General features: G+C 33.4%; 1 pseudogene; it reads right to left on the bottom strand.

The window, feature by feature from the left end:
* Positions 1–45,055: 45,055 nt before the first annotated feature.
* Positions 45,056–71,715, bottom strand: LOC149572185 (serine/threonine-protein kinase Aurora-2-like; annotated as a pseudogene).
* Between the last annotated feature and the right edge of the window lie 374 nt (positions 71,716–72,089).

Raw genomic sequence — 72,089 nt, 5'->3', positions numbered from 1 at the left:
TCAAGCCTGAGCTTACTCCTTTTAAAAGTGGTGTAACTATAACCCTATGGTCTTAGATGCCATCTTTAGGAAGGTTCACAAGATGTTGTAAGCCAAAATTATCTACCCCATACATCATTCAATGTGGATAACTAACATTTTCCCAATTCACAAAAAGAGTGGGGAGATCAGAATTTGCATGGATTTCAAGAATTTGAATCAGGCATATCTAAAGGACAACTACACCTTGCCTAATATGGATCATCTACTAAAAATAGTTTCCAACTTTAAAATAATATCCATGCTAGATGGATTCTTGCATTTCAACCAAATTGAAGTAAACCCAAAATATTAGTTCAAGATTGCATTCACCACTCCTTGGGGAACATTTGCATATAATAGAATTCCATTTGGGCTCATTAATGTTGGTGCTACCTTTCAACGGGAAATTAATTCCTTCTTCACCAATCTAAAGGATAAGATCATCATTATCTACTTGGATGGTCTGATAGTCTTCTCCAAGAAAAGAGAAAATCATCCAAGGGACTAAGAGAAAGTGTTGAAAAGATGTAGGGAAGATGGGATTTCACTTAATCCCAAGAAATCAGTCTTCTGTGTTATAGAAGGAAAACTACTGGGTCACATAGTCTCTAAGGAAGGCATCAGGATTGACCTAAAACATGCTAGAGCCATCCAACAACTAATTTTTTTGGGAATAAAAGTCAAATCATTCTTTGGATAGGTGAAATTTTTGAGATGTTTTATCCTTTTTTAAAAATGAAATCACCTAGTGCATTGTTGATATGATGAAAGGAATTCAGAGTTTCAAATGGAATGACTCTAAATGAGTGACTTTTTATCAAATTAAGGATGCCATAAACAAAGCACCGGTGCTGGTACATCCAAATTACACCACAGAGTTCATACTGTATTGCTATGCCTTAGCCCATACACTATCTACAGTACTCATGCAAGAGAACAAGCAAGGTATCCAAGAACCAATTACTTTCATGAGTTACCCCCTTAATGAGCATGAGCTAAGATATTCTCAAATGGAAAAGCATGCCTATGTAGTGGTAAGAGCTCTCAAAATTTTTAGATTCTATGTATTGCACTATCATTCTATTGTGTTTGTACCTAATTTGGCTATCAAATGTATATAGACTCAACAAGAGATAGGTTGCAACACTAGAGGTGCATGGATAGAAAAGCTTCAAGACTATGACATTGAATTGAAGCCAACCAAATTGGTGCAAGGGAATGGCTTATGTAAGATAATTGCAAAAAATCAGTGCTTGATCCAAGAAGATGAATCCTCAAGGGCACTAATAGTTAGTCTTCAGGATACCTGGTTCTCAAACATTGCCTACTTTCTAACTTATGGAGACTACGCTGATGGACTGACATACAAGCATAAACGAGACCTCAAAATCAAATCACCTAAGTATATCATATATGGAAACCAATAGTTGAAAAGAGCAATAGATACAACCTTCTTGAGATGAGTGGATAAACCTCAACAAGAGAGGTTGCTTCACAATTAGGCTTGTGGTGGTTATTTTTCATCAACAATTATAACATATAAGATTTTGAGGCAATACTATTACTGGCATGGTATGTTCAAGGATTCTTATAAGTGGGTGGCCAAGTACAACAAGTGTAGGATGTTCTCTGGCAAGCCTCAATTAACTTCTCTATCCCTAAAGCTCGTTGTGATTGAAGGCCACTTTCAACAATTGGGAATTGATTTCATTGGATCAATCAATCTGCCCTCTTCTGTTGGTCATTTGTATGTCATGACTGCTATAGATTACTTCACTAAATGGGCGGAGGCTAAGCCAACTAAGAAAACTACTTCTAAGATCATCTGTGAATTCATCAAAGAGAACATCTTGGTAAGGTTTGGAGTGCCAATGAAGCTTGTCATGGATAACACTTCTTATTTTTCTTCTATGGAAATTATAGAATTTAAATACAACAACAATATACACATAAGTCACTCATTAGATTACTTCCCTCAGGGAAATGGTCAAGTAGAATCAAGTAATAAAAACTTGATCAATATCATCAAGAAATTGTATGATGCACTCTAGGCAGACAAAGTTACACCTAAAAAGGCAATCATGACTTCCCCATTTGAGTTGGTATATAGAGTTGAAGCTAGGCTTCCTCTTTCAAATGAGCTATCCATTTATAGACTACAATAAGTAATTGAGAATCCATAATTCCAAGATGGATGGAAAAGTGCATTATGTACCTAACTAAGCTAGAAGAAGAATGTGAAAGGATGGTTGGTCATATTACAAAACATCAGAAGCACGTAAAGACATTCTTTGATAAGAAGGCTAGACCAAGGAAGTTCATGGAAGGTGACCTGATTCTATTATAGGATAGAAGGAAGGAGCCCAAAGGTATGCATCACAAGTTTGACTCCCTCTAGAAAGGCCCTTTCAAAATTATGCAAGCAAACCAGAACAATTCTTTCATTCTGGTGTATCCTTCTGGAGAGATTCTACCATTTTCCTACAATAGCTAGGATCTAAAGTTGTATCAAATTCATGATTGAAAGCAGGTAAACCCAGTAGTTAGTGTTAGTCTAAGTAGTTTTCTTTGTGTCTTGCCTTGATTTGTTTTCCTACTTTCCTAGGTAAATTTTCTCTTCTATTGCATGCTTAGTTCAATTTCCCATAGTAGTTTTCTATTCCGGCTATGCAAAACTAGAGATTCTAGGTCCCTTCTCAAACATTTTGCAATACCCAAGTCTCTAATCAGAGGGAATTATTGCCAAGTTTTAGTCTTACCCTTTAAAAGCTTGAAGTCATTGGTAGAGGTGAGTGTGTTTCAAAGAAAGATGCGTCTATTTATGTTTTAGGTCATTTACTTCTCATCTTTCCTGAAGTACTCTAATTTCTTTGTTTTTTGGGTTTCCCTTTTCATTACCTTTACCTAATATTTCTAAGTGGGTTTCCTATTTTTCTAGTGTGCATGGGGTCTAGGTGATCTAGGCATGGTTGGGGTGTGTTATGACATCCTCTCGATGAGAAGTAAGTTTTTTTGCACCTCATTATTTGTTATCTTTTCCTAACATTCCATCTCCCATGGATTTTGAGCTTTTTAGTTTTTTTCCCTTTGAAAAAACTACATCAAGTGAGAATTCAAAGGATCAAGTCGTGACAATGATTAATAGGTAGTGGACATGATTTTGCCAATACTAAAGGTCTACGAAGCTGTGGATAGAAGGCAGAGTGAGTCTCATTCAAATTTGTGGAGATAAGATCAAGTACTATGAGGGAATATGGGTCTATTATTTTTTTGTGTCATATTCATTGAAATGAAGTTGTTCAATTCTATTTCTAAAGCTATATGAACTTGAGCCAAATCTCAAGCCCCATGATCAAATAATGTGGACACAAGGTTGAAAGAACCATTTAAAGGCTCGTAACTAGTAAGGCATGCTTGAGATTTATCATCGAGGCTATCAGATGGAGGTGAAAGAATGAAGTGTTGTCATTGTGCTCCGATTCAAAAAATGTTGATGGGAAAGGAGTTTTCTCCCTTGAACCAATGAAAAGGGGTACTTCTCTGGGGGCTTTGAGAATAAAAATTCAAGTTACCCTAAAATGCGAATATCCTTCGAAGATGCTCAAAAGAGACTTCCAGAGAAGTTAGTGATGGAATGTGAGCTCGATATAAAGGAGATGCAATATTAAAAGCCTTAGGCAGAAAGAGAAAGAACATGGTGCACAAGCTAGCAAAATAATAACTCCCTATGTTGTGATTTTGGATAAAAGGAGAATGGGTTTGAAGAAAAGATAAGTGTTTCTCTCTCTCTCGCATATGTTAACATCATCAAGGATATCTACTTTTTGGATTTTGAAGCAATTTAAGACACTTCCTATAAAGCTACTTGAATTTGTTTAGTTTAGTGACTCTTAGTCATATCACTTTACTTTAAGTAAAGTAACAGAGCTTTTGAGAATTTAAGATGTTATGTGCAAAAGAATATAAAGTTTAAATAGCTATTACTCATGGAATTAAATGCAAATCCTTCTATTATAATCATTGGTTGAACTTAATTTTATTCATGTGGTGCCAACATTCTAATTCCTAAAGCTATTTCATCAGAATTGCATATAATTGGCTTCTAGTATATTTTAAATGACTATTTATTGAGAACTACATCTTGTGCAATCATAGAAAATGGCAATCTAAGCTTCTGGTTACTATAAGTTAATTGGCTTGGAGAGTGAGTTAAAAGAGCTTAAAGATACATTGTTTGAATTCTACAATTTGGTTTATCTTCATAGGAGACGTAATTCTCAACCCATTCACCCAATCACTCAAAAACTTAAAGAGAGTGTATTGGTATACGTAGTCAATTTTCCAATGATAATTCATGCACTTGAGTCAGTAAAGGAATGCATAGAGAGATACAACCCAAAGACAAAGTAGATACTGTTTCTTGTCTAGTCAATTCTCATTTCAATCAACAAGGGATTGATGTAGTCAACATTTGGCATCCTCATGAAGGAGAAATATTGTGATGTTGATTTCAGGTCTTCTATGTCCATGTTCAATGAGAAAAAGACCCTCAGATGGGAAGACATTTAGAGGACCTGGTTCCAGACTGCCTGCTCAAAGAAGAGAAAAATGCTGAAGACTTTGTTTGGCACAAATCTGAAACAAGAGATTATGGACATCTTCACACTCCTCATTATATTGAAAGGAAAAGAGGATATTTTGGAGTTCATCAAGCACCACTTCTTCCTAGTACAAGTAGTATGTGCTAAAGATATGCAGATTGTTTGGGCACAAATCATCTATGATGAGCTTGCCTCATGGTTGAATTTGGCCAGTGGATTCAAGCAATTCTACATGTCCTCTTATTTGATCTATGCTTTAGCAACACACCACTTGTGGCCTAACCTCCCTAGCATCCCAAATTATGATTAGCGCACCAATGTCTATGTATTTTACCCACATTTATAGTTACAAAGAAGCTATGAGGAGTACATACCTATCAACAATGCCTTTACAATGAGGCTATGCTAAGAATTACAAGGATGCCGTGAAAGGAGATTCTCACCAGAGATAATTTCTCCCATAAGCTAGTTCAGATGCTCATTCATCTAGTTTCCAATTTTCTCCTATTTTTGAATAGGAGATTATGATGGATTTCCTAAGAGGTTTCCCAGATATCTAGAAGATAAGGTAGTCCTAGTCGACCTATGTCAATAAATCCTAGAAGTAAACACCCTATGTTCTAATGTGAAGAAGATTTACGGGATTCCATTTCCTATAGTGGTAGGCCCATATTCATGTGCCTCTAGATTAGATGCTCATAATTTGGTGAAAAGCTTTGAGAGCAAGATTAAGTTGTTAGACTATGAGGTGCTCAGACCTCAATATGATCCAATTAACTTTGTAAGGGATCAACCAAAGTTAGGATATGCCTACACGCATGTCCTAGATTTTTAAGACTTCTGGTCCAAATGTCTCAATGAGTACCAAAATTAGGGGAGATTTTGGTCATAGCTAACCATTGATGAGATGAAATTATATAATGATTCTTGTGATGTTTCTGACCTTGTAGATGATGGAGCCTACATGCACCCCACATGTTACAAGAAGATCAAAGGCACCCTAATTATATCTACCCCACCTACAAATCTAGTGATTGAAACAATGGAGATCTGAGCATGTAGGGGATAATCAAGAGAGTAGAGAAATGGGTGGAGCGGACTTGAGCAAGAAAGAAAAGGACTAGGAGCATTGGTTCCATGGGTGGAGTATCAACTAGTGCATCCCAATCAACCACAACAAAAAACATGACGACCACTACATCAACATCTACAAGGCCATCATAATCCATTGGCCAAGGTGGAGACCAACCTTCAAAAAAATAATGTGCCACTCACCCCTATGTATGAAGTTTTCCCTCTTCTAAACATCAGGTAGGATAAGGAGAAGGAAGATGACAAAGAACAAGGGAAGGAACAAGAAAAATTAGTGGCCAACCCATCTTCCCCTATTCAAGTCATCAATTTGGATGGCGATACTAATCCCATGGATGGCTAGGAATAGGAAGCATCTTAGCAAGGGGATACTTTGGCCCTTTTGGTAACCAAAGTAGTTGCCTTCCTAGTTGCTTCCCAAAGCAAGCCAACTCCATTAATCTTGAGGAATTTTTTTGACCCCACTTTATTACCATCCACTATCAATGTGCTCTCTAGTGAGTCATGGCTCGAGGAGACCATTGATAGGAAGAAGTGGAGATATGAGGATGTAGCCCCATCAAAGGACTTGATCACGCATGTCACCTCCTCTCAACCATCCAAGAAGAAAAAGAAGAAGAAAACAATTGTTGCACTAGAAATGGATTCAACAACTAGCCATATACTAGTTGAGATTACCGAGCCATAGAAAGAAGGAAGATTTCATGAGCTCTCAAAGGATGATTTCCAAATCAAGACAATAGATCTTGGAATTCTAGTTTATGACTCCATGGTGAACATGTGGAATTCAACTAATGAGAAAATTGAGGACAAGCTGGAAGAGCTTAGAGTAGAGAAGGAGATATTGAAGGCCTCAAATAGAGAGCTAGTGGAATATATAAAATTTTCACTTGGGAGAACTTATTAAAATCAATTTGACCTAAATGTAGAGGAGAACAAGAACCTACTCCTAAAACTACAACAAGAAAGGTAATTCAGGTAGGTAGGCCAAGCATGGGTGGATCAAATGAAGGCTCAAGGTCCCCCACTGGTTGAGAATTTGGGAAGCCTAGTATGGGATGCTCACAAGATTAGGGAAGCAACCTCAAATCATCAAACGGCCATACAAAAGGCAACAAACAAGCTGACAGAGCAATTGGCCCTTCTATAAGAAGTGATAGACATGAAGACAAATATGGCCATTGCTCACGAGATTTTAAAGACTGACAAGGAGTCACTATTTCACTCGAATCAATCTTTGGAGTTTGTTATTGAAAGCTCCATGAGATATACAAAGAAGCTCAAGGATGTGCACGACTTGGCCCAAAAGGTCATTGAAAAGTTGTTTCAATATTTAAAGATCTTTCATACAGAGTCCTTTGTGTCCAATAATGGCAATCTCATGGACAATGAGAGAATGAAATCTAAGTTTTTGGCATTTGTTGATGAAGTCATTGATCCACTCAATTTCCAAGTGTTGAAGATCTAGGAACTCTTAGCATCAGATGCAACCATAAGGAGGGAGATGGAAAAATTTTAGTCAAGGGTGGCCAGAATTGATGAACTAACAAAAATGCATGACTACTGGATGGTCTGAGCTAACAATATCATTATTCCAAATGTTGAAGAGCTATACAAAGTAACTGAAGCTATGAAAGCTTACATAGAAAAATTAGTTACTTCTAAAAAGGCATGATGACTCTGATCCTCTTCTTGACATCTTCCATTCTCCTTCTTCAATCTTTTAATTTTAGTCATTCTTGGAATCTTGTCAATCTTTGTAATGAACAATGATTCAAGCTTGTCTTATTCTTAATCTTTTTGTTCAAAGATTCTTTATGAAGAAATCATCCATGTAACTGGCCTAAATGTAATCTTTGATGAAGTTAATAAGATTGACAAAATTTACTTTGGGCAAACCCTTGTAGCTGGGACTACTACATGTGATTCTAAGTTCATTTTAAGTTTTGTTGTTCATTTAGTTTAAAGTTGAGTAAATGGAATGAATGTGTTGATGTTGAAAGTTGAATAAATTTGAATGAACTTGGTTTTGTTTCCTTCATTTAATAGATTGTATATCTTACTCTCTTCAACATAAGCGTGTCTTCTATTCTCTATGTTATTTGTTGTAGTTCATGTGTTTGGAGTAGTTAGTTGCATAAGGAAGCCAAAAAATGGTGTGAGGAGTAGTTGTGATTTGAAAACTAGGATTTACAAGTTTTATAACTTAATCCAAAATAAGATTTAATCCCTGATCCAGGTAGTAATTGCATGGTATGTACTTTAAACCATTGAAATTACAAGAAAATTTATGCTTTAAACACAATTAATCAACTATGTGTTTAATAACAATAAAAACTTAAATAATTGAGAGAATATGAAAGAGAATAAAGATACACAAACAATTTGATACATAGTTCATCTAGGTAGGACTACATCTCTGGGTCTACTTCTCAATCGTGGGACCAGTCTATTGATTTTGTCAAGCAAAACACTTGGTTATAGAATTCAAGCTTTGAGCCTTCACAATCTCTTACTTTTTTTACAATTGTTGGTGTAGAATAATACCTTGTAAAAATCTTGCAAAAAAAAAAAAATCCTCCTCCAAAATTGCAATAATTCTCCCAAAAAAAATCTTCAAACTCCAAGACTATACCCTTACAAGGTCTAGTTGCTTTCTCAAGAAAACAAATCCCCTTTTATACAATTATTTTCCCATATTTGGCTTATAACCAAATAACCACCCTATTCACTAAAATAAACCCTTGCCTAATTAAAATATTAAAAATATAGCACTTAGTAATAGATTCAATCTTTAAGATAATCTATTAACATTCCTTTTACTAATTGAATGATATGTTTTCTCAAAATGAACAAGAGCTACACATAGCTAAAGTCCCTGCCTAAGGTAGGAAAGTGGGAGAAAGTGAATGTGATTTGTTGATAACTAGTTTGGTTGAACAATGCCTAATAGAGTTGTTAATCCACCTCATCACTATACTCAACTCATTTAAATTATTTCAAGCATGATATAAGAAAAGAGAAACTTAGATCCCATGCAAGCCCAATCATGCACATATTGCATAAAATAGAACACTGTATCATTTTTGACAGTATTGTGACAAGTATTCATAAATCAAATATAATGATATTAATAGCATATAAACAAATACAAAACTAGCCACACTCCATACACAATACAACTCCATAGTCTTATTAGGGTATTTCTTAATGGGACAATACAACTTGCTAGTTTCATCCTCCTTGAAAATTTGTCAAAATAGCTAGAAAGTAATGAAAAACAATTTTGAAATGCAAGGCTTGAAGCTACTTGGATTATGTTCCTCAACAATCATAAATGAGTACACACATCATTAAAGTTTTAGTATAAGTAAGCACCACTCCATATCGTTTGTTATCAAGGTTTTACCATAGCCATATCTATGTTAGCTAGCTTAAAAAATGGAGCATTATTCACAGCATCACCTATTATTACAAAGCTGGACCATCATTTACACCACCACTTGTCATTACAAGTACTTTTCCAGTATCCCTTAACATACACACTACATCCTTCTTATGTCTGGGCTCATCTATGGAGAAAAACAACCTCCATGTCCTCTTAAAACTTCCCTCCTCAAATATTATATCAAAATTGGAATATTTTCCAACCTTGATTATCTATATATTTTTCTAAAGATAACAAACTCATCGCAACACTAAATTTCAATAATTGTTCCACTATTAATTACATTAATTTAATTCCATCTACAATTACATTATATACTCAACAATCCAATTTTATCACCCTAAAATAAAATAATTTACAATATAACCAAATTTTTGATAGAAAATATCATTTTTCTTTTTCAATTTATATTATGAATTTAAACCCTCATGTCATCTATTTAGGCTACCTATTTAGGTTAACTAATTTTTTTTTTACATAAGGTACCTATAATTTCCTTTCAATTTAGTTAGCATTTTACATAGTTTCTTCCAATCAAATGTAAACAAACAAGACAATTAAAATACATTTCCTCTTCCTTACTCTCACTTATCATGATTTAATAGTTGGTATAAATACTAAAGATTTTTCAATATCTATAAATACATCCCATATAAATTTTATTTACAAAATATAGATATACTAATTATTATTTCTATTTTTAGAGTAGAACATTGTCCATATTTTGTTCTTATAAATTTTATTGATTATACAAATAAGAGTGTATGAATAGAAAATAATGATAAAAAAAGGTGGAACATTAAATAGGTTTCATATTGAAAAAAACAATTTTATCCTCTTTGGAAGACTAGTCTATTTAATTATTAAAGGATTGAAAACTATAGTATATTGAAAGGATAAAAAAGGATCAATGAGACGACATTGTGAAGGAGAACATATACAGGGGGATGAGTAAATAGAGTGCTCTCCAACACTTTTGTTAGAAGAATTAGACCAAATTTGAATTTCAGGGAAGGAAGAGATGAGGGAGCGAGAGGGTTGTGAATCGGGGCCAGTGAGAGAGGAGAAAATAGTGCCAAACACAGTGTATAAGTATTCATGTTGAATAGTTACAGTGAACACAGTGAATGAATCCAAACTTGGGAGGGGCAAAGAAATGAGTTAGATTCATTAGAAAATTGCATCTGTATGTGCCCATGTTTCATGAATGTCTTGTTTCATGTATGAACTAACAACTTTATATCAGAGTTGTGGTTTTGTGTAATGTTCGTATGCACAATAAAAGAACTTAATGATGAAACCATAGAATGGGACTACACATATGTTCATCACTCTCCCATTAGATTGAAACAAATGATCTCAGGAAAAATGCCATCCCAGAGTGGAGATTATAACATCTAATCAAGGCCAAATTTTTTTTTTAAAAGAGATTGTGAAGCAATAGCATTTAGAAATAATGTTGAATTTCTCTTATTGTCATTCTTTTCTTAGAGAACCTACTTAGGGTTCCACCCTATACAATATGACCACAGACAGTTTTTCCAATGTCTTGGCTTATGGAGTTGGAATGCTATTTGCGTCGTTTCTTAAATTTTCAAAAAGCTTAAATATTGAAACATGAAAGGTTGTTTTATCAAAGTAAACTGGGGACTATAAATAAGCCAAGGCTATATTTGTTTAAATATTTTTACTTCTACTTCACAACTCTATGATTCTTCTTCTCTTTGACGTTACAAAATTAAATGTGATAGTTCAATCTTTATTATTTATTAACAAATATAGCACAATATTTAAATTTGGGGAGCATATTAAATCTTTAATCAATTGTGTAGTGGCATACACCATGCCAAGTTGAAAAGGAGATCACGATCATTCATCATCATCCAATGTCGCCATCAAAATAGACTTAAAAAATAAGGAGATCGACACATTACTTTGGCCTCACAAAAGTTATTTTTTGGTTTTTAAAGACACATTTTAAAATCGAAAAAAGTCATATTTAATGGTGAAGAGCCAATAGAGAAAACATTTGAAGATTTTATTTCTTTACAATATTGGAGAACATTTACAACTTAATAATAAATTCAATGAAAGAGTCTCAATTCTACAGAGGCACCAAAAAATGTGCATATGATAAGAAACTTTTAACATATGATCTACATGGCACATATAAGGATCAAATGAGCCAAACAAATAAAAATACAAGTATCTTATAAACAAATTTCAACCTGACTAAATTCTCAAGCCAAAAAAACCATGTCATATTTGGAAGCAAATTTTTTTTTCAAATAATGGAATTTCCCAAATCACTTTGCAACTTACACAAATTTGACAATTGACTACGAACAAAATTGCGTTAGGAAAAACTAGTGAAAGATAGATTATATGAGTACATATATCTTTGAATTAAAAGTGTGTCATGAAGGTACATATCAGGAACTTCAAAGTTATAGAACATACCTCTTATATGTATGTATATATTCAATGCATATACCACCACTTTGACAAACCCTTCAAATTTTCCTACATGCATAAGGTCCTATGATTGAGGTAGTTTATGAGATATTTAGATGAATTTTTTTTTCTCTGCATATTGCTCTTGCTCAAATTTTAGAACCAAAATTTTACCCTCAACTGTAAATGATATGTCAATGTTCAGATTTATCCCTTCTTCTTTAATAATTTATTCCCGATCTTAGAGAACCTACATTTATGAAGGAATTTTATACTATTTATCAGTCAATTCAAATTTTAAAGATAATTGCTTTTTTCAGACTCTTTGTCATTTTTTTGTGGATATTCTATATAAAAAGATCTTGGAAAATGTATAAACAAAACAACGAAGTGTAAGATATTAGAAATGAAACATAATTTTGACTGAAGCAGGGTCTTGTGTTTTTTGGGTGTAGTTGCCACAATGGATCCACAATGTGATCTTCAAATAACCAATTGGTACATTGGTGGACTTGACTTAAATGACAACCATTAAATCTTCCTTCAAATTAATAGTTACCTCTCTAATAGTTAAGATTTTATTTAAATTGTACAATCTTTAGAAATATTAGTTGATGATTAGGAATAGTCAAGTGTTGTTCTCTCTTACAATAACCTAAAATGAACGTTTTGCATATTTTTTCGAAAGAATTTTTTTTTCATTCTATCTTGTATATAAGATAAATATTAAAGCTAACTAATGCATTGATTATAATTATGATTCAACCACATTAAAAATTCTAGCATTATGTTTTCTTGAAATTACTTACAAATTAGTGCAAATTGTGCTATAAGGTTTGGCTTGCGAATGAATTGCCATGGTTTAATAGCTCTAGCCACCATTTTTCCAATGTGTCACCATTTTTGCTTTGCAGGATTCTTGAGTTCAACCCTCAAAGGTTTTCAATGCCATGGAAGCCCTCATTAGTCTGTACACCTCAACCTACCATCACACAATTCTAGCCTTCTCTGATGAGACTTCAAAATAATCTAAAAGAAAAATAGATTTTGTTATAATAAAATGTTGATTGGTAGAAAACCTGAGGCAACTCCTTCTTTCTATGTACGATTCTAAAATCAAGACGAATTTTACTATAGTAACATTCAGATTGAGAGACACTTGAGGTGGATCCTTCTTTCTTCCTACAGTTCTACATTCTTAAGGGGATACAAAAAGAATAACCAAGACAATATGATAAAAAATAGTTCAAACGTATCCCAAAAAAGCAACATGAAAATAAATATAGCATGTTTGCAGAGTGTGAGAAGGAAAATAGGCCACCAAAGTTGCCTCCAAACAGGCACATGCAAGCTATAAAAGATTAATATAAAATTTGGAAGGATAGTAAAGTCACCTAAACTGTGCAATAATTATGATTTTATGCAGTGGAATGTTTATAGAATGCCAATTGTTAGATCTTTCAAAAATCATGATTTTTCCTTTTTTTTTCATCTAAAAAGAAAAAAGACCACCAGGAAAAAAGCCTCTAGCAAATGAGAAAAAAGAAACAAAAAGAAAGGATTGTAATTTAATAGGAAATTTAGCCTAAACCATAGGATAAATAGTTGGTTTTGTAATTCCCAAGAATTTGATCAATATGAAGAAGCAGTTGAAAACTTTAATCTCTTGCCTAACGACAGGGACTAATAACCACACACTCATATCCCGAAGTTTGAGGGTGCCAAAGTAGTTGACCATACCATTTGTAATTGGAAGTTTAGGTGTTTAAATTACTCGTCCCCACTTTATAGGGGTTTTCCATGTGATTTACTAAATATATTAAATGTAACCGAAATCAAAATCCAGGGTTTGCAAATGGTTCAATGGCAATGAGGGAAAATAGGGTTCATGAGGTTAAGAGTTCAAATTCCATAACCAAATTTTGTTAGGAGCAAACTATTCAATCTAGACTTCTGTGACACTTTTATACTTGTTCATATTCTAGCATGTGTCAACTTGATATCGGTCTATTGCATCCAACAACTGATTGTACCTACTGATGTCATGTTGATGTCATCATGTGGCTCAATTTCCTTACTATCTTCAAATGAGCATATCTTCCACATGCGAACTCTGTTTTAAATGAAACAAATGTTGTTGGAAAGCTCTCAACAAGCTCTTTAATTGAAAACCCATTGTTGACCACTTTGGAGATGGTCAAATTTCACCTTTTTTTATCAAGTCAACCTCTAGTTTGCCAGTTTGACCTGAACTTTTACCAAGCATAACTTTTCACCATGATCTCCTTTTGATGTGATTCAAATTGCGTCGGGATCATATTGACCAGCTCTAGTCACTAATGTTGATTCTATTTGATTCTAAGACTATAAATTTTTTGAGTTCTTTAAATCCACCTGGATCAAGCTAAGAGATAGACAATCCCAAAATTGTCAAAACATTAGCTTATTGTGTAATCTGAGAATTAATTATTTCACCTTCTCTTCCTTTCTTCCTATTTTCATAGCTAGTTATACATATTTCCATTTCTTGCATCTAGGTTGTAATAGATTGCATGTTGTGAGTTAGTCCCCCTTTCACTTGTCTACGTTGTTTAAAGTGTTGTACAAATTGTTTTTTGCCTCTTCTACTCTCTTGTTAAGAGCATACCCCCAAAACCTAAAAGACAAAATTCATTATATATCTTGCATTCATAAGGGAGTTGTACCTTTCAATTAAAGGGTCTTTCATAGATTACTACACTAACCCATTCTATTCTTAACTTCTTTGTTTTCCATAAGCCATTAGGAAGTCAAAGAGTCGAGGTATAAACCAAAGTATCAAGGAAGACAAACTATTAACCAACATATAAGACCAAGCAAAAACATGCCTATACTTTCTGAGAAAATCAATTAAAGATCTTCTTATCTTAAGGGACAATTTCTTACCAATATATACCTTCTTAGGTGCATCCACAATCCCAAGAGTTATCTCTTCCAAATATTTTGCATCTTGATCCTTAGTGTTCAGTCTGGATCTATCCTAGTTTCAAAAATAGTTACCAATACAACCAACTCCTTTGGGATTTTGTGTTTTTTGAGCTGAACAACTTCCTTGCCAAAGATGGTATCCTTATCTTCCATTGTCTCAACCAATGCTACACAATCAATCACTTGACCAAATAATTTATCTTCACAATTTAGGAATCTTATAATATCACTATCATTTTCAAAAATTTGCCAACTCTAGATATTATCAGGTACTGATGGCTTGATCTATACTTCTACCTTTGTTATGCCAGAAAATGTGATTTCATCAAGTTTTATAGCAATATTTTCTAATAGATCAGCCATCTTGTTATTACTTCTTTCCATCCAAGCTATACCAATTGTATCAAAACCCTCTAGCATATCCCATACAACATTCTTATACTACTTCAACCTTTTATTTTTAGAGATATACATTGATTTCATTTAGGAAACTACCAACTTAGAATTGTCAATCACATATAAACACTTAATTCCGTGCTTATAAGCTAATCTCAAACCTAGCAATAATGCCTCATATTCTGCAATGTTATTGGTACATGGAAAACTTAGGGTAAAAGAAAACTTATGAGTATTTCCTTAAGAAGATATTAGGAGAATACCTGCACTAGACTCATCCTTTCAACATGCTCCATCGAAGTACATAGTCCATAAATCTCCCTTTTTTCATTTTGAATCAGCTTCTACTACAATAGATGGTTTGATATATTGTTTATCTAAAACCAAAAATTCTACCCTAAAAGCATTGATATTAGTATCCACAAAGTGTATCATATCATCATCAACCATTTGTTCAATCATGTATACACTTTTTGGTTATCTATTTATCTTAACCAATTTTTCATCAATGTGAAAATTTGCATGGGATGAATCACATTGTAGGCTTCCACCTATAGTTGCACTCCATTTCCTAGACAACAACATGTTGTATTGTGATGGAATATCAACCACTAAGACACTCATTGTGAGCTCTTTATTGGGGTAAGTAGATAATCTATAAGGTAATGCACTTATTTTCCCTATAATGGTAACTTCCCTTTGATCCATTGCACAACCTTGTGTGGTATCTACTTTTAGCCTCAATCCCTTCATAACTTCAAAAGACATTATTGTATTAGATGCACCTGAATCTATCATATAATTTTTTAAGGTTTTCCTATTTACTACAATGCTTAAAAATAATGGGTCAATATTTCCTAAACATTTATTCACTAAATCATCCAAATACATGAGTGGAACTTGAGACACCACTCCTTTCATTCCTACAGACTCTTTCTTTTCCTTAGATGACTCACTTGTATTACAATTTAGGTCAACATTCCCAACCCATGCCATAGCTTTATCCTTATGTTCACTGTGATTTATGATAATATAGATAACATATCAACATGAGGGGTTAGGAAGAGTATCTATTTGCATACCTTTTGTCTCTTTATGTTCATTAGAGATAATAGCAACACCATGAGTTTTTTGCTCTTTATTTTCAATAGCATCAGATGACTTTTCTCTCTCCATTTTTCCTTATTTTGAGCCTTGGGGAATATTTGAAGCATTTTCTTTCTTGGGTTCCCATTTTTTGCTCACATTCTTGATCTTAATATCATATCCATCCTTAAGTTTATTTTTTTTAGGTTCCTTAGGATGTATTTTTTTGACAAAGATACTGGTTGCTTTACCCCCTTCACTCCTAGCTATCATACCTTTAGTTTGTGTTAGGATTTAACCACAACTAGAAATAACCATTACATGCAAATATAAATAATACTAGAAAATAATGGATCACATAGAAGAGAACGCAAGACACCAAGATTTAACGTGGTTTGCCCAATCCCTGGGCTATGTCCACCAAACAACAAGTCCAATATTATTACGATCCAATGATTACAACTTGATTACAATCTATAATCCCTTATAGTTCAATACTGTCACAAGAAGCAATTTTTGCATCACATCTTATCAAGAAATCCCTAACCATAAGCCCTTTTATACAAGCATTTTTGCCACTTTAGGGTTAAAATTAGTTACAACATGTTGGCCATAAATTGGGGAATATAAATAATAGCCAATTGGTGAATATTAGCCATTGGCGAATAGTAGCCCAATTTTTTTTTTAAGGGTGATGCCCTAAACCCCAAAGAATTTATAAATTATATTACTTCCCTAATTAGTCAAAAAAAACTAACAATCTCCCACTTGGGGATTGATCAAACTCCACACTAGACAACAATCTCCCACTTGGAGACTGATCCTGTAGCAATACCACTACCACATGGGGATCCCATCAAACCATTCTGGACATTGTTGTTCTTTTATTCCTATTTAGTCTAGAAGACCAATCAAAGCTGAAGAGGAATTCAACTTCTCCCTTGTCACTACCTTTGTAAACATATTTGCTGGATTGTCATTTGTATGTATCTTGTCCAGCTTTAGCTATCCATCATCCAAAACTGACCAAATGAAATGCTACCATAACTGTATATGTTTTGTCTTTGAATGCAAAGCTGAATTCTTTACAAGATAAGTGACACTCTGGCTATCTATAAAAAAATAGAAGAACTAAAGCCATATCATCTCCTTGGCTACCTCTGTAGTGGATAAAGCATTAAACTTCTGTAACCTAGAAACCTAGCTCATAGCTACCTCACCAACAATAAATACATAACCTATAGTACTCCACCTAGTATCAATATCCCTTACCAAATCTAAATCAACATAGCCCTATAAATCAATTGTAGAGACCCCAAAGTGTAAACACTTACTGGATGTACCTCTCAAATATCTAAGAATCCATTTAACTACATTCCAATGCTTAATTCCTGGATGACTCATATACCTGCTAACGACTCCCACTACATGTGAAATATCTAGCCTTGTAGATACCATAACATACATCAACCTTCCTACACCTGAAGCATAGGGTACCTTGGAAATCCTATCCTCCTCTTCTTGTATCTTTGGACTAATCTCCTTAGTCAACTTCAAATGACTAGGTAAAGGTGTGCTGATAGATTTAGCATTCTTCATAGAGAAATGTTGCAACACCTTCTCAACATAATTAGCCTGAGATAGCATCAATTTCCTATTCTTTCTATCTCTATAAACCTTCACACCAAGGATTTTTTTTTCTGCCCCCAAATCCTTTATAGAAAATGCATGTGCTAACTAGCGTTTCAACCCCTTTTTCAACCCCTTAATGTGATCCATATTAGACCCAGCTACAAGCATATGATCAACATATAAACATAAAATAATGTAGTTATCATCATCCAACCTATTAAAATAAACAAAATGATTTGAATGACACCTACTATATCCATGCTCATGCATAAAACTATCAAATTTTTGATACCATTGCCGAGGTGCTTGCTTCAAGCCATATAAAAATTTCTTCAATCTGCACACTAAGTTCTCCTTACCTTTGACCTCAAATCCCTGTGGCTATGCCATATAGATCTCTTCATCCAAATCACCATGAAGAAAGGTTGTTTTAACATCAAGTTGCTCCAAATGCAAATCTTCAGAAGCCACAATACTTAAAACAATGCGAATCGAAGTCATTTTAACAACAAGAGAAAATATCTCATCAAAATCAATGCCCTTTTTCTGTGAAAATCCTTTGAAAACTAACTTGGCTTTAAATCTTTTCATACCTCCATCCTCTTCTTTCAACCTATAAATGCACTTACTATGTAAAGCCCTTTTACCTGTAGGAAACTTGCATAAATCCCATGTCTTATCTTCCAACGAAGAGTCCATGTCATCTTTCATTGCAGACCCTCACTGAATCTTAGTATCCACCTACACAACTTCATCATAATATTCAAGTTTACCAACATTGGTTAGTAAAATAGAGTACAAAGAAGGAGAAAATATTTTTGGAGGTCTACTTAGCCTTGTTGACCATCTAACATTCACTGGTGTGGGTGGTATCTATTGTTGCACATCATGATAAATTGCTAGAACATCATCTTTTGGAGTACCATCTAGTATGACATAATCATCTTCTTTCTTCTCATGTTTCTACAACAGATCTTTGTAGAATAATTTCTCATTGAATATGACATTCCCGCTTCTTACAATTTTAAAATTTTCAAAATCCCAAAGCCTATAACCAAATTCATTAATGCCATATCCAAAAAATACACATTTCTTTGACTTAGCTTCCAGCTTCATTCTATTTTCAGAATCTATATGAGAAAATGCTTCACAACCAAAGGTTTTGAGAAAAGAATAACTCACCTTCTTACCAGTCCATGCTTCCTCTAGAGCACCACGACCTTAAGGATTAGAGGGATCTCTATAAATCAAATATAGAATAGTATTAATAGCTTTCACCCACATGTGTAAGGGCAACCCTACATGCAACCTCATGCTTCTTGCATGCCTCAATATAGTCCTATTCATGCATTCAGCCACTCCATTTTCATGTGGAGTCCTTGGAATAGTTTTCTATTTGAATACCATTAGTGGACCAATAATCTTCAAATTCAAGACTACAATACTCACCACCATTATCAGATCTGAGACATTTGAATTTCTTACCAATCTCATTTTCAATTGAGCATTTCCATTTCTTAAAATTTTGAAATACATCAAATTTATGTCTAAGGAAATAAACCCATACTTTTCTAGTTGCATCATCAATAAATGTAACATAATAATGAGAGCCACCAAGGGAAGATACCTGAGCTGGTCCCCATACATATGTATGCACAAGCTCTAATTTCTCCCTTTTATTTTCCTTCTTAGTCTTCACAAAACTCACTCTTTTTTTTTTTCCATAGACAACTTTCACAGAAATCCATATTAACACATTTTAGACCTAGTAAAAATTTCTTTGAATGAAGTACTTTCATACCTTTCTCACTCATGTGCCCAAGTCTATTGTGCCATAGTGTTGTATTAGAATCTACATCGTCAGTTATTTGTTCTCCTTGCTCAACTGCAACAACTGTTCTTGAACATTCATTTTTCTCTAAAACAATCGAAGTAGAAGGAACAATATGACCTGTACAAAGATATAAGGTGCCTACTTTGACACCTTTTTCTACTACAAGGGAACCTTTTGGAATCTTCCAATTTTTATCATTAAAAGTAATTACATAGCCCTCATCACCGAGTTGTCCAAATAAAATAAAATTCTTACTCAGCCTTGGAACATGTCTTACCTCATGTAGTAGCCAATAATTCCCATTCTACAACTTCAACTTAACTTTTTCCTTTCCAACAATCTGACAAGGTTCATTATCCCCCAAATAAACAAGCCCAAAATCCCCTTGGACATAATCAATGAAATAACCTCTATGAGGTGTAGCATGAAATGAAGCACCAAAATCTAAAACCCATGAATCATCAAAAATTTCTAAAGACATAAGCAAAGCATCCTCTTTGGATTTGTTACTTACCACATTTGCCTCCTTGTTCCCTCCTAGATTATCTCCTTCATTGTTCTTTTGAGTCCAACAATCTTTCTTCTAATGCCTTGTTTTACCATAGTACCAACAATCTCTCAATCCTCTAGATTGAGACCTCTTCCCCTTTGACTTTCCTCTTGATTTCCCATAATTTTTGGATTTACTTCCTCTTTTAGTTGTTTTGCCTCTACTTTGTGTGTTCAAAGAACTTTTTGATATAGATCCACTTAAGGATTTCCTATAAGTTTCCTCACTCAAAATAACATTGATCACATCATCATATTTTAGGGTATTAGATTTAGAAACATAATTACTCATAGCCATTACGAAGCCATTCTAGCTTTTAGGCAAAAAATACAAAATCAAGACAACCCTAATTTCTTCATCAAAATTAAAACTCATAGAAGATAATTGACTAGTAACAACATTAAACTCATTTAAATGATCTGTAATAGATCCACCTTTTATCATATTCATATTGAATGAATGCTTCATGAGAAATACCTTATTTGAAGCAGAGGGATTTTCATACAATTTCACTAGGTCTTTCATAATTGAATGCTTCCAAGTGTCTTTCTATCTAAAAGATCCTAGTCGTCATCTATAATAGGTCCTTGATTCTTGGTTTTTCCTACCAACGACTTTCATAAATCCTTCTGATAGAGCTAGTCATCCATTTGCATCTTCCATAATTGAAAGTTCTTCCCATTAAAATTTTCAATCCTCAACTTACCCTCGTCTACCATCGCTCCCACTCAATCGTGAGACTCCCACTCAACCATGAGACTTTCCTGCAGAGGATAACTGAAAAACAACCTCACTCTGATACCACTTGTTAAGATTTAACCACAGACAAAAATAACCATTACATGTAAATATAAACAATATAAGAAAATAATGGATCACATAGAAGAGAACACAAGACACTAAGATTTAACATGGTTCACCCAATCCCTAGGCTACATCCACCAAACAAAAAGTCCAATAATATTACGATCTAGTGATTACAACCTAAAATCCCTTACAACTCAATACCACTGCAAGAAGCAATTTTCACATCACACCTTATTAAGAAATCCCTAATCCTAAGCCCTTTTAAACAAGCATTTTTGTCACTTTAGGGTTAAAATTAGTTACAACATGTCTACCATAAATTGGCGAATATAAATAATAGCCAATTGGAAAATATTAGCCATTGGCAAGTAGTAGCCCAATTTTTTTTTTTTTGGGGTGATGCCCCAAACCCTAAAGAATTTATGAAGTATGTATAGTACTTCCATAATTAGTCACCACAAACTAACAATCTCCCACTTGGGGACTCATCAGACTCCACATTAGACAAAAATCTCCCACTTGGAGACTAATCTTGTAGCAATACCACTACCACATGGGGATCCTATTGGATAAACCACCTCTAACGCTATTGTTCTTTTATTCATGTTTAGTCTAGAAGACCAATTGAAGTTGAAGAGGAATTCAACTTCTCCCTTGTCACTACCTTTTTAAACATATATGCTAGATTGTCATCTGTATATATCTTGTCTAGCTTTAACCATCCATCATCCAAAACTAATTGAATGAAATGGTACCACAATTGTATGTGTTTTGTCTTTGAATGCAAAGCTGGATTTTTTGCAAGATGAATGACACTCTGGCTATCTATAAACAAATAATTATCCCTTTAAGGGTGTTCCAATTCTTCCAAGAAGAACTAAAGCCATATCATCTCCTTGGCTACTTCTGTAGCAGCAACATACTCTACCTCTGTAGTGGATAAAGCATTAACCTTCTGTAACCTAGAAACCTCAAACCCTAAAGAATTTATGAAGTATGTACAATACTTCCCTGACCCATCACCACAAACTAACAATCTCTCACTTGGGGACTGATTAGACTCCACACTAAACAATAGTTTGCACTTGTGCAACCATGTTAACAATAATCTTGTAAATTTCTTTTTTAGTATGTTTCCTCAAAATTACCTCATTCACTGATGACATCATATTGTAGGTTATATCACTAGCTTCCTCTTCATCTGAAAATATCTATTGATGTGTTACATCATGAATATGCCTCTTCTCATATACGTCACTGTCAACACCCTCACAATCAAATACATCATCATAATAATATTCAACCATATAACATCCTATATCATTAGTATCTTCTTCATGATCACACTTCTCTTCATTTTCACTTGGACATGTGGAAAAGAACATTGCAAAAACACAATGTTGTGATGAATGGGGTAACTAACATACCATACACCATTGAGAGTCATTTTTTAGGTTGACAAAGACCTTTTACAAAGGATCAGGGGTAGTCTTCTCATTTACATTTTTGGAAGGAGGGACAACAGGTTTTCCATCTTTCAATTGGGTGTTATAAGGATGATTTTGCAACCTATTATGTCTGTTGAAATTATCTTGGAATTGAGGCCTATATATAGTTTGACTCTTATCATTTCTAGTCATGGGAATCTTAAGGTCTTTGACAGCACTAAGGATCTAATCTATCTTTTCAACTTACTGCTTCTTGTTTCTTAGAGGCTTATGATCATTCTTCTTATTATTTCTTCCCCTAAACAACCTAGGGTCATCTATTTTACCCCCCAACTTACCAGAGATCCTCATATGATTTTCAATATTTACTGCAATTCTAAAAGCATCTCTAAGAGTTCTTGGTTCTTTATCTCTTAACCAATATCCCATCTTCCCCTCAAAAGCATTGAAATAAGTAGTAAGAAAAATATTATCATCAAGTCTCATAACCTGAAACAATTTATACATACCTTTATGAAATGTAGCATTAAACTCCAAGATAGATTCATTTTGGAGCTTCTTAATATTGTTGGACTCATTTAGTATATAGCTAACATTTGGTTTGTCTCCATACTGCTCCATGAAACAATGCTCCAAATCATTCCATGAAGATATAGATCCTTTAGGTAACCTCTTGAACCATTCCATGAAATCCTCAGTTAGTGATCGCACAAATTACTTCATAACCATATTCTCATGCCCAAACCTCATAGTCATTTATCAAGTTCAAGAAAGATCTTAAATGATCTTCACAAGAAATAACACTATTTCCAGAAAAAATTACCAACTTATTTTTCAATTATTGTACAATAGCATTTGGATATCCAAGGATCCAATTAAAACATAGTTGCCTATATCCTTCAAATTGGATTGGCCTCCTTTGTGATCCTACCCCGATCTAACCACTAGAGCTAGATGTGTTATTTGTACTAGTATTTGCAACCATCTTAACATTGGCTTCTATTTTTTGAGAAGATGAAGGAGGGACATTAAAATCAACAATATTATTAGTACAAGTATTTGGCATTGAGACTAAAGGCATCCCTATTTTTGGAGTAACTGGAGTTTGGGCTCTTGAAGTGCTATTGATAAAATAGATTCTCCTTTTGAACTATGCAATAGAAACTTCATTCTCCACTCTCTCTAGCTATTTTTCCAAATCTTCCACTTCATTCTCCACTCTCTCCAACTATTTTTACAAATCTTCCCTCTCCTTTCTTTTCTTTTATTTTCTAACTCTATATGCTAACATAGTAGCTTGAACTAATGTTACTCTTGCTAGTTATTTTATTGTAATACCAATCATCTTCTATTTTCCTTTATCTTTCTCAGTTACAGAGGGTTCTTTATTTTTTTCTTCATGAGGCTCAACTATTACAAGTTTATAACTTTTCACTTGTCTAAAAATAGGGCCTTCCTTTTCAAACTCTTGGCTACTCAACAAACTTTCTTGCTCCATTCTTAGGTCAGCAACATCATCTAATATTATTGACTTCCAAGGAGTAGCAACCTTTTTCATTTTTATTTGTTAGAGCAACAATACTTTTGAGTAAATCTTCTCTTTCCTCTATCGTGTTCCTTATCTCTTCTTCCCTTTCCTTCTAAAGGCATCTCCCGGTTGCCAATTTATCAGTAAATTGCATTCTCAAAATACTTAAATCATATATATTTGGTCTAATCTCCTCATAACTGGAAGTCATGTCTGTATCTATAGGTTATACATGTATTGACTCCCTATCAAAAGGATTTGGAAGGATGGGATTTTGCTGGGTATGGAAAAAATTATTGTTCTTCCTTTGTTCCACATTAATTGGATCTTGGTATATTATCTTCTCCTAAACTATGACTTATGGGGTGTTATAAAAATTTGTCATCAGAAAGCTCACTAATAGACTTAGAACTTTTGTAGGAAGACTTGTTTTCACTAACAAAATGATGAAACTATCTACTATTAGTAGCTTGTTCCTAAGGGTTTGATCCTTTTGGTAATTCACTCTTCTTTGTTGACGAACACTTTTTTCCTCTAGGAGGAAGTTCCCCTAGTAGATCTACTTTAGGATTCTTCCTAACACATGCCCGAGTATTCTTTCTTTTATCCATTTCTTCAAACTAACTTTGACACTAGTTTTGTAACCTTTGAGTTGCCACCCACTATCGATGGGAATATAATTTTGAAAGAACCAAAATCTCAAAATATTAAGTTACATATTACCTAGTGCATAAGGTTGAGTTAACAAAACAATACTAAAAAAAATACTCAAACATGTAACATTTTTGTATCACTAATAGGAAAAGGAACTAACAAACACTAAGATAAATTGAAAATTATCTAGTAATACTCCCCCTTTTTGTTGGGGTTTTGATTTAACAGTACCAAATGAAAACAAAAGGATTATACCTAGGGTTTAGCTACTTCCCATGATTGGCATATGCTATTTTGGATTTGAACCAATTAACAAGGAAAATGATGCCTTTTACACTTTAGGTTTTGCTAACCAAGGTGGGTTGACCTAGGGATTTCAATCATTTCCTAAGCATTATCACACCATACATCCCTTACAGTAGACTTGGTCTTTAAAACCTCTTGAAAACGCAAAGTGACAACAAGCTCACATTAGCTAACTAAAACTTGCTAAACTTTTGCAATAAGTGATGACCAACATTGGATTTCATTTCCACAAAAAAAAATTAATTGATTTTAATTTTTTAAAATGAATGATTTAATAAAAACTATGAATATCTTTCTTGATATTCAAAATTTTGACCTGTGCCTTAATCCATTGTTACAATAGAGTCATGTCACTGAATTCGATCTATTTAATTGTCTTGTAATTAAATATATCAACTGTTAAACCATAAATTCCATACTTATAATATCTCATCCATACACCAATAACCTTAACACTTCACAAAAGAATTTACTTAATTAATTGAATTAAAAGAAACAATGAAGTAGTATATAACTCATTGAGATTGCATTCAAATTAAACTAAACTTTGTTCACTTATTTTCAATGTCATAGACACATAAAATGGAGACACAATTTATAATGCATAGATATCTTGCAACTGCTCTTTATATTTATCTTTCTTGAGACTAATACATTTCTATGATATGAGACTATGAAATATAACCAAGAACTAAAGAACACTTTCTCATTTGATTTTTGTAACTCTAAAAATACAAGCTAGAAACATCACAAATTATACATAAAACATGGATTGACTCAAAATGATTTTCTATGAAAATTAACTAAAAATTCAGACCCTCACTCCACATCTTGGAAATCGTTTTATAGACCAAGGATTGCAACAATCTTTAGATGGGAGGACACTTGTTCAAAAGATAGATGCTACAATATTGTTCCACATCAGATGATACAATTACATAAGAGAATGTTGGAAATAACTAAAATTTAGTTGTTGTCATCTAGATGTTTAGGACCAACTTCATTGCTTAAAACAAGAGAATACCCACAAAAGATGAACCATAAAGATAAAGTATCTCATTGAGATAGTTGTCCTTCCTCTTCTTGTTATTCTAGCTTCTTCCAGCTTGCTCAGTCGCTATCTCTAGACGGTATTTCTTTAATATCAACCACAATCTCCCAAATAGTAATATTAGAGTCCTCATCTGGCCAGGAAACTTCTTTAACAACATTTAACTCATTTAAACACTTGTTCCACTTGGCATATATTATGGCTCATACCTCTTCAACTGTCTTGCTAATATATGCTTAAATTTTATACATAATATCAAAAATTGTAACAATATCAGTTTCACCATTGCTATAAGCAATGAATCTCTCATGTCTCAAGATATTATTAAAGGAGTTAGACCACTCCTACCACTCCCTTAAGTTATTATCATCATTGACAATTTTTTGAATGAAGCAAGGTGTCCCATTAGCAATGATCTTCATCTTATTACTTATCAACTACATTTCGACCAAAAAAAACCATTCAATTCTTGAATCTATTTATCATCGTCCTTGTGGAAATAATAACCTCCTTAGGCAATTCTTTCTCTTGAGTCAAAACTAGTAAAAGCCTATCAAAGAATGGAATGTATGGGACCCACTTGGTAAATAATGGAGGAAGTAAAGATAATGCTTCTAAACATTGATACTCTACTCCTTGTAAAGAAATGTAACTGTTGTGGGGATTTTGTGAAGCTTGTTTTAGGATATTTATCTTATATAACAACATGCTTTCCATTGTCCTTACTTCTATGTCTTTGTCTACTTCTAATTATTCCACATCCATTTGTTGATCCATAAAACATTTGATATATCAATGTTTGTTTAGGTCTCTTCATTTTTCACCTCAATGTTACATTCTTCAAAGCTTTAACCTCAATCTCTAGAGAAGCTAATTTTTTTTCAAGCACATATGTTTTCTTCATTTCTTCTTCATATTTCTTCCTTGTCTCAATATATATGCTATAAGTTTTAAATAGATGTTCTTCCAGCACGTCCATCTTTCTTTTCCCCATAAGTGACACTATGCTCATCATGTTGTGTATTTGGTCACTTGATATTTTAGTAACATTCCAGAATATCTTATTTCCTTAGGGGGAGTCCCCGACTCCATAAGTGTTGGCTTATCAAACTTAGGGAACAAACTCTATATTGCCATTGTCTTAGTATCAATATTAAAACAAGTCCCCTATAATTCTCTAGTGATATTCGTCTCGTCAAATGAGACATATTTAATTTGTCTTCTAATATGATCCAACATAAAAGATGAAATAATTTCCCTTCCAAAGAAGAGAAACATCCCACTTCTCTTTATTAGCTCTCTAGCTTCATCTATAATGAGGGTTTCACTATTTGGATCATATTCTTGTAATCTTTTCACTAACTCTGCAACCTTCTCCTCTGAATCTCTTGATTGCAATTGTATAGATAGTTCATTTTTCTTTATCTTGCAAAGAAAATATTTGAACTCCTCAAAACTAATGAATTCATCATCCTTCATAAACTCTTGAGCTTGTATAATTCTGTCATCTATCATTCTAGCCTCAAGCTCAAGTTTATTTGGGATTCTTTCATTTCTACTAGACTGCTTTATCAAAATATTGTGCTTGATATCATCAAAATTCTTACCCCCTCTTGGTAGAATTTAGAGGGCCTTTTTCCTTTCTTTGTCTGGTATTTCAATCAAATTCTGCCTTTTACTACCACCTTGAGCCCAAGAAGAACTTTTTGGTTGTTTCACATCTTCATTAATTTCAATCACAATATCCCGTTTGGGAGGTTCAGGCTCTATTTTGTTTCTAATTTTTGGGGACACTTGATACATTATCTCTTGATATTTCTGGATACACTTCTTAAATCTTTCTAAATATATTTCTTCATGATAGAAACCCTTGAAAGAAGGATTTGTTCTTTTCATTTCCTCTTCAATTTTCCTTATCTCTTTCCACTTCAAGGTCCTATCTCTGTATTCCTTAGTCCCCAAGTAATCTTTGATCACATCTTCTTCCTAACGTGGCTTGATAGTGGGCAAGTTAAATTTCCTCATTTGTCTAAGGGCATGTTTGACAAGATCATTAGGGTCATAGGTCTTAACAGAAGCTGAATGCAATAGAGATTCTCTCATAAATTCATCCAACTCTTATGTTGTGTCTTTTTCTACGATAAAGTCCCTAGCTCTGACATTTCTACATACGAAAGATCCATTTCTGATTGTGGGTCCCAGGTATTCTTAGTTCGTCATAATCAATTGCCAAAAGAATTCAATAATTCCTATTCTTTCTAGAATGTGTCTTGGTAAAAGATGAGGAGGCTGGGGGCATCCATAAACCCTTATGATGGAACAATTTTCAAGTAGAAAAATACTTCCCTAATCATGTCCCAAATTCCTATCATCATCATAGCATCTAGAGCACTTAACTAAAATTCTAATACCCCTAGGTGTTAATCTCAAATTGGTTTTGACAAGGTAGTGACAAAACGCTTAGTCATTATTTAGCAAAATTACAGTGCAAGCCTAGTAGTCAGAGTAAGCTGAGTAATTAGTGCAAGCCAAGTAATCAAAGCATGTCGAGCATAAGGTGCCATACAATACATGCCAAGTAATATACATAGCTAGTGTTGAGAACTAGTTGTGTCGAGCCACTCAAGAGCCACGTAAATAGAGTATGCCAAGTTATTTAGAAGATGAGTTACAACATTGAAGATATAGTGGATGCCGAGCGTAAGAGACTTCAATTGTCGAGTGAACAGTTTTGGACATAGTTGTTTGTAATGGTAGAAAATTCTATGTAAACTATTTTTGAGCTGACTAAATGATTGTTTTATGATTTGAGAAGGTGTTTACAAATGTATATTATGAATCCCTATGTAGTACATGCAACCAAAATTGAGGGATGTTCTAAGTGGAAAAATGGATCAACTACAACCATTGATTCTAACCTAACCCTAGCTATCTTGTGTTTACTTAAGGAGACATACCATAAATAGTTTGTATTATGTGAAGGAAGAGAAGGAGATGCAAGAGAGATGAATGCTAAGTGCAGAGAGCATTCATGGTGGCTATAAAGGTTGTGATAATGTTATAAATTGAAGAATCAAATAGAGCAGAAAAGAAAAAAGAGGACATAAGAGACATATGATAAAAAGGATCAAGTATACACCAGGAAATAGAAGATTTGACATCTAGCAATAGAGTGCTAACCAAATGATCATAGTGCTGAACCATTCTAATAAGCGATGCAAAGAAAATCTCCTAACAGAGTAGTCCTAACAGGCTTGTGTAAATCTCTTAATCGAGTGATTGTTTTATTGCAAGTTTAAGTCATCTGATAAGGTAGACTATTAGCAGGGTGTTTAAATCCTTTAACAAGGTGAGACTTAACAATATTTATAAGCCTTTAACAAGGCAAACTTTTCATAGGGTAGATCATAGTTTATGGTCAAAATTCTTGTAACCTTAATTGGCCACACTTTATAGTTGCAACAATAACCATAATTGGCTACACTTTATAGTTGCAATAGTAAAGATTTTTGGGTGTCATCCCCACTCCAGTTTTACCTTCTCAGTGGAGGGTTTTTGGGTAACAAACTTAGTGTTATGTGTTATTTGTTTCATGCTATGGATGAACATGTGTAGCTAGCTATTTTATTTTACATGCAAATTGTGAGATGGATATGTGGTGAATGTTTTATGGTTAAAGTTTTGAAGTCCTAATTCACCCCGCTCCCCCCTCTCAAATTTTACTTTCCCATTGTTATTTACAAAAATTGGCATTAGAGCTTTGTTCTCTGGAAAGGAAAGCTTTGCAACTTTGAGGAAAGATCTTGAAGATGGAAGTCTACAAGTTGGGAAAAACTATTGAGAACCAGAAGTTTTAAATCCAGCTTTCCCTACACCAACTCATAGAAGAAAGAGAAGAACCACAACATTTATTGAGGAGAAGGAAAGAGATTTCTATTGAGAAAAATGACACTCGTTACCAAGAGGAAGACACTATTGAATTATTTGAGAATGGAAACTTAAGTGACTTTGATGTAGTAGTTGTAGATATGATGGAAAAGAATGGTGCCCTAACTGAAGAGGTCATAAATCTTAAGATAGAACAAGAAGTCCAATCAATATTTTTATGTGAGGTGACTAAGTAGAAAAAGAAAGTTGAGGAAGAAAAAGTTATTATTCAAGATGACAAAACAACATTGACCAACAGATTGGAGGAGGAGACATCAGATGTGTAAAAGATTGCTAACATGTAATTATATATAATGAATTGAATGGAAAAGACATTGAGATCACAATGCTAAAGTTTCAGAATGAACAAATGAGGAATGAATTGAATTTTTTTTTTTTGAAAGTTTCAACAAACCTAGTGAAGCCATTAAATACTTTGAGAAATTGATGAGATCTCCTAGATCTAATAATGATATTGCTGGATTAGGATACACCAGTATTGAGGAAGGAGAATCATCTAATAGTGGTGAACAAAGAAACTACAAAGCTAAGAACTACTAACCCACCTATCATAATTGTGGAAAGTTAGGTCATAGAATAAATGTTTGCAAGAGCAACAATGCAAATCAGATTCCTAAGTAGAAATTCAAGGGTTACTATCATAAGTGCAACAAGAAAGGACATCAAGCACATGAATGTAGGACCAAGACCTTAAGCACACAAATATTTGAAGTATATTGCCACTATTTTCAGAAGTATGTACATAAAACATATGAATGCAAATCTAATGCCAAATGGACATCAAACAAGCAGACAAAGGTAAAACAAAATGAAAAATCCTATAATTGGAATTACAACACAAGGTACAATTGTCACTATTGTCAAGAGTATGGAAATGTCCCTAAGAATTGCATTAGAACACATTTCAGAGGTAACTAAAATAGATGGTTAAGTGAGACTATATGCTTTAGCTATTTGAAGACTGTTCATATCAGCAAAAAATGTCTAACTAGATCACCAACATCGAGAAATGATAACAATAAAGGCAAAGAGAAGGTCAATGGTGAAAAGGTCAAAGTGTAGATGAATAAAACATGGAAGAAGAAGGAATATTGAAACACATCAAGTTTAGATGAGGTCACTTCATCCAATGGATCAGGTGATCACATCACCTCCAACTAGGCAATCAAAAGGTATGTGTGGGACTAATATTTCAAACTTATTTCATACATCAGTTCCAATAATTTGAGATCTGAAAAGATTATATATGCATGAATTAAGATGCAATGTATTGGTTAGAACCTAGAATAAATCTATAAGTTTTGTTAGTTTTCATGTTTTTTTTTAGCATGAAAGATTTCACAATTACTATTGAGCGCGAATAGAATTTTAGTTGTTGCTGAGTAATGAAGGTATGGTAGTATTGGACGAGTTTTCTATGTGAACCAAGTGTAGTGGAAATCATGTATAAGCTAAGTGATTTGGAAACCCTATAATGATTGAGCTTACATCTATGTAAGCATTAAGCATTTATTGCATAATTTTAAGGGTTATATAGTTGTTTCTTGACTCGTTTACATTCACAAAAATCGAAGAGAGCACAAAGAGCATGAAGGTGAATTGCAATAGGAGATTATTGAATTTGTGAACCAAATTCAACTACAACTCAACATATTCATTAGATTGGAAAGATATTTTACTAGTGCAACCCCTATATAGCCCTACTATTCTATATCACCGAGTTTCATTGTCTAAATTTTCATGAACCCTAAGTATCAAATATGTAAGCTAGTTCTTTTGAAAGTGTAGGAAGGAAGGAAAGGAAGTGTTTAATGTGCAATTGATTAGTAATGAGAAATACCTTAAATTGAATATAAAGGAGACCTGTTCAGTGTGTTAACAATGATACCACTGAAAGTCTTAATGATTCAGGATGTTAAGTGTTGCTATACATGCAAAATTGGAAGTATAAGAAACATGGAGATAAGGGAGTTGTATAGTCAACTTTTTGATGATGGAGTCTTAAGGAAAGCAAATAAAATTGAAGAGAGGAAAAGGTAAACTCATACCCTATATTTCCCTAATGTATTCAAAGATTGAATGGATACAAATTGTGATCAGTAGAATACATGATGACTTCATGTGGTTGGAAAATGGACCAATTAAGATCACTAAAAGGATCATCAATCTAGTGATAGGGTATCCTACCCTAGACAAACCTAAGAGCATGCAAAGTGATTAAAAAGAGATAACTAAGAAGAACATAGGTGCAGTATAGAACAAGAGGGGAATGTCTATAGATTTTATGTCAAACCCCCTAATTTCTTTTGTTGTGAGAGTGATAGCTCACAAGTTCTTTCAATTGAGTAGATTGAATAGTGTGTCTTGCATGATAGTAGATTTGGGATACAAAATAGTGAAGAGAGACCACACCTACAACCTTTTTGAGTTACAACTTTAGCAACTATCTAAAAACTTGGAGGCCATAAGGAAAACAAAGAGTGCATCTTGCAAATTTGGCTCTTTACTAGTTTGTATATTCTTTTATGTGTAGAACACATTTCGTACATTTGGAAGAGTTGCTTGGAAGACCAATAGGTCTATTACAGTTCAGATTGCATAATTCATAGAGCAACTTGAAGATAACTTTGAGTCAATGATGACTAGTTATTTTGAGACTTTTAAGAAATCCATGAAACAAAGACTAAGGATCCCAGTGTCACTAGTGGAGAATATTTCAATGATGTTTTCTTCTTAGTTGATGTTGTTTATACATATGTGTAGGCAACTATTCCTATGGTCAGATGGCTTAAGTCCTTACCATATGAGATCAATGTTGATGAGGCATCTACAACTATTATAGCTCTATTGGTAGAAGAAATAGATAAAAGTGCCACCTCATTTGGGAATTATGAGAAAGTAAGGTCTAGGATTACAATTGACTTGAGACAAATTTTATGGTAAGGAAGAAGAATAAATTTGTGAAGAAGCTATAAGAGAGATTTGGCAAAGGGGAGAAGAAGAAGAAGAGGATGAAAAAGTCCAAGACCCTTTGGCACTCACTCAAGGACAAGGATAAGATGAGAAAGTTCATCAAGAAGGTGATGATGAAGAAGAAGGAAAGGAAGCACCCAAGCCTGCTGAGAAGAAATGAAAGGCTAAGGAGCCAGGAGTGAAGAAACCCAAGAAGAAGCTTGTGGAAGTTTCACAACAAAATCCAACAATACCTACTACTAGGTCTAGCACAAGGGAAGCCACTAAGAAAGAAAATGTTACTAAGAAACCTAAAGGAAATAGGACTATTGCTTTAGCAGAGCTGAGCCATCCATCCAAGAAGATATATACAAGGATAAAATACACTCCAATGACCAAGTCAGATGATGAGAAGACAAAATCTGATGACATGAGTCAATTCAAAGTGGTAAGCCATAGTCCCTCCTTTGACTTAGATAATTTGTGTGATAATATAAAATCAAATGTAGATTTATCTCATTTTTCACACATAGATTTTGATAAGTTAGGAAAGGTTGAACAAAATAATATCAAGGAATCCATTTATATGATGATGGCGACTTTCAAATCAACTATTATTGAGATTTCCAATTTACTACCTAAGAGTCTATATGATCGAGTTGAGCAAAAATGGCAATGCATTTTTCAAACAGAAAGATAAATTAGGAAATCCACTCTAGCCCTAGTAATGTTAGAATTGGATAAAAAAATGATTACCAAAGCTATGGAAAAACACCAAACAAAATTTCCCCTAAAAAATAGAGCTTTCCATATACTAAATAAGTAGATAGGGGATGTGGTAACCGAAAGCACATCTATTTGGAGATCTATTTATGGGTTACCTACTCCTAGAATAAAAGAGAAAGGTGAGAAAGAATTATTACAACCCAAGCAAGGTGAGAAAGAGAAAATTGAGCAAGCACAAGAGGTATCAATAAAGGATCGTAGTGTGGGAGGCACTAAGAAAGCTACAATAGAAGAGGCTACAACTAAAGAAGAGCAATAAGATGAATATTTTTTAATAAGATGTACAAGTGCCAAATGAAAGTCCTCCATATGTAGACCAAGTGAGTCAACATGACTCAATACAAATCAAGGATGTTCCTAATAGTTCTTCTTAGAATATCAGTCCTTTGATTGATGATGATTTGAAGGAGATATTGAAAGGTTCTACCATGGAAACACAGTTATGCACAAATCCTATATTGGTGAGAACAAATGAAATTGAAAAGGAAGAAGTGGCAACAGTAGTAGGGGAGAAACAAATTGACACATCTAGTGTGCCCCCTACATCTACAGAGGCATAAGATTAAAGTGCAGACACTAAACAACTAATTGTTATTACTGGAACACCAAGAACATTGTCTCTAGTCCCACTCATTTCAACTCAAAAAGCCTTAGTTATAGTTGAGAAAGATGGAATAAAAGTCAAATTAGGTCAAAATCCAATATTGTACCTACTCCACAAATTCAAGGTGAAGATCAACAGGAAGTGAGACAAGTTGATAGGTTTGAAGTATTGAAGGTGACTACTGCTCTAGAGGAAAAAATTGACATCCAGACTCTAGTTACCTTACCAATTTCTATAACTCCTACCAGTATTCAAGTTCTTCAAAGGCTGAGCACTCATGCCATACCATTGTAGATATCAAGGCCTAGTGCAAAAACATCAATGAGCTCATAAGAAATATCTTATGAAGATGTTAGCCTAGATGAGGTGATTGAACCACCATAGTTTGACTTCACACAATCACCATTGAGCATATGAGAATTCTATATGAAGCTCTACATAGTAAGAAAAAATAAGAGTTGCTAAGAAGGGATCATAAGCAAAAGCAAGTGCTTCATGACATCAATGATATATTTCTTGATGCATTCATTCTTCCAGCTACAAATACAAATAAACTAATTATTAAGAAATTGGTACATATTGTGGATAAGATTAGTGATTAAGACCTATATTACAATTTTAAACTTCTAGAATGGTCTAAAAATAAGTTTCACTCTAAATTTCTTGAAAATATTTCTAGTGCTATTGCACTAAGATAGGTTGACTAAGCAACCAAAATGGAGGATGTGAAAAAAGTGTTAGAGAATATCTTTTCTCTATACACAAAGCTTTGTGATGTGAATTTATTCACATAATAAGTTCAGAGGGATATTGACTGGCTACAAGGAGATCTATAGTCCATAGGTACAACATTGAAACTATCTCTTGGTCAAAGCCAGACTCATTTTCAGAGACTACTTTTTGCTCAAGGTAAGTTAGCCACACTACACACACAAGATGCAAACATAAGGGCTACCTTAATTAGTATCCAATCCATGTTGACCCCACACATGGAAGTATTGCACAAGGAAATATCTTATGTTGCAATATTGATGGAGAAATATTCTCATCTTTCCACTCATGATGGCCTCGTTAAGCTTGTTGTTGAGCTAGATATCTAGTATCAATCTCTACAGGTAGTGTACAATAATTGGGATGCAACATTGAAAGTCATAATGGAGATCCATAAATCATTTTTGGATAAACACACTATTAGTATACCACCCATGACATAAGTGTCGAAAAGGGGGGGATAATAATTATAAGGGGAGTACGTATGTTGAAACATGATACATCAAATCTACTCATCAGGAGTATCAAATTCAAATATAGAAAGAAAACATTTACTCAAGGGGAGTAATGGAGTAATGGAGGAATGGAGGAATAAGGTATGATTGTTAGTCATCCATTTTGCAAAATTGTAAAGTTTTGAAATTTTGTATGAGAACCGAGTCACAGATATATATTATCTGAGTTATGTTCATAATACGGATTATATATGTATGACAACGTGTTTTTTCCACTCATGTCAAAGGGGAAATTGCTAATCTCATATTGGTTTGACAAGGTAGTGACAAAATACTTAGTTATTATTTAGCAAAATTAAAATGCAAGCTGAGTAATCAAAGCAAGCAAAACAATCAATATGAGCCAAGTGATCAAAGCATGTCAAGCATAAGGTGCCAGAAAATACATCCCAAGTAACATACATAGTTAGTCTTGAGCACCAATATGTGCCAAGAAGATAGTTAGTGTCAAGTCACTTAGGAGCCGAGTAAATAGAGTATGTTGAGTTATTTAGAAGACAAGTTATATTATTAAAGATATAGTATATGTTGAGCATCAAAGAATTCAATTGCTAAGTAAACAATATTGGACATAGTTGTTTGTAATGGCACAAAATTCAATGCAAACCATCTTTAAGCTGACTGAATGGTTATTTTACGATTCTAGAAGGTTTCTAAAAATGTATATTACGAATCCTTATGTAATACATGAAACCAATAAAATTGAGGGATGTTCTAAGAAGAAAAATGGATCAACCACATCTATTGATTCTAATCTAACCCTAGCCAACTTGTGTTTACCTAAGGAGACAAACCCCAAATAGTTTATATTGCATAAAGGAAGAGAATGAGAGACAAGAGAGATGAATGCTAAGTGCTAAGAGAATTCATGGTGGCTATGAAGGTTGTTATAATGTTATGAATTGTAGAAAATTAGTTAGAGTAGAACAGAGAAAAGTAGAAAGAGGATAGAGAAGATATATCTAATCAAAAGGATCAAGTACACGCCAAGAAAGAGAATATCTGAGATCTAGCAATAGAGTGCTAATAAAAGGATCATGAAGCTGAATCATTCTAACAAGTGATGCATAGAAAATCTCCTAACATAGTAGTCCTAATAGCTTGTGTAAATTTCTTAACCGAGTGCTTGTTTTATTGCAAGTTTAAGTCCTGTAACAAGGAACACTTTTAGTAGGGTGTTTAAATCCTTTAACAGGGTGAGACTTAATAGTATTTGCAAGCCCTTAACAAGGCAGACCTTTCACATGGTAGATCATAGTTTATGGTCAAAATTCTTGTAACCTGAATTGGCTACACTTTACAGTTGCAACAGTAAAGATTTGTGCGTGTCATCCCTACCTTAGTTTTACCTTCTCATTGGAGGGCTTCTGGCTAACAAACTTACTATGTTATGTGTTATTTGTTTCATGCTATGGATGAACATGTGTAGCTAGCCATTTTAGTTTACATGAAAATTGTGAGATGAATGTGTGGTGAATGTTTTATGGTTAAAGTTTTGAAGTACTGATTAATCGCAACCCCCCCACCCCCCCGCCCCCAACCCCTCTTAGAGTTTACTTTCCCATTCTTATTTCCAACACTAGGGATGCTTTCAGTTATATCTACTAACATGTTGGAAATTAGATGCACAAAATCATTGTAGAAAACTAAAGTATTTGAATAGGGATATAATCTTTGTCATACACTAGTCCACCATTGTACTGGCAAGATTTCTCCCATCTCCTATACTCCTTCAATAAAATCAAGATCAATGTACCCTATGTTGTTGTACAAGATTACATACATTAACAATGAGTAATAGTGAAATTTGAAATTCCCTACTTTTGTACAGTTGTGGTCTCATTATGCGTAACATTGATTATATGGATAACAAAGTCATATCCCACATTGGTGTACATATCTTGCATGTCTAAGGCTATGATATATACATTACCAGGAGTATTCATAGTCCCATATAACCCTATCACCTTGTCTAATCCAAATACTGTATTCTAAAAATATGTACTAAAAAAATCCAAGGGCATGAGGTCTCCTACCTTTTTAGGGAGCTCACCCTTTTCTTTTCTAGACTTAGGAATGTCTCTTTGCATAACCTTTCAAGCAAAGAAACTCTTTTGACTCTTGAAATTCTCATCGATCTTGTCTTGTTCAATTATCTTAGTCATAGGTCCTCTAAGGTCGAATACTTCTATGAAGTGCACACAAGAAACTTCTATCCTTTTTGTGAAACCCATGGGTCATAGGATTATATGCCTTTATTAGGGCTTTTACCAAATCTACATCGACATTGACTTCTGGCATAGTCAATTTGGCCAAATTTATATTCCAAGGATTTGAAATGGGTGGCTTACTAAACATGTTATAAAAATACCAAAATAACTTATTACCATTCATTTCTGGCACTTTAGTATCCCTATAGAAGCTGTAGGGATCTCTAAGGATATGTGAATTAACTACCTGAATATTTGTTGACCTTAGCAAAAGATAAAACCATTCATCATAAAATTTCTATCTTCATCTTTCCTTTCTTAGTATCAGAGTAGCTTCTTCAATATTTACTTTAGCAATCAGCTTGCCCTCCTCTTGTGCAATGTTTTCTCAGTTTAAGACTTTAAATTTTTCTCTACAATTCAACCTTTTCTAAATAATTGCATGCACAATCTCTTCTTAGCTCTCAACTTTGTGAATGTTGGTTTCAAAAAATCTGTTACATCATCCCTTTCAATAGCATTTGAGCATGGGAGTGGCATTCATGGCAATTTTAAGGCAACATGCATGCAATTTTTTGAAAATTTAGAAAACTATCATATTTGTGATTTACGACACTTGTAATACCAATGTTTAAATCTTTTTTACCCTTTTGAAATAATACTTTACATTTTTAGCAATTATGAAATCTCAACAGACACTTTACCTCTTTATGTTTTAAGTTTCCACCATGTGAATCCTTAGCACTTTGTGTTGTTTCTGGCATCGCAAGGTTTGTTGTTCAATCCTTATTTCTTGCCTGCAACCACTCAAAACCCTTAGTCTCTAGTTCGCATTCAGTCTTCACATTAAATGTTTAAACCTCATGAAACAAAAAACACTTATAATATCACCTGATCACTTCTTTACATCTTCCCTTTTTCCTTATACCTTTAGCTGCACGATCAAGCGTCAACACTAATTTCTCCATCTCTTAACCTTTTCATAGGGTCTTGCTTGTCTGCACTAACAAAATTATTTACATTGCGAAGCTACGAACACCCTAGTCTCTCATTCTCTACTTAATGATAACATAAACATCTTTAACCCATGATGGGGCTTTATACATTAGGGCTTGAATGATCAATGCTTCACAACTTATTCCTTCAAGGATTTCAAACAACTAGCAAAGTAGTGAACATTGTCAACTTTTGCTTAGTCTCTTTTTTACAGCTCCTCTTTTACTTTACAACTTAACCATGAGACTGAGTGTTAGCCAAACTTTAATAACATTTTAACTGCTTCACCAATTCATGGCTATCTACCAAATTGCAATCTTTAGTCTTGCAAATGCACGATCAAGACCAGTCTCCAGAACTCTCTGCACTGCTAACCCTTAATACTTTAAGATGTGAAGTGATGTGAAGGTGTTTTCAAACATTGACCTCCACTTTACCACTTAAGAATTCTTACTGCATCATAGTGTGCCATCTCCAAACACTTCCACATGTCATACTTATGTGTTGGCATGAGATCAGAGATCTAGGGTGAATTCCTATCGCATTATCACCACTTAAACCATGCCCTCATGCCTAACCATGGAGAAGCCATAAAAACTGCTCATTTAATTGTTTCACACCTTCGTTGCTTGATTCAAGCATTTACAAAAGACCACAGAGACCTTACGAACATCTAGCACTCAACTATGTAGCAATATCATGCCCTAGAAAGGATTAAAGCTTAACAAGGTGGAGATGTAGAGATGAGCCTTAGTTGCAACATCGCCACTTAGGTTTTCAATTTCCTTTTAAAGCACAAAACTTTTAGTATATTCATTTAAAACAAGAAGAGTTAATACATGAAAATAAGCATATGGACATGAAATTAGGGCTTCTCTAGGAAAATCTTTGCAATTTGAAAAATGAAAACTCTAATTACATCAATTTAACCTAAACTTTCACAATGGGTTCTCATTATTTTAAAAATGGTGAAAATAGAGGCCATCAAGTTCAAGGCCTATTTCTATATCAGATAGATTTGTTCATGCTACATATAAGATAACTGTTGAAAAGGAGAAAGTGAACATGTGTGAAATTATGAGACAACAATTGATTGATAACATTGAGATGATAAACAAGAACAAATACTCATCTTTCATATTTGAATAATTGATAATACACTTATTCTTTCAAGTCATGAAAATATTTCTTTGTATGCCAAACTATCAGGGGAACACTAATAAGTATACAAAGGAATTAATTACATATTACTTCAAAAATCAACCTACTTATAGAATAATGTATGATATTTCCAAAATGATAAAGTATTTTCAGTCACAAATGAAAAAATGATTTAGAATCCCTACATCAATTGTAGATAAGTACAAGGATGGTATTTTCTTCATGGTAGAAATTGATTATACATGTATGGAGGTTGTAGAGCCTAGACACCTTTTCATTGAACTAATAGATGATGAAGTGACATAAGACATGATATATAATTTTGCACAAGCCATACTAAAATTGAATAGAGATGAAAAGAACCCTATATGGGGGACTTCTGAAGAAAAATATAGTGAGGTAAGAGATCAACTCTATATAAAGGATATCAAGAAAAGAGTGGATAAAAAGATTGATCAAATATTTAAATATTATGGAATGTCAAGAGATAAATTTTAGGAAGCCAAGAAAATAGGATTTGAAATGAAGGCTAGTGGACAATCAAACATTCATTTGGTTAAACCACTTTCTATTTATGCTTCACCTAGATACTGTGTAGTAGCTACCACTTCACAAGTTTCACCACCTATAGTTACACCTACTTCTACAATAAAGAAGTCACTAGTAGAAGAAGAAGTGAAAATAACTCATGTACAATCCACACAATAAGCACCTACAAGGAGGTGTTCAAGGACTTCACCTACAAAAAAGCCACTAGTGATGTTGACGTCAGAGATAAAAAAAGATAAAGTAGATGAGTCACCAAATAAAACCAAAAGAGTAAAGGAAATGGCACAAGGCCCTAAGAAGAAGCCAAAGATTGAATTTGTTTATAAGGGAAAAAAGAGTCCAGATGTATCTAAAGTTGCAGAGAAGCCAAGGATGAGAGGATAGATAGCCACACCATAGGATAAACATGAGCCTAGTAGTGGGAAGAAGAAGAAAAGTTGGAAATCAAAGATTGGAAGGATGTACAACATGATCATAAATGATGGAAACTTAGAAAAATTAAATAAATATTATGACTTATAAGATCCCAATCAAAAAAGACAACCTGAGAATGCAATGATCAACTATATGATCAATTTGAAGCAATAATTCATTCACATTCATGGTAGCATTCCACAATAATTGTATAATAGTTTAGAGGCTAGGAAGCAAAGAGCAATGGAGGAAGAGAATAAGATAATTGAGAATGTAGTAAGGAAAATATGTATATTAAATAATGATGAGAAATTACAAGATATTTTGAAGATATTGGAGCCTCACTTAAGGAAGAAGACAAGACCTATTTAGATTATGGAAGTATCCATACAAGAAATTCATTAAGAGACTAAAGATGCAATCACTCATAAGGATGCAATCACTCAACAAGATGATCACTCATTAAGAGACTATTACGTCTAATAAGGATGCAATCACTCAACAAGATGAGAGCATTTATATTCATGGAATTTATATTACAGTTGATACATTAGAGGATCCCTTAAAAGACCAATCAAATTTAATTTTTGCAATTTGGTCATGTGTAATGTAGAAGATTACAATAGAGGTGACCAAGATTACATTGAAGAATTTGATAGTTATTATTCAACTCTAAAAGAGGTAGTAAAGATTAAAGTACAAGTAGATCATGATGCCAAAATTTTTAATACAATCAATGACAACATTAAGAATGACTATACTAGATATCTACATTAAAGAAATGAGAAGATATATTTCTAAGGGAAATAACCTATATATTGGTTGTGCCTTAGCACACAAGCACACCTTTTCCACCACCAATACTATAAAGAAAAAGAACACAAGATTTAAAAGATGATTGAATAATTGAAGAATAATGATATGGAATTCATTGAGCTAGATCAAAAGATTGGTAAAGAAAATGTTGAACTAAGAATGTTGGAGCATGATAAGATTAGAGTATTGAAAAGATTGATTTTTCTTAGAGATCACTTAACACCAAATTTGGATTTGATACAAAGAAAGTTGGATACAATTGGAAGCTAAATCATCTTAGGAGAAGTTTTCTTATATTTATCTTAATGCAGCTAAAATTAGTACTCTATGGATTGTGTAGGGTTATTAGTATTGCTAAAGTAATGAAGATGTCATCAAATGAATAATTAAAGCATTTGAAAACATTTGTTTTATGATTGTATCGCACTCTTGGAAACATTCAACATTGAAGTAGAATAAGATTGATGGGTTGGACACACATTCACAATGCATATTGGGTTGATGGATTGAAATATAATATGTTGAGTGTTGCATATTTGAATAGTTCAAGCTACCACATTGAATTACAAAATAAGAAGGCAAAGATCTATGACGCTACTGGTGAACTAATTGGAAGTAGAGAAAAAATAAGAGCATTGTATATTTAAGAAACCACTCCTTTGAAATTAAAACTCTCAACAAAAAAATTAATTTTAGTGGAAAAAAAATTGTATTACAAAGAAAACATAATGATCTCCATTGACAAATCATTTATAGTGTCTTAAAAATGTGAAAATCTGGGGCGAATTGTGTTAGTTTTTAAACCACAAAAAAATATATAATGGTGAATAAACATTTATTTTGTGGGTGAATTAATTCATTGTGCTAGAGTAAAAATATATGAATTCGGGAAACTAATACTAAATATTAATAACATTGACAATTTTTTCACCGCAAAAAATCTAAATTCAATTAGATTGAACAAAGTTAAAATTTGTATTAAAATTTGAGAAAAATCTAATTATTACAAATTTATAATTTTTATGTTTAATCTTATAATAAACTCAACTATAACTTTATAATATAATAATAATATTTCCATCAATTTTATAATATTTCCATTCTCCTGCTTTGAAAATAATCTTAGTTATGGTACTAGCACAATCGTGACACTAAGTGGTATAATGCAGAGATACTTTGTTATGAGTTTGTCGAAAACTATCATCATGTAACATTAAAGGTTAGGTAAAATATAATGTGTGCGACTAATTCAACATGTTGGGTATGTTGATCATATTTATGATCGATGGGTCATATTCATTTCAGGAGAAATATGAGAAAGCGAGTCTTGTGATCCCTCATATTACTAAATGCTACCATGTTTCTAGAAGCTTCTCTAAGTCAAAAAAAAATCCATGCTTCAACCTCTTGCATGTTAACTTTATGTATGTGGCTAACTTGACACGTTAGGTGCATTGCACAAGTTTTGGTGAAATGTTTCCACTCCACCAATTCAGAATCAATAATCCTAGCAAGTGAAATGGTGGATAAAGGAAATCAAAACTTAATGACAATGGGTGAATTGGACAAAGTCAAGTAGAATCAAATATGATACTAGTTGATGAACACTAGTACATTTGACCCCTTTTTTGACCAATATTGGTCAAAATTTTGATCCAGGTTGGTCAAAATTTGGACCAACCAATTGGTCAAAGTTTTTCTTGTCAAAATTTTGACCAATACATTGGTCAAAAATATCCCAGAGTCCTAGCATAGTCTACACCAAGTGTTGGTCAAATTTTTTACTAATGCTTGGTTGAAAACTACAAACAATGATCAAAATTTTTGACCAATACCTAGTAGAAAACTTTTAGTTATTGATCAAAATATTGACCAATGTCTGGTAGAAAACTTCCAGGTATTGGTCAAAATTTTGACCAATGCCTGGTAGAAAACTTTTGGATATTGGTCAAAATTTTGACCAATGTCTGGTCGAAAACTTTCAAGTATTGGTCAAAATTTTGACCAATGCCCGATCGAAAACTAGCAGCCATTGGTCAAAATTTTGACCAATGCCTGGTAGAAAACTTTTAGGTTTTGGTCAAAATTTTGACCAATTCCTAGTAGAAAACTTTTAGGTATTGGTCAAAATTTTGACCAATACCTGGTGGTTTTCTACCAGGCATTGGTCAAAATTTCAACCAATGTTTGGTCAATATTTTTTTGAGGCATTCTATAAAATAGTTCACATGCCTTGCCTATGATTTGAAATTTTGTATGCATTGTGCACTCTATCATCCTGACGATGGATTATAGAGAGTGATCTGAAACAATGATACTAAAAAACACACACAATCAAATCCAAAACGAACTTGCATTACAAATGGATTGTGGAAATCTGATATTTTTAATTTTGCATGCATGTCTACTAGGACAATCACAATTATATATGTTTAAGTTGTGATTGTCTTGATAGACATGCATGCAAAATTAACAAAATCAAATTTCCACAATCCATTTGTAATGCAAGTTCGTTTTGGATTTGATTGTGTGTGTTTTTTAGCATCATCATTTCAAATCACTCTCTATAATCCATCGTCAGGATGAGAGAGTGCACAATGCATGCAAAATGTCAAATCATAGGCAAGGCATGCTAGCTATTTTATAGAATGCCTCAAAGAAGCTAAGAATATTGAAATACTTACAAGGGACTATTCTATTGCTATAAATATTATAGGCTTTTTTTGTCTTCCAATCATAAGGATATTTATGTTTGTATGCTTCTTCCATGATAAGACATGAGTGTTCATCTAAGATCTTGACAATTGTCACATTTATGTCATGGGCCCCTCCTCGGCTTTCATGCTTTTGGGTAGGTAAAAGTACCTTCCTGAGTATCAAGGCATGTTGGACATTGTTGGTTATAATTTTGTTCATTAACAATATAATGTTATCACTCTTAGCTATATTCAAGATACTCACGTACTACTAGGAACATCCTTTATAACTACAAACTGCCTACATACCCTATATCTCCAAAATTCGTGTTCATAGCAAATGTCAACTCATATTTAGTGCACATGTTTAAAAACATCTGGATTTTTTGATTAAAAGGAAAACACATGTTGAAACAGATTTGGATCTTGGGTTTTTTTCTACCCAATTAGTAGATTTTAGAGAGGAGGAGAAAGAGAGAGATTTTGGCAAATTAAAAAATTGCATGAATGGCAGCAATACAGAAAGGAGATACCAGAAATCAAAGAAAAAACCTAGATCTATATACATGTTACATGTTTTTAGACTGGCAATAAATAATCTATACATATCCAGGGATGGTCAAAAAATGATTATCGCAAATCAATACTAACTTACAAGAATCCTCCAAGAGGAAGGCTACAAGTACATAGTTCAATTGAATTCCTAGACGAATAATTCAATTGAATCCTCCTCCTAAAGGAAGGCTACAACAAATGTATAGTTCAATTGAATGGTCTATAGATACCATCAGGATCAAGATTTTGAACAATCCATGGATGTTGTAAAAGCTTGTGTAAAGGCAGTCTCTTTGAGGAATCTTTTTGTAGTAGCTATGTAACCATGATAACTAAAAATTTATATAAGTAGTGAGATAGAAATATCTAAAAAAATTCTCTTCAAAATATCAAGGCAACATATACTAACTTGAGATATTAGATCTTTAGCTGCAACAGAAACAAGTGGCTTTAAAGGAAATTTCAAATCCACTTTCACAATCTTGCATAAAAAAGCTAGCCATGGTCAAATCCATGCTTGAAATAAGAAATTATAAGAACCCTTCAAGTATAAGGCCTGAAACAAAAAAATGTATATACTAAGAATTGAAACATAGTATGGCTTCTCAGAACTTTTGTAAGTGTTTGAATGCTCCTTTTCTTCAAAAGGAGGAACCCCATAAAGAAACTCATAACACAAGATCCCCATACTCCATATGTCTACCCCAAAATAATGCTCCCTATTTTCCACTGGAATAGAAATTTGCAAATATGTAAATAATCTGGAAGGTGACAATCAAGAGAAAAGTAAATATCACACACTAACATACCCATTTCAGGAGGTAAGTAATCCAAGGTTCCACACATTGTTCGCCTTCTATCAAAAGTGTGCATAGACCAATGAAAATCAGCAATTTTCAGCTCACCTTGACAAGTGAATTTGTTAATAATGTAATGATAAGAAACACATCCTTGCAAGTTTAAATTGAGTGTTATTAGAAATATATTCATCCTTGGCACTTACTTGTATGACAATTAACAAGTTCTCTAGCTTGATATCTCGGTGTATGACATGCTTTTCATGGCAATATATCAAAGCTTTTGCAAGAGATGCAATGTACTGTACAAAAAAACAGTCATTAGTTTCCAGACTAAAAAAAGAAAAGTAGATTATAAGCCATTTCCAATTGTATTTACAGTAGCTGACTGCCTTTCACTGAAGCATTTACAATGTTGGAGCTCTTTGTAGAGCTCACCTTTTGCAGCACATTCAAGAATAAGATAGACCCTACTTTGAATAAATTGATGAATCAAAGAATCAATTAAAGAAATACCAGGGAAGGCTTTGATGAAAAGTAAATGTCACCCAAAAGATTAGAACATTGCAGGATATGCACCTAATCATAAAAGTATCCAAACAATCAAAGTATATTTGGATGGCGGAGATGACTCTAAATTTCAATCTCCCTATGCAATTGGTGCTCTACCTGTGACTACTGGAGCTGGTTCTTGAATACAACTTTTAAAGCCAAAATAAATTTTCTCTGTTCACACAAGTGAAAATAGTTGGTGAATCATTAAGTAATAGTCCTTCGCTAAAAAAATTATGCCATTCTGGAAACAAAATTCTAGAAACATAGGTATGGAATTCCAGACCCATGTTGAAATTATGTTGAAAGTCAAAATTCTGGAAACATAGGCACAATTTTGAACTTTAAAATAGTTGTTTAAGATGCTATCTAGACCATGCTATTAAAGTTCTGATGAATTCTCATAAGGAATTAATTCTATATTGAGTACAAAATATAGCAAACCTTGTAGCTGGTCGAGTATGTCTATAGACTATCATTCACTGCAAAGTGACATAAGTGAATTGTTAAATAAGATTTGCAATCTCCTTAAGGACTTAGGAGGAAATGTATAGTAAATTTTCTCATGATTTAATTATGTAGGCATAAGAACCACCTCATTCAACATTAAAAGACCAAGTGGATAGTTTTGCTATTATAGACAGGGTTTTAGCTCTACCTTGAGATAAAGATACAGGAGATATCCACCCAATATCTGTTGTCAATATTAGAATAGTTTAAATAAGATACTTACTTTAAGTCATTTCAATTTTAGAAACTATTACAATGGCTAAACTTACTAATTTGAGAACTACTCTATGAGCACATTAGAATGGATAGAGCACAACTTGAGCAAGAGTTGAAGTGCATGTACTCTTTGGAATCAAGGATCATGATTGAGTACATGGGCTTGAGAGAGTACATTGTACAGATCCATGCTAAGTGGGTCACATATCTATAATTGGTTTAGTTTAAACAATAACAAATCAAATAAAGAACCCAGATAGAATGGTCAAACATTTGTATGCAAGACAAGTGTGTTAGATTGTATAGAGGACAGAAGAAATAAAACTTTTCTTCCCCTTTGAGCTTTTTATTAGCCTATTGTGTGCTTAAGTGTGCAAGTTGGATAGGGTGAGAACTTGATGGTATGATAACATATAGAGTGAATCCTTGGCCAAGGTGCACTAACCACATGCTAGTACTTGTCAGTTCTTAAGATTCTAGATACAATCCTAGTCAAGAGTCATACTAAGATAGCATTAGCTATAGGGTGACCAACTATAGTTGTAGGGTCTTACAATAGTTCCCACATAACTTGACATAACCAATTTCATCCCTTGTGAAGGGGTGGGCCACTTCGAGTAGGAAGTGAGCAATGGGGATCGGTAATTGATTCTAGTTTGGGTGGATAAACACATAGGTATGGAATTCTATAATTTTTAAATGTTTCCAGAATTTCAACATGGGTATGGAATTGAGTTTCAATTATGTGATAGCCTATATCGATTAAGATGGCCATGATCAACTTGTTAGGTAGAATCTTAAACCAATGAGCCTACTCAATTTCAAAGCAGCATTCCCCACAAAATTACAAAAACACTAAAAGACACTGGCCAATTTTACCATTAGATTTGGGATTTGCATAATGTAGTCCAATTGATCGGATGTCAAGATTAGAATGCATTGATAATAACTAAAAACTAAAAGTGAGTTAAAATTTTTACTATGGTTGAATCGATGAATTCTACAAAGAGATTTAGACTTTCACTGAAACTGTAATTTCACCCACAAAAATAACTTGTTAGATAAAATCTAAAACCAATGATGCCATGTTTAAAACTCCATGCGATTTGCCTTTTCTTCTGTCAATGTCTACCTAGGCAGGGATTGAGTTATGTGTTAGCCCAGGCCCCTCATACTGATAAGATGGCCATGATCAATAGATTCCAGATGAAACAACATGCTTTACCTTATAGACCTAAGGAGTGCACATCTAAGTATTGTAGAAAAGCCTGCATATCAGCAATGAGCATAAGTACCAGTACCACACATAGATGTGGACACTTGAAAAAACTTGATTTTGTAAAATACACCAACAATCCAGAACTAGTCTATAGGTCAAAAATAAAATCGGTTTCAACCCACATAAGGAATAAACTAAGCACTATTTCACTAATCAACCACCTGACTAAAAAATCATGAGAGATCACAACACTGCCAGTTAAGGCATACCATTTCCAACATAAAATTATAGTGTCGAGGCATGTTTAAATTGTAAACTCTCCTAAACCATAAAGAAACAGAAACAAGAAAAAAAAACACCCAAACGTTAAAATTCCTTCATATCTTAGTTGCCACAAGCTCTTTGTAGATATAATTTTAACTTTTTTCTTCGGCTGGGCAAGATAATATTGGCATAAACAATAGATAGATGTGAATACCAATACATGGATCTATTTGCACCGTGTACTTGTTACAACAGAGATCATAAATAGATGTGAGAAATTATATTTACATAATATAATTGTTAACATTAGTGGATCGCTACACAACCCTATTTGCATTGTGATACTTGCTACAACATAGATCATTTGTGAAGTATCTGACATCACAGATAGTTGAAAGCATTGTTACATGAATAGCTTATGTTTCAGTTAACATTTTATTTGTAGGCTAAGTGCACAAGCATATTCTTTACAATGCATGGCGGTCTTCAACTATTATATTTTGAAATGAATGTGCCAAAATTTGGTATTAAATACATTTTTATATTCATATAATCTTTTGTAATGTGCTCTTTAAGTTCCTGTCATAGAACTATATGCAAGAGACTATTAGTATTTAACTTGTTATTAAAAATTACTTTTTGAACAAATCATATATAAGATATTTGTCCCATTTCAAAGTTTTTTGACTTAATTTATACTATAGATGCTAAGTTTTTTATGATATACATTGAAAAATCAATTTCCTCAACTTTTATTGGCTAAAAATCAATAGCAACAATTATCACATTAAGTAGCTAACTAGGGTATCCTTCCTCTCAATTGTTCATGAGAAGAAGTTGCTAATCAATAGAGTAATAAAAAATCAACCATTGTAATTGCTCAAGTTTAAGCTAAAATAAAGATCAAATACGTATTGAATAAACAAATGATATTTGCCCATAATGCCAACAGTTGTCAAAAAAATGCAAAATACCATTGTTCCAAAAAAAATCATGTTGTTACAAAAAAAGTAGACATACCATTTGATCATTACTTGCAATGGCAATCCATAGAATAACAACAATCATCCTAAGAATTATTGAATATTATATTAATTTGTTAAATATGTTATGTGTTCTCTGAATTATATTAACCAAAGTAGAGAGAATATTCTATGACATACTGGGGAAAATTCGAGTCCAGGCAATTGAAACTCTATATGAATCAACTTGCAAAGACCAACCAAAATTTTCATGAACTCCAAGTGTAATTCAGTTACATAGAGTCCTCCTTCTGCAAGTCCCTTAGTTGCTCGCCATTAAATATGTTGTTAAATTCTTTTGAGAAAAAAATGATTTTTTGATTTTCTATTTTCTTCATTTTGTCTGATGTACAGTTCAATAGGGTGTAAGATGCTACCCCAAACCACTAATAAATTTGTGACATTGAGTTTTTCAACTGTTGATGATATAACAATATTCAAGAACTGTGTAATTAGAACTCCCAGCTACAGATATCCTTCATTCAAGCAACAAGAGGAAAGTATTGATTCAATTGAGAGCTCAAACCAAGTCCTTAAATCTTTCCACATTCATCATAGATTGACCTCGAACAAACTATTGTTCATTCTAGTAAATTAATCATTTAATGGTTGAAAATTTCATTCTAGAGATGAGTTTCTAAAGGAGACATTACTGAAGGATGAGTGTTAATATTTCTTGCCAAAATTCAGCTATTGCGTTGTTTGAACTTAAACCAACTATTTCACAACATTTAAACCTTTAGCTCAAGAAAACAAGTTTTCACAAGATTGTATACACAGCAGTACCTCAACTTTCTATGAATCCAAGAAGATGAGTTTGACCGTTCTTTTGTTTTTTAAATCCCAACTAACTCAGAAATCACCTGGGCTACCTGATAAGATTCATAACAACACTTTAATAAGCCTAGGTCAATCATCACATGCATTCAATCATTAATCTATAGCATCCACTCTGTGAATGCTGCAATAGAAAGTTTCTAGCACAAGACAGTTATTTGAACTTGAAAATAGTCCAAGCCTTCAGTTGTCTGGGAATTAAACAAATAACTCTTATAGGGGAATTCCTATAGCTACAATGTTAGCATCATAAAAAGAAATAACTTTTCCAAGGAGAAGGTTTATGTTGGGGCAATCAAGGACTTTTAAATTAGCATTCAGTGAGATACAACAAAGTGTAGAAAAATAAAACTTAGTGTGTAGTGGACATGATGGTAGTTTTTTTAATAAGAAATAGTAGTGGGCTGCAATAGTTTGGAGCTGAGAAATGATCTAAGTAGGGTGCTAGACCACTTGCAATGAAAAGGAGAACTTGACTTGGAGTCCCAAAGAGGGGCTTGGATAGTATGATAGACCAAAATTGTGCATGTGCCAAACCTAGTAAGGGATGACTTAGTTTCCTATACAACAAAAATCATGTTCGAGAGGTATGCGAATTGGGCACAAGATCCAACTTCATTCAGGATGGTTGGTTGCCATGTATGAGCTTTTTTTCCATCTCATAATTGTTCTTGTGTTAAAAGCATTTCAGAACAAGAGGTTTAGCATTGATAGTAAATTCTAGTATCATCCAAAATCATCCAAGCTGAGCCAATCTAAGGGATTCCGCAAGATGTACATAGTTATATGTGTATGTATATAATTATGCATGTACTAGTCCTCCCAAGTGATCATTCAAAATTCTTTGTGAGGACACACATTTCATTTTAGGGCCATTCAAATCAAACGAGGGATCCAAATTGGCCAAGTACACTTGATTATTATGCATGAGCTTTGTTGCCATCTCAGAAAGCCTTAGTATTTGACACAATATAGGAGAGGGGTAGATCGACAAGTCTAGCATTAGGAGCTAATTCATCCAAGCCATATACACAAGTAAGGAATATTGTGGAAGCCTCCATCTAGCTCTTGTGTTGTGTTGCTGGAGAATCTCTCTCTCATTCAAAAGACCCTAGAAATTGCTACTCCATCAAATTTTAAAAGTACCTTATAGTCAGCTAAATTAGATTTCAAGCCCTGTAAACTGCAACTCACTAGTCAATTAGTCACCTATTATCCTAGACTTCTAACTAGTAATTGGGGATTTTAAGCTTATTAATACCACAACAAGTCAATTAGACTTGTGTTCTCAAAAAAAGAAAACCTTTAGAAACAAAGAAAAATGGAATATAACTAAAAATAGCTCTGAAGGGAGAGAAGGAATATCAAGACAGAGAGAATCCAAATGACTGAGGTCAAAAGAGTAGACACAAATGAATAGACACATAAAATAGAAGAAAGAAGGATATTGTGTACAAGGGAAAGAGGGGGGCACTAGATTAGATAGTTTTTAAATATTGCCCATTGTAGGAAAAAGGAAGATTGGTACAATATGGGTATTCCAAAAGGAATTTTTACCTAGCACCTTTTTTAATTTTGAAAGGACTCCTCCACAAAGACTCAAACTTTTTATGCAATCCTTTAGATTTCTTTAACTATCCCAAAAAAATCCATAGCTCCAATTTAAAAGTATCTTTGTCAAGATATCTTATTGAATATCTTCTTTACATTTTTATGATTCTTTTCAATGATATCCAACACTGTTTCTCTTTTCTATTCTAGATTATTCAAGTACATGATTATCTTCTCAATACCAAACTGGAATTTTTCATCTTTTATTGCCTTTTACAGATTCAAGGAATGAGTTCTAAAGGAAATGAATGGTTGCATCTACATCATATACCAATTGGAAGGGAGACATACCGATAGTACTTTTTAAAGTGATCCTATCTGTAGACACCTAAATTTGATTATACCACTTTGGTAATCTAATTTAGCCATCCCTAAAGGCATCATTAATTAAATTCCTATTTAATTAATCCTTTGGCATCCCCTAGCTGATTAATTTAATTAATCATCTATAGTCCTAATTGATAAATTAAATAAACCTATTATTTATCAATTAAATCCTATTCTTCTATCTAATTCCAAAAATCCCCATTTATTAAATAAATCTATTTGATAAATAAAATCCTCAAATTCAAAAACCCCTAACTTATCCCTAATCCTTCATTTAGCCTAATCCAACCCATCCACCCATGCTAAACTAGCTTAGCCACTAACTCACCCAACCTCATTAATGCCATCCACTTGCACATCTCTAACATTCCTAATCTAATCCTAAACCCAAGCCTAATCCACTCCCTAATGTTGTCACATTCCCTAAACAAGTTTAAGACTTTCCTAAACCAAATCAAAGTCTCCCCTCAAAAATCTCAACCACCAAGTCATGAGTGCTCTTACAAAACATAAAAGACTCTTACAAGCCCACTCATGACTCTTACATCCATCTTCCACACTCTTCCCTCTTCCACACTCATTCCTCTTACACCTCTCTTACATACTCAACCCCACTCATCATGCCTTTAACCAACCCTTTACCCTACCCTCTCACACTCATCCTCCTTGTGACAAGTGTCACCTTCCCATTGGTGCTAAACAAGCACAATCCATGTGCTCCCCTTTGAGTGCGTCTTAGCCCTCCTTAAACGTCTCCCCATCCTTGCATCTAAGCCCTCCATCCCTCTACCCCTTGGCCTATAAATTGAATCCCATCCCAAGCCATTTCATAAAACAATCTTTGAGCTAAAGTTACCATGCTAGTTTGAGAAGCCAAGCCATCAATCTTAACCTTATAATGCCAAATTGAGAGCTCACAAGGCTACCAATTTGCCATTACCCACTCCCATCCATCGAAGCATTTGAGCAAGCAAATTGAGCACACATCCACATCAAAGGACACATCTACAAAATCAAGAAAGCAATGAATTGCTTCATCCTTTGAGGTTTGCATCTCTTGTTTATTTTCTTTGTCTAAGCATATATGTGAATTAAGTTTTAGTTTGTGAATGTTTTCTTTAATTTTAATGTTCCTTGCACACTAAAATCTTGTTCTACACTATCAACCCAAAGTGCATCATGAATTTTCTTAATAAACAATTTGTCAAAAAAGAAAATCAAAATTGACCCATAACACAATGCATGTGAAACAAATAGAAGAACATGTGCATTACACCATGACCATGGTAGTAAGAAACTCCCTTCAACAACTAGTACATGAAGCTCTGCAACATAATAACTTCTTAATAAGAAGGGGTTTGGGGACTAAAGCAAGATAGAATTAAATACCAGCGACAAGACCAAAGAGCCAGTGATTCATATAGATAATCTGAATAAAACTACCATAATTCACCTCAAGAGTTTCCTTAGTTCTTAAGGCACCTTAGAACATAAGATTATACACCAACATTGATTTATTACAAAAGGAAGTATAAAGAATTTGAATCAAATGCAACACTTGGTATCTACCTTAACTCATGAGAAACTTTAATTTATAATATGTAAAAGTTGAAACATTATTTCTTAGCATAGAAAAATACCTTAATAAAAAATTATGAGGTATTTTTTCCTTGGATAGTTTGTCAATGTAATTCCTGAGATCACAATCCATGTATTCAAATGCCAAACAGACAAAGAGTCTATCATCATTGAATTTCATGTGATTGACATCAAGCAACTTGCATAATTGCTTTAATTAGCCCCAATGAGAAGACTGATAAATGCAATGTAAACAAATACATAGGAATTATTGTCATTGAGAAACAATGCACACAATGTAAATAAACATAGAGGAATTATTGGCATTGAGAAACAATGCATTCAATCTAAATAAATGCAAATGAATTGTTGGCTTTGAGATACAATGTGTTCCTTACCTTACAATGTTAAGATTTTGAGATAACATCCTTAGAATGGATATCTCACGAAGGGTATGTTAGTTTGAGCTTCACTTGGTTTCAAGAATACTATAATATTCTCTACTTAACAAGGCCAACTACGTGAAGGTGGAAGCTCATCTGGCCTCACCCCCCTCCCCCTAACATCAATCTAAATTACCCATTATCATCTAACTACATACTTCATTCATTCATTCATCCATTTATGAACTATAACATTCAATCAATACAATCACATAACATTCATTAATATGATATAAAATTCATTAATACACAATATTAATCAAGACTTCATTAACACATAACAATATTGATTAACATAAAATAAAAATTAGTATTAATATGGATCATTCATAGATAATTACTTAAAACAAAGTTCTTTCATTATCCAACAAGGTTTATCAAAGAGCATTTTTAAAACATCATTTCTTCTTTTTGTTTTTCTTAGCTCTCTTAAGAAAAGCGCTCATAGGAGCATCCATATATGCATCATTATCCTCCTCTTCTGGCATGTGTAATGTCAAATTACAATAGCTCCTTCTCTTTAGAGGAGCAGGAGGATGTTGCACTAAAGGGGGCTCTATTGCAAGAACAAGTAAACGGGATAAATTGACATACTCTTTTTTCTTTTTTTAACTATTACAAGTCTGTAATCAAGTACTAGTACAACATAACATGCATTTTTCTTACCTAACAATGCCACATCATGTACATTAACATTTTGATCCGTTGCCACGTCAACATGTTGACCACTTGGAACATGCTCCACTCCTTCACCATGATGTTCAACATGCTCTAAAATATTCAAAAAAAGGATACACGTCAAATTGCAATTGAAGATGTTAAATTGTATTCATAATTGCATAATTAATTTCCAATAGCAAATTAATACCTCCACAACTATAATGCACATCATGGCCTTCGTCACGAGCAGGTTCTACAATAGGACATGAAGGTTGTAGTAAAATGTTATGCACATTGTTATGCAGTCAATTTATGTTCAAATCTAATACCAAAAAAGAATCTTCTCAACTATTCAATTTCATTTACTTTTCATTTGACCAATTTACCTGTGAGATATCATTTGGTGCATTGGATTCTTGGGCAAGGCTTTTAGATTCTTTGCGTAGGCATGCAACCATGATTTTATAGCCTTCCTTCAAGGCAATTTTTCTATCTTCATCCGTGAGCTCCACATTGAATTATGTGCCCTTTATTTTTTGCTTAATATCATTAGTTTTCCATGTATGGTTTCATTAAACAATTTTTTTTGCAAAATTCTATTTAAAAAAAATATGAAATTTCATTGCTCCTACTTACAAGTCGAGACTAGAGATTCATATAGCCATCAGAGCCAAGTTCATGTTGGCCAAACTTTTCTAGTCTCGCTTTTGTAGCCATGGATGTATCCTGCAATCTATGAACAATTTCAAACATCTTAGATTATATATTTACAAATATCAATAATTAGTGCATGATTACAATGTACTTAATACTATCATGACATACCTTTTTTTGCCTTGTGTTGCTTCATTTACTCTATTTTCACATGGCCTTTTCTCCTTTGCATCTTCTATTATTTCATTCCACTCCATCGGTGGAATCACAGGAGGACTATTGTACTTTGGGTTATCCTTAAGAGTCCTTCTATATTGATCCCTCATAGTCTTTATATGCTTTGATGCTCTCTTGAGAAGTAGGCTAGTGTCAAAAATATGTTTTTCCAAATTTCTCCTCAAAAGATGTAATCAGCTGATTTTTTAATTCCACAACTTGTAAATTCCACCTTTTAAAAAAAAATTTAAATTGTTAGATTAATAACTTTAATATAGTACAATAAATGGAAGAAAAGAAAAATTATGTAGCAATGATATGAAACTACATACCTTTACGTATGGTGGGTCCAAATAGTCTCAATGTCATATGAAAAAGATGATCAAAGAAATCATTATTACCTAAAAAAAAATAAAGGGATTATCAATCCAAAATGAGTACTGTAAAAGTAAATTAAATTTACACTTTAAATAATAAAATTTTTAAAGCGATCTAAATGGATATTTGTTGCAAACTTTGGAAGATATTCACTAATGTACACCATGGTCTAGTATACCATATTTTTCTCTACCATAGAACCCTCAGGATGTGCTCTTTGTTGAACCAAGCCCTTCATAAATTTCAAGTGCCTCTCAACCATCCACATTGACCTAGTTTGTATAGGTCCACACAATTCAATCTCCTCGACTTGATGTATGAGGTAGTGTTCTTGATCATTGAAAAAGGCAGGAGGTAAACACTTTTAAATTTCACACATAAGTAGTGGAATTTTTCTCTTCCAATGTTTTATATCTTTTTTATCAATTTCTTTAGATGATAACCACCTAAAAGAGATTCAACACGCAAAAACACATAGACGAGATTTCAAATAAAATTATACAATAGATTTTAGATAAAAAGCTACAAATCTAAGAAAAAACACTTCTAACCTCATGTATTTTCCAAGATCATATATAACTTGTTTAATACTATTGTCAAACTGGTGTGGAAGGGATAAAGGTAGGATGTACTGCAATCATTACAAAATGATCATTTCAAAATATTATTAAATAATGCAATAGGTAGTACATTAAATTTTACAAATATATTGTAAATAGAGAACATGACTTACCTTGACGAAGGTATGCCAATCATGTGTTTTCAACCCTTGCCCAAAATCACCTTTCTTTGATAGAAGAGTGCTTATATTTGTAGCAAATTCTGTTGGAATTTTTTTTTTTATGACTTCTTTTAATGCATCACTTTGTTGCTCTGTTAATAACCAAGGAAGGGCACTTGTATTTATACGGTCTCCATTACTATTTGATTCAATGAAATCTTTTAGTGCATGATTGGATTCATGAATGTCAGTACAAATTTTGGCAATTTGTTCTCTATCATGCCTTCCATCCAACATTTTTCATAGTGTCTCTGTTACATTCTTTCCAATATGCATAGCATCAAACAAATGCACGATTGGGAGATCCTTGTAGTACGGTAACCTACTAAATTGAGTAGGATAACTTTTCATTCCTCTAGGAAGTTGGTCATTGATGCCTTGATGACCTTCACAAGAATCAATTATAGTATTAGTAAATATAAGACAATATCAAAATACAAATTTTAAACTTTGGATGACAAATTGGAAATTACCTCGACGGTTTAGTTGATCGTATTCCAACTTCCATAGATGAGGTGTCATTCTTCGTGGCCTTGATGATGTCTCTTCTTTCCCACTGAAAAGATGTTTTTCAATAATTCAATACCTATGATTATTGTCGAGAAAGTACCTAAACTCATCCAATACCTTCTTTCCTAAACTTCTCGAATGATGAGATTTCATCTTCGAACCACAAACTAGACATGCAAATTTTCCCTTTGTTTGAAGACCTAAAAGATCATGTACAATTATCATGCGCAACTTAAGCATACAATAGTAATGTGTAAGCACTATAATAACCCAAAATATGTGATCTTAACAATATAACATACCGCAAAAATGAGTTAGCCTAGGGGCATCATGTATTGTCCATACAAGCATTGCATGAAATTGAAATTATCGATGTTCTATTGGTCTAGAGATGTCATACATAGTGACGCCATTCCATAACTTCAACAACTTGTCAATTAGGGGCTCAATATACACGTTCATATCTTTAACTTGGTACTTACCTAGTAATTGAATGAACATAAACATTACATAATTATTATGACCATTTTCATACATTGTTTATAAATTAATTTTGATAACTATAAAATGAAAAAATACCTAGCACAATCATTGACAACATTATGTGCTCCCTCTTTATGGACATCCAAGGAGGAATGTTATTGTTAATAACAAAAATAGGCCACACTGAGTAAAAAAATCTCATATCTCCATATAGATTGACACCGTCTACTGCCAATGAAAGCTTCAGATTACGAGGCTCTTCTTTAAAGTGTGACCATGTTTCATCTATATCTTTAAATGCAGAACCATCGGCAGACATTCACATAATGTCATCTTGACTTCTATTGCATGCATGGTAATCCATAAATTGTGCCAAGCTAGCACACCTGAATAATCATTGAAGATGTGAAATAATGGGAATGTACTGAAGAATCTTGTGAGGCACCTTTTTTTTTATTTGATCTGACCAATATCTACTAATATGACAATCAGGGCATTCTGTTGCAAATTCATTTTGTTTATGATATAGAATGTGATCATTGGGACATGCATGTATTGTTTGATACTTCATTCCAATCCGATTCATAATGTTATATAATTCTCGGTAGGAACAAGGCAAAATGTTTGATGGTGGTAACAAAAACTCACTAATCAACCTACAACAACAAATATGCATTGTTAATATAATGAATAGTAATTGTATGCTAACATTGAAGATGAGAAAAATGGCATACCTTAGTATACGTGACACTGCTACATTAGATATACCATTCATAACCTTTAAGTTCACCAACAACACTATAGCCAAGAGTAGAGTTGTTCGGGAGCCTTTGTATAAGGGCTCTTGTGTCTTCTCAAGTAAAGGTATATCAAGACAATCTTCATTATCATTATCAAATTTTCTAGTACCATCATTGTGAGCCTCTTCATCACCTACTCCAATACCATCTTCTTCAATCATGTCCTCTGGCATATTATCATCTTCTTCCATGGAAGTGTTATCCTCAGTTTGGATATTCACACCTCCATGTTCCTTCAGTAGGAAATCCACATTCAGCAATGGACAAAAATTGTGGCCCCCTTCAACGTGACCATGTTGCCTACAATGACTTTGGGGCTATTGCGATTAGAATTATTTGATTCTTTAATCCCTCACACTTTTTGCAAGGACAATAGCATTTATCAAGTTTTCTTCAGAACTAAGCCCACAATGCAGCCATTGTCTCATTATTTTGTTCTGGGTTCATATTGTTAGGCGTGGTCTATCTTCATAGGAAAATATATCTACAAATAAATTGGACATGTTGTAGTTAATGTTTATATCTGCACATATGGAAATTGTTGATTAATGTTTTCAAATTTAACTTTAATGATCCTATAATTTCTAGAAGGCCTAGATGTTTGCAAAATGCCTAAAAGAGATGTCACAAGGTGAAAGTTACTTAGGTCCTATCAGCAGCATGCCTTGACTAATCCTAATTTCAAAAAGTAATAATTATCTTTGAACTTAAGATTCTATTTTATGCCAGTACTTTTAGACTAGAAAAGAAATATTGTGCTCAGTATCTTCTGACTATGTACATGCAATATCTTCTGATTATGCAAATACAGTATCTACTTGTTGTAGAGTTTCCAAACACCAAATGTTGTGACAAATCTTCGCTTAGAAATATTAATAGAAAATAATGTTTCTAACCAGACTAGAAAGTTCAATTGAATTACAAGAACAGGTGAAATAAAGTAAAATTCAATAATCTATGATATCCAGCTAGTACACAGTCTACAGAGTTTGATTCGCTATCTCTAACTAGCTCTTTATGCATTTTTTTCAACTATGAATTGTGCTAGCAGCATATAACAAAAAAATACAAATTAATTTCTGATCAATGATTTTGTGTGAGTTTTATATAAAAAGATGATAGTAAATTGTATACAATGAATTGCAAAAAAAAAGTTCAGGAGAAACCTAGAGTGAAGTCTAGAATACTGAATTTCCAATAGGAAGGAATTGGAAATCAAATAGCACACACCATTTAAACATAAGTATATTTTATTAGATAGGGAGATATACCTTGCCTATACATGGCCTCTCTTTAACCTTTGCAAGGTTATTTCGAATATGTGCTACTGCATGGACCAATACAAATGAGTCTTAAGGTAGTCACACTACTGAGTTACAATAAATGAAATACAAAACTTGTAGATTTTAGGACACACGACAATCTGAATAAAAGAATAGAAATTACAATAGAACAAAGGTTTACTTTTATTTCAGTTGACAAGATTTATTATACGTGCAATTGTATAATGTTTATATTAGATAAATTGTAAAATTCAATTTAAAACTTTTATTTTCATCATTCTCACTAGATTACAGATTAACAACAAGGATAATTTTGTATATAGTATAAAGGATAGGTCAAAGCATTTGGAAAAATTTTGTGCATATATCATATTTTATTTGAGAATGAGGAGAATATATTTTTTATTCATATTGTATATAAGATTAATTAGTATTTAATTATATTTCTTTCTTGCTTACACTCTCAATTTAAAGAACTATTGTTATAAAATTGTTGACAAGTTGGAGGAAAAAGATTTAAAATGTGGTACTATTGCCAAGTTTACTTTTTAAATAGTGGCTTAAGTCAAATGAAATACTTGACTACTGATTGGTGAAAATAAATCTCTCAAGATGATATGAAACTTTTGGTGTATCAAATAGTAGATACCTATTGATAAATACAAGCATAATATATTTTATTAAAATAAATTATTTGACACCTATTTCTTTCAAATAGACTCTTATCCTTTATATCCTCAATGCTAGAAACTCAAGTAAGGTGTTGATTGCATTCATTGACTTCACTGGTTGCAATCAATGGGGGCTTGTTTCCTAAAGTCCTAGGACATGTCTAATGCTGTGAAATGTTTCCAGAAGCCATGGAAGTAGGCATGAGACAATTGATGTCAGGCTTACTACTTATGTATATAAGATAGATTGCAGAGGAAAGCCTATTAGCTAATCATGTTTACAAATTTGTGACTATATGATAACAAAGAATGCAAATGGTTTTCAATGTAAGATGAATATAACCCTGCACTACATACTTGTGTAAAACCAGGAAAGAGTTGGTAGAATCCCGCCATAGGATATTACAAAGAGGCAGTACATTGGGTGATAAGTATTGTCATAGATGCATTAGCTATGAAAATTATAGCATACTTAAACATATGTACAATAAGCACACATCCCTAGGGTTTTTCGGTCATTCATTAGAATTTGACTTTCGGGGTGTGACAACATAGAACAAATTGGCTTAATGGTAAAATTCCATATTAAGATTGTGTCTACAATCCAAAATGCTATACACCAGTACAACATATAAATTTAATCTTATTTTATTCAAAGTGTGGACACAAATAAATGATAGATTGTGGCTCTTTCACAAGTTTTTATAATGATTTTTTTTTTTAAATCAATGATTAATCTTCATATTTTATTCTTACATCCATCTACAAATCTAGAAAATATTCTAATGTCTGAAACCAATCTGCCTATCTCCAAAACTTAGAGAAACACTGTTAAAATCTGTGGTAGACTTGAAAAGACCTGAATTGATCCAATAGCCAAAGTTTTTCTATCTTAATTCAGAAACTTGCAAAGGCTTCTAAATGTTTGTCTCTTCTAGTCGAACTTGTCTAAGACTATTAATTTTGGACTCACCTTGCTTCAGTAGCTCAAAAAATTATTAAAAATAAAAGGCCCAAACATAAAAAACTTACAACACCGATCTTCATCATCAGTGGTTATTTATTCAGTAGCAGCTTCTTTAAATTATCTGCAGATTGTTTGAACTATGAATGATATCAAATATATTATATCACAAGAAGTTCTCCAATTGAGTATCTCCTAGGTGCAACACAACAATTGGTCCATTGAAATTTAAAAATTTGCAACTTGCTACATATTTTTGAGAAGACTTGCATTCTTTATTCATATTACTGATATTATTTTGAATTGAAAAACTATAAAAATCCAACTTATCTTGAAATATAGTTTTTAACTTGTCATGTCGAAGCCTAAAGTGACCAAGTCAGTGTCAATCCTTGATCTATGAATGATGTCAAATTCATTGTATCACAAGCAGTTCTTGAATTATCTCCTAAGTGCAACACAATGACTAGTCCATTGAAAAATAAAAATTTGCAACTTGCTCTAGATTGTTGAGAAGAATTGCATTTTTTATTCATATTACTAATATAATTTTGAACTAAAAATTATGAAAAAATAATTTATCTTTAAATATAGTTTTTAACTCAAGTCATGCCAAAGCCTAAAGTGACCAAGTCAGTGTCAATCCCAAAACTAGGCTCCTAATCATTTATTAACTGACTTCAAACTAATCATGTTTTCTGATGCTATCCCATTGCTGATGAACTTCCTCTTAAATTGGAAAAAGCCTCCTACTCTCTGTTTTATTGATTTTGTGTATCACTTATAGAACTCATATGACACCCCAAACTCGAACCAATGGCAGAAAAATGTGATAAGTACAAAAGAAGCCATAAGTCGGGGAAACCATAAACCCTAGAGACAGAGAGAGGTAGTCAAATTGCAAACCATAATATTAAAATACCTAGAGAATGCATACAGGATGCTAAGGATGCCCTTAATCTTCTGTGTTCCTCACTCTATAGCCTCCTTAGCCAACTGTTAATGCCATTTGTGTTGACAAGAACCTAGACGCCCTCTGTAAAATAGCTAGTGGTTTTGATCATCCCATAGGAATAGAAGGCCCAACATGTCAGTATGCAGAAAAAGTCTGAAATAATCCCAATTGCATTTCTTTAGTTTGAAGAAAATTAAATTTGGGTTGAGAAATCTACCAAGCCCTTGTGTCAATATGACAGAACCTTGAGAACTTTTGTGTAGCTATCCTTTGAGAGGCCTTGTGAGGACAAATTATTTTAACTATTATGCATATGTAAGTGGTAACATATGTGCTCCTCGTAGCTGCAAGATCAAAGCCTCTTTGAAACACAATATCTGTAGCCCTCCTAAAAAAAGATGCTTCAAAAGAGGAGTGGACAATAGCAAAGTCATTAAAAGAATCTAACTGCATACCACTAATCAGACTCAAGTTAAACACTCATGTTGTAGCCAGTGAAATATAAATAGAAACCATGAACATGACATGAGGATGAAGGTGAAAAACTTGACCTAGTCACATATGCAAGACTACTACAATGTTTGTGTGAGATAAACCATGTATGCCTATCCAAAAGATGTCCACAAATTTGATACAGATGGAGAAAATAATATTACCCATTGATCTCAATTACCAAATCTAGTAGAATACTTGGTTTGTTTGCTTCGAATAAAATGCAAGGCAAAGTCAAATGTGTTCTCTTGAAATTTTAACCATGTTATTTTTAAATGTGTCCATCGAGTTGAAATACAAGTCCAAAGGACATTTGCAATGCCAAGCATCAACAAAAAGATTCAGATGCAGCCAACTAGAGCATGGTTTTGAGGAAGAACAATAGGCCCTTACAACTAACTTCTTCCAAAATCAAGTCCTTGATGGTATAGGGCCCCATATAAATGCAACCAAGGTCACGATTGACAAATGTTCCATGCAAATATGGAACTCCTAAAAGATTTGCAGTAGTACATAAGGTTAATTACCAAAAATGATAAGACAAGAATCACTGACACCAATTTAACAAGGATCATTGGACAAGGTGAAATAACCCCAACAAACAGATAGGTGGTTGAACAATAATGCACAACATCTAAATAGCCTAGAGAAAAAATATACAAGTTAATGCAGAATTAATGGATATTTTCCTAACAGCTGGTTCATAAATCATCCAATGCAATCCCTCATCTACCCATTTCAACCTGAGAATTACAAAATAAATTATTGGAGTGTATTTTTTAATTAGTGAGGTGGTTTAGCTTTGGTAGAATGTGAGGTTGATGGTTGTCATTGATGTCAGCATCATTATCTCAACCTTTTGTGTGTCAGTAGTTGTAAAAGATTATGATTGTAGATTTTTTTTTATAGTATTGTTGTGTAGAGGCAAGGCTGATGAAAAGGACCAAATTGTCTAGCATATTTTAATAGATTTTAGATGTGTAATTACGTCTTTTGAGTATTGGGTGGAAGCTGAGAAGTTTTTGCAGTTTTTTTTGTTTGTGTTTGAGATTGAAGCTCCAAATTGGAAGAGGTATTTATTCTAGCATCATTTAACTTCCAAAAGGTCATATAATATTGAATATTAAGTTGTGACACTAGGTTCTACATAGTTGACTTCTAGTGAGGAGGTGGCTTCTAAATAAGCGGATGTTGAAGTTGACTCTTGATTTGTATAGGTGGTCTTTAGCATAGATACTTGAAAGGAACTGATATTTCAACTTTGCGTCTCATTATCAATTTGAAAACTTTTGTACACAATTTTCCCAAAATGTCATCAGGACAATGCTTAAGTTATAAGTTATTATAAATAATACATTAACATAAAATTTTGGTAGTGTTAGTGTTCTTAAGATAGTTTTAAGTCTTAGCCTCTCAATGAAAAAATCAAGAAAAAAGTAAACCTAGTGCTAAACAGGTTCAGCAGTTAAACAAACAAGATTTTAATATAATTGTGTATCCATTGTAATGATGTTCATAAGTCTAACTAGAGGTAGTTTTGCGATGGTTATTCTCCTCAGTTTTGTAGGCTAAACTATTTATAAAGTACAATCTATGAGCTCTCTATAAAGAACCAAATGTAGAGAATATGAGAATAACTATTCAAAAATCTAATGTTTTGGTTTAGCCTCCTATGTCTTTCTGCTTAGTCATATGCAGTTACATTTATTCCCAATTTCCATATTTACCACAATTAGTTTAATTAATACTTAAAATTTGGGTTTTTTTTACTCATGTTTTTATTGGCCGTCTTAAGTACAACTTTTTATATTTAGTGTAGTCTGATACTCAAGTTTGTCATCTTTATTTTATCTTTTATCAGATACTGGGTTGCCTAATGCCTTTGAAAGGCCAAAGTGCCTCCTAGCATGTAATGATCAATTAACCTTGCATGGATCAATATTTGGGTTTATCTTAAGAAAGTAAAAGAGAAATCATTGAGCCACTCTCACTATTTTATAAATTTATACCAATGAGAAGGGTTAAGTTTTAAATATACGTAGAAAAATTCAAATGCATAAAGAACAACAACCATATGTTCTGACATATATTCTTTCCACCAACTGCTATAATAATTTTATCACATCTAGAAGTAAAGGATTAAAACATCAAATGCAACAGTTGGATATCTTCATCTTAATGTATTAACTTTCCTATTTAGTTTTCAATGTTAAAAAGTGAGGTTGCAAAATTTTAGCTCCAATTAATCATTTTTTCTATTATGGAATTTCTATTGATTCCTTGCACTCTCGAAACAAGTTGTGCATGTTCAATGGTCTTTAAAGTGTCATTTAGCCACTGCACATCATCTCACCTTTATTTCTTCCTCCTATAGCATCTTTTCTCTCTACATTAAGGCATAGACTTAAGTATATTTTGACTCTTATATGGTATCAAAACTTCATATCTACACGAGCCTTCTCAATTTGGAAACATTTTTGCAAGAGTTTTTGTTGGGTGCATTTTGATGCAAAATGGACCTCACAATTGAGTCTAGAACACCCAAAACAAATAAATCAATATAAAACTCAAGAAAAATAGCCTCTCAATGAATAAATCATTACAATGGATACACGATTATATTAAAATCTTGTTTTTTTAACTGTTGAGCCTTTTTAGCACTAGGTTTATTTTTTTCTTGATTTGTTCATTGAGAGGCTAAAACTTAAAACTATCTTAAGAACACTAACACATTATTATAATATATCAGAACACTAACACTACCAAATTTTTATGCTAATGTATTATTTATAATAACTTATAACTTAAGCATTGTCCTGATAACATTATGGGAAAATTATGTACAAAAGTTTTGAAATTGATAATGAGATGCAAAGTTGAAATAGAGAGTTTAATCACCAAGAAAGCCCTAATGATGACAATGCTTAGAAAAGGCTTAAAGCTCAAAAATTGGCCTTGGCCACTATTACTAAATCAACAAAAGTACATAAGAAACTTAACCTAAACTTTGTAAAATGTGTTTTAAGTAAAAAACAATGAGGATATTGTAAGACGATAGTCACAGTTAACAATGAACTAAGTATGGAAGAGACCAAATTAAAAAAGGATTCTTTTCCAGCTGGAAGTGTTAAGGAAAAAATAAAAATTGATGATAGGTAACCTCTCTCACAATCGAATGGAGACTAAAACCATTCATAGAAAAGGAGGGGGAATTCCATAATGCTTTAACAAAACTTTATGAAAACTAGAAAAAAAAACACCCATTGATAAATGAGTGCTAATTTTTCCATATTGCAAGTTGAAAGGAAAAAACACCCAGTGATAAATGAGTGCTAATATTGCCATATCCAAACACTCCTATTATGCTCATATCAGTTTAAATTGTGTCTCTGTTTGCTCCAAAGGCTGGGGGAAGAAATTAATTGAATTCTTCCTTGCTTAAAGATGAGGATGATGTAGATATTATCAAGATGGCCACTTTCATGACTAATGTCTGCAATAAAATGTCTTCTCAATTTGTGGTGTGAAAGAAGATGTTTTAATTTGTGGGTGATAGGAACAAAGTAGAGGAGGCATTTCAAGGGAAGTTATACAAATTAGAGGGCTTTTTGTAAGATGATAGACATGATACTATGATAAAAATATTAGCTTTGAAAGACTAGAGGGGAGCTCAGAAAGGTTCCAAACTTCAAACGTAAAGTGCAAAGAATGAGGGTTGGGATGAATCGGTTAAAAGAGAGAGATAGAGGAACCAACTATTTTTTCAATCTAATTAGGCATAAGTAGAAATTGGAGAAGACTGAGGAAATTAAGATTAGTGGTGGAGTGTCTAATGATCCTAATGAGATTTGTAACGCTTTCCTTGATTTCTATAGTCATTTTTTTGACTTTTCAACATGACAAAGACAATTATGATGCTTGGCTTTGTGTCTAAATATGATTCCATAGAAGATTTAAAAATGGATGCAAAAATTTTGTCTAGAGATTTTATTGTTGAAATTTAGGAGACTATATTAATTGTAAAAATATTACCTGTTCATCTCTTCCCCTACTGTAAGTGAAAGAGATCAAAGGGCTTCCTTCCACTAGTTAAGCTTCTCCAAGTATCTGCCCTTTTGTTTATATTTAATGAAAGCTTTAGCATATATTCCTATTTCTATGTAGCGGAGATCAGAACGTTTGACTTGGTAGAACACGGGGATAATTTTGGCCTCACTTTCTTGCATGAGAAGCAACTCATCCAAAAACCAAGGTGAGTCTGCATATCCCTTGGAAACGATGGCTACATGGACTGAAGTAGAGCAGATGGCTGTCTAAATAGTGGAAGGAAATGAATCTCCAAGTTGCTTCTCTTTGGAATCAAGAAATGTCTGAATTCTGAGCTGCTCAACAGAATTTAAATGGGAAATAAATTTAATTTATAAAAACCCCCACCACCAATCAAAAAATGACAATAAAAGGAGAGTGTGGACCAAAAAAAAGTGTTCCCGCATGGCCTTCCCAAGGCCATGAGTGGTGTCTCCCCACAAAATATGTGGATATCAATCCCAAAAATGGGGATGGCATGATGCAACAAGTCCATAAAATTTGTGCACTGACAAAGAACATAGTTAGCCCCAAAATAATGCCTTTGTTAATGAGCATGGCATAGTCATCACTATAAACAAGGAAATCATCACCAACCTCCAATAAGAACATATTATTACTAATATGGCTCTCCAATCCAAAGGCTTTGCCCAAATCTCAGTGGAATAAAGGAATGAAGATGATGGTCTCTAAGGACATGTGCACATGGGGGTGCAAAAGAAAACACTCTAGATCATAAGGAATACTAACCTCCAAACAATCGGTAACCTCCAATAATCATTAAGAGAGCATAAACAAGCTTGCATGTATGAGAGATAACACAAGGCATAGAGTCCAAAGTATAAAATTCGTGTGGATAGGACTTAGATGGCTCCAAATCACTCCACCAAATCAGGGCATATGAGTGGGCCTTGAACAACGTAGTAGGAGAACCAAGGCCTATGTGTGAGTTTAAAGAAAATTGGAATGGAGCTTGCGGGTCTAAAAATTGTGCAAAATGCACATGGGGAGTCCATATGGGACTTGGAGTGGGTGCCTGCAATAGATTCAAGGTCACCTCATCAAAGGAAAAAACTAAAACTACCAAAAATACCTCTCCCAACTTGAGAATACAACTAAACCATTGATGTAAAAGCTAGGAGAAAGTTATATTTTAGCACATTAAAAAGAATAGACTGTCAAACATGTTTTTTAAGATGGAGTTTTTTGTGTTAAGCAATCTCGACGAATGTGAATCTACAGTTGATGTCATTATTTCATAAAGAACAAGGACTTAAGAAAGGCATCATTGTACGTGTCAAATTAAAAAGATTAATAGTGGAACACAAATGGGAAGAAAGTGATAAATCATTTTAGGGTTTTTTTTATCATACTAGCTAATGTTGCTTGCTCAATCTATTGGTGCACCCATTCATCTGCAAATTGGAGAAGTCAGAGATTTTCCTATTGTCCTAATAAGCATTAAAAAAAGAGTTTTTGCCATCTCCAAATGGGATATCAATGGCAATGAAAGGAGCTTGACCTTCTTAGCCTCGATGATGGAAGATTGAAAGCACGTTGAGGCATGGATCAGAAATGTTGCATTGAAGAATGAAGAGCACAATTCAGAGTTGAATGCAATCGACTCATTTTTCCATCTTCAAATATTTTCCCCTTTCAAGCAGCCCATTGAATCTGCTAGTTTCTCCTTCAAATGTAGGGGTGATTCAAACATATTTTAATTGAAGCTTAAACCCCAAAGGCATCTGCACACACAGGACCATCAATCAAATTCATAGATGAAACATCGACCCACAAATCTGAACTTAAAGCCAGATCTACAAACCCTTGAGTTCAATACACATTAAATTATATAGGGTATTGCTATTAAATCCATAAAATTCAATGAATTACCTCATAAATTATACACGAACCCCTTAATCTTTTTCCTAAATGTTGAATGTTGAATATACAACAGCGTTGCTTCTTATGCTTAAATCATATAACATGGAAGAAAGCTAAATCATGTTGACTGATAGGGTTATACAAGTGGCCAAGGTTATCTATTCATCATAAAATAATAGGCCATAAATAAGCAAAATTCATCAAAATCATGCGCACAGAGAAGATAAAGAAAATAGTAAGAAAATTCACGTGCCAAACACTGCTTACAATGGCCAAATAACAATGAATTAGGGTAAATTGACCTTTTACATTTTAACATGATGAAGCCCATGTTCGTCAAAATTTTGACCAACATAGGCATGGTTTTAAAATAATAACAAAATTTCTTGCAAAATTTGACCAATCTAAAACATTTTAATAGATGGTCAAAAATTTTGGTCTAAAAATGGGGTCGAATGTACTAGTGGAAATTGGAGGCAATTACAATAACCAAGTCATCCAAATGCAAGGCGAATACAAAAAGCAATGATGTGAAAGGAAACAAAATGATTGGTGATGTATTTCCCATAATACCCGGTAATCATCATAATTATGGGTGATTTGGCTACTACGGAATGGATTCATATTTACTAATTTCAACTCTAAAAAATTGTAGAATTCACCAAAAGGTGAATATTTGCCACTAAAATACACCTTGAATAAGAGGTAACTTGTTCTATCTAGACCTATCTGATGATACATGTCTATTTGCATAATTTGAAGATGTTTGGTTATGGCATAAGAGGTTATCTCATGTGAACTTTGATAATTTGGTAAGCATTAGTAAGATGGAAAGAGTTAGAGGATTACCAAGATTGACAAAACTTGATAAGGTGATGTGTAAACAATGTCAAATTGGAAAAATGACAAACTCTAGTTTCAAGAGCAAGACCTATTCTTCTGGTGATATTTTTGTTGGTTCATAGTGATTTATGTGGTCCTATTGGAGTGGAAAGCTATTATGGTGACAAGTAATTTATTTTTGTTGTTGATGATTTCTCTAGAATAATTATTGTGATGTTTTGATTAAGTAAAAGTAGGTTTTAAAGGACCCGAAACCTTTTTACAAAAAGTCTAGAAAGAAACAGAGAATAAAGCAACATAGAGAGCAACATAGAGCATACATAAAATAGACCTCCAAAAAGAGCACTAAAGAGGTCATTGAGAGAACTATTGAAAAAAATAGAAAAAAGACAACAAAAAAGACAGCAAAAAGCTAGCTAAGGAGACTTAATCAGGTCTAGCGCCTGGTCCGCAAGGATGTGCATATTTTCAGCCATTGCCTTCACCTCATCCTTTTTGCCCATGTCCTTGATCTTCTTTGAGTGAGCCTAAGTACACTTGTTAGGACCTTGACTCTCCACAACCTGAGGGGAGTCCTAACCTTTCTCAATTTCCACTTTTTCAGCAGAGTGCTCACATTCTCAACAATTTGTTTAACCAACTTTTCCAGATTGCTCATTTTGGTTTCCAGTTTTATTATCTTCGCCTGGTTGGCATTTAGCTCTTTGTCCATTGCCCTATTTTTTGCCTCCAACTATGAAATCTTTTGAATTAGGTTTTTAACATCTTTTGCACTCCTAACCACATCCATTAATTTATCAATGTGTTGTCCAAGTGTGCGTTCACCATGAGCAATTTTGCTGGCATGCCCAACTTCTTTCATCACTGCTTGCATATCCCTTCCTAGCATCTGTATTTGATTTTTCATAACCCCAATTTCTTTAAGAATTTTTCTTGGGTTACCATGCATCCCTTTAGTAGACCTTGGCAAACCTTTAGACTTTTCACCAAAATCAGGGTGTATCCCTTGTTCCTCAGATTCCTCATAATCCAACTCCCCTTTATACCTTAAATGCTTCTCCTAATGTCTTGAGGGATATCTTTTCCTTTCCAACCTACGGGCTAGGGTCTCATCATCTGACGGGGAAGAAACCCTCACAATAGGGATGCTCTTGTTCCTCTTTCCCTTACCCTCACTATTCTTTTTGTAATCCCTCACCAAATCCTCCATAAAATCACTACTTTTTTCTGAATCAGATTGAACCAACACTTTTTTCTTCTTCTTTGAACTACCCCCAATGCCCTTGTTCAAATTCTCATCACCCCCCTCTACTTCATCCTGGGTTTTTGAATCGTAACCCTTCTCTGGAATTCTCCCTTTTGTATCATTATCAACATCCTTCAGACGACCTTTAGTCCTCACAATCTTCTTAGATTTTAATACATTCATGATGAAAACCATGAGACCCTTGTGGCAAACATGTTTTCCATTCGGGTCTTTCTATATATCTTGAACAGAAATGCTAAGAGACTGCTTCAAATAGTAAGGAAAATTGATCTTGACATTGTGCCTAAAATGGTTGGCCAATATGAAATGATACCCATAACATTTCGTGAATCTCCCATCAAGAGTTAAGTACTCTATTATTACAAACAAAACAATATTCCATGGGTGAGAAATAGAGGCCAGATTGATATAGGAATTACCTACTTTGATCAGACAGCTCTTCTTATGCTTGGACTCCACAAATTCCTCAACAAATTTGTTTGAGAGTATATGCTCCTTATAGAAGTTAATGCCATCAAACTCCAAGCCTGTGGCCTCAGAAATCACATCCTCTAAAATCTCCATTCGCTAATTACCCACCATAACTAAGCCCTCCTTCCAGGTTTTGATAAACTATTGTATAATGGTTAGGTTATTACCATTGAGCCTCTCCATATAGTCAGTGAAATTCCCCTACCTCAAAATATCCAACACCTCCTCCTTCTTCATCCACTCTAAACAGTTTACTGGCTCCACCCTTTTCCTCTTACCTCCCATTTTCTTGTCTCCAAAAACCCAGTTCTTCTTCACTTGAAACCTCCAAATGAAAGGGACAAAAAGAGTCTCATAGAAAACCAAGAGGAGAATGAAAAAAATGACCCAGAATTTGTGCAAAAAAAAGCTAAAAGCATTGATAATAAAAGCCCAACACTCGCAGCCACTTATCTCCACCTAATAAC

Source organism: Cupressus sempervirens, chromosome 2 (assembly GCF_028749045.1).
Source record: "Cupressus sempervirens isolate cs-2001-9-10 chromosome 2, ASM2874904v1, whole genome shotgun sequence".
Lineage (NCBI taxonomy): Eukaryota > Viridiplantae > Streptophyta > Pinopsida > Cupressales > Cupressaceae > Cupressus > Cupressus sempervirens.
The sequence above is the reverse complement of the archived record's forward strand: the minus strand, read 5'-3'. Positions and strand labels throughout refer to the sequence as shown.